Genomic DNA, 72,089 nt, shown 5'->3' with positions numbered 1-72,089 from the left:
CTAGTTGTATCCGACTAGTATTCTTGTAACCAACCGACCTGTAACCTTGCCCCTGGCAATATAAGGTGAGGCAGGGACCCCCTCCATAGCAATTCAATCCAACCAACACACAGGACGTAGGGTATTACGCAATCTAGCGGCCTGAACCTGTCTAAATTGTGTGTCTACGTTTATCTTCAAGTTCTTGATCTTGATGAGCCCCACTAACCAAAACACTACCTTGAGCACCCCCCTTGGTAGGTTGCCGGGTTTAAACATCGACAGCTAGCGCGCCAGGTAGGGGACCTTGCCGAGAATCCACTGGCAAACTTGATGGCACAAATCATCATCAAGCCAATAGTCGCGTTCGAAGCAAGTGCGACGTTCGTCTTCGGCTCCTGGGTTTGCATCGCAGACGGCGTTGGAAATTTCCACCGCCACATCGCGTTGACCCCAGAGAAGAAGCAACAAACCATGAACCTCCAACGCCAAGCTCTGGAAAACCTCATCGAGAGTTTCGATGAATTTCGAATTTCTGACCTAGTTAGAGGCTGGGGGATGAGTCCGAGTTCAACTCGACTTCTTCCACCAGTCTGATTGACTTTCATGAGCTGGCACATAAGCCATCGTGTGAGTCGGACTACCACACGAGTCGATTCCCATTCGGACTCCGCAACGTGACCACTTTTGATCAGGTTGCCCTGTCCAGATCACGATATGATACAGATAGAATTGAGGACATCGACTACTACTCGGATCCGGATGAGGAGACCCCTTTATTAGGTCCGCAACAGGGCCTGGTAATCACATCAACTCCTCAAGGCAGATTCGTCTACTAGCCCAACATGAAGCCACCCGCTCTTGCCAAAGATGATAATTCGCGCCTCATCGCCTATCTTAACACTCTCCCATACTAGGAGGGAGCTCCTCTGTCGCCCATCTACGAGGAAGGCAGCACCTCGGAGGTCATCACTTCAAGCTCAGGAAGCCACTCTCCTAAGTGAGAACTCTTCACCGTCATTACTGGATAAGAGGATGAATAAGAAGAGCAACGAGACAGAAACCCGCGACATGAGTGTCTCCCGGATGACGTCTCGCAGGATGAACTCACCGCCAACGTTGTCGAAGAAGAGACCAAAGCTAAAAGAACTCGACGACGAGCAAGAAACGCCGCGAGAGTAGAGCACCGCCACCACCTTGCAACGGACCAACCAATCCAGAACCTGGATAACGCCTTTAAAGCAGTTCAAATGCGTCACCATCGTGCTCCCCTAGCTATCATCGTGTTTATTGATCTCATCACCCGCGATGCCTCATAACAAGTACACAAGATAGTTTGTTGAACTGGCGGAACTCGCATACGAACAACTCAATCAACAGAATCCGATACAGTCAGTCCAACGCTCCCCATCCCAGCGAAGTCAACATGGTAGCAGCCATAGAGGCCCTCCATCCAGACCAAGTCAACTCAGAGGCGTCAGACCAAGCCAAGCTGGAGCTGAAGGTAGTCGGGTAGGACCCTCAGGAGGCCGTGGCCATCGTGGGGATAACCCAGAGCCTGAACGCCCAGTAGAAGACCTGTGCAACAAGATCAACACCAGCCACGACGCCCGTACCATCATCGATGGATGGCGCTGCGAGCACGAGCAAGAAGTCAAACACCCAGGAGATGATACTGAGGGGTTCCCCACCTTCTCAAGACATGTGAGGAGGACAACTCTACTTGAAAAGTTCAAACCCCCGAGTATCACCAAGTACGATGGCAAGCAGGATCCAGTCCAATAGCTTCGGTGCTACTCGCTGTCAGTACAAGTAGCTAGGGGAAACGATGACACTAAAGTCATCTACTTCCCCATCTGCATGGAGGCGGTACCACTCACATGGGTTGAATCATTGGATAAGAACTCCCTCGACTCGTGGAAGGATCTCAAAGTAGCGTTCACCAACAACTACGCAGGGGCAATGCAGCATCCTGGCAACATGATCGACTTGTCTCAAGTTAAACAACAAGAAGGTGAGACCCTGCGGAGCTACTTACGTTGACTTTTCGACAAGAAGGCCACAATCATGGATATCACAGAGTGCGACGTTATAGACTACTTCCAAAATGGTCTCCACGACTATTGGATGTTCCAGGACTTTGGCAGAAGATGCCGCGCTGATGTCAAATCTGTGAAGATCATGGTACAGATGTGGCCAGATGATGAAGACAGGGAGATCGAAAGGTTCGAGTCCAATTTCAACAAGGGCCAGAACAACAACAATCATAACAATGACCAACGCAATGATAAGAACCGCAACAATCGCCCCAACAATGACAACCAAAATAACTACTCGGGAGGTCACAACCGCAAGCGAAAGCTAGACAATACTATCGTGGCAATTTCGCAGTCATTCAAGAAAGGTGGTGGCAAGAATCAAGGTAGACCCTCGTTCAACGAGCTACTAAAGAAACAGTGCCCATGGCACCCATACCACAAGCACTCTGTGATAGATTGTTTCAGTCTACGAAGAGTCATGAAGGACCTGCCAGAGCCATCCGGCACCAAAGACGAGGGCAAGGCCAAGAAAGACGAAGACGGTGGTGACAATGGCAAGTTCCAGAACCCATCCAACACCGTGAACGTTATCTTCGGTGGAACCTCGGGTACTGCTGCTAAGCGCTCCCAAAAGCTCACTCTTCGAGAGATAATGTCCATTGAACCTATGATGCCAACGTTCCTCAAATGGTCCGAGGTGCCAATTACCTCCTTCAGGAAGGACCAATGGACTAGTTTCTCAAACCCAGGATGGTATCCCTTTGTACTGTACCTGGTTGTTGCTGGCTCTAGACTTACTAAAGTACTCATCGACAACGGTAGCGGTCTCAGTGACCTGTTCGCCAATACACTGAAGAAGATGGGCCTCAACGTCACTGATATGCTCACCCCAAATAACTCTCCATTCTATGGGATCATCCCGAGCAATGAGGCTGTACCCCTCGGACAGGTGGTTTTACCAGTTACCTTTGGAACCAAAGAACACTACTTGACAGAATACATCTAGTTCGAGGTAGCGGACTTCGAAATATCGTACCAGGCCATCCTTGGAAGACTAGCATTGGCCAAATTCATGGTCATCCTGCACTATGTGTACTTAGTACTCAAGATGCCGGGACCCAAGGGAGTACTCTCCCTGCGCGGAGACTTGAAGAGGTCGTATGACGGTGACACAGAAGCCGTGGAGCTAGCAGCAACTATGCAAGTACAAAACTCGATGATGCAAGTCTTCGCTGCATCCAAGAAGCTATCCCCATCAGAACTCGAGATTCCAGAAAAGAAGTCAGGGGCAACCAAGGTCAAGCTGGAAAGTGTAGACATAAAAGACTTTGACCTTGAGACTGGTGATAGCTCCAAAACAACCCTGATTAGCACAGGGCTAGATCCTAAATAGGAAAGCACACTCGTCAGCTTACTCCGGGCCAACCGAGATATCTTCATGTGGAAACCAGCGGACATGCTGGGGGTGCCCAGGGAGTTGATCGAGCAATCACTCAATGTAAATCCAAAAGCTACACCAAAAAAGCAACGCCTACAATGATTCGCCCAAGACAGAAGGGAAGCCATCAAGAAAGTGCTAGCCAAACTATTCATAGCGGGCTTCATAAAAGAAGTATATCATACAGAGTGGCTCGCCAATCACATCCTGGTACAAAAGAAAAACAACAATGAGTGGAGGATGTGTGTCGACTACATAGACCTCAACAAGCATTGTCCAAAGGATCCCTTCAAGCTCCCTAGGATCGATCAAGTCATCAACTCCACAGCTGGATGCGCCCTCCTCTATTTCCTCGATTGTTAGTCGGGGTATCACCAGATAGTTCTCAAGGAGGAAGTCCAGATCAAGACCGTGTTCATCACCCCATACGGAGCTTTCTGCTACACAACAATGTCATTCGGGTTGAAGAACACAGACGCTACTTATCAACGAGCAATCTAGGAGTGCTTCAAGAAGCAGCTACACCGCAATGTGGAGGCGTACGTGGACGACATAGTCGTAAATACTAGAAATCTCGATGACCTGACTGCGGATCTAGAAAAAAACTTTCGCAAGTTTGCGAGAGTTCCGGTGGAAGCTCAACCTGACAAAGTGCATCTTCGGTATTCCCTCCGGAAAACTACTCGGGTTCATCATTAGTCACCGAGGCATTGAAGCCAACCCCGAGAAGATCTCCGCCATCACCGACATGCATGCCCCATCAGGCATCAAGGACGTTCAAAAACTGACTGGATGCATGCCCTCAACAGATTCATCTCAAGGCTTGGAGAATGAGAAGACAAAGTTTCTGTGGATCGAGAAGGTAGATCAAGCCCTACAACAATTAAAGGACTTCCTATCAAAGCCACCGGTCCTCACGGCACTAAACCCCAATGAAGACTTGCTGCTCTACATTGCCGCAACTACTCATATTGTCAACACGATGATTGTGGTTGATAGACCGGAACCAGGCCATGTATTCAAAGTACAGAGGTCCGTGTACTTCGTAAGTAAGGTGCTGTCACATTCCAAGACCAGATATCTACTAGTCCAGAAGCTGCTGCACGTGATACTGCTCACATCACACAAGTTACGACATTACTTCCAGGAGCACAAGATCTCTGTTGTCACCGACTTCCCCCTGGGAGAAATTCTCCACAATCGGGATGCAACAAGAAGAATATCTAAGTAGGCGGTAGAACTCGGAGCATTGTCCTTGAAATTCAAATCAAGGACTGCAATCAAGTCCCAGGCCCTAGTCGATTTCATGGCAGAGTGGTGGGAGAATCAACTACCAACACCAGCAGCTCGTCCAAAGCACTGGGTCATTGTGGCAGAACCACCCAAGTTAATCCGGCCAAAGTATACTCAACCTCGCTTCGAATGCGAATGGTCACTTTAATTGAATTAAAATGGTAGTCTGTCGGGTTTCACTTGATAAACCACTTGTCTCGGATAGAAACAAAGCATACTCATACGAAGACGAGTCTGGAGATTACAACAATCCAGATAATTATTACATGTCCCAAATTTAGTTATTACAACTTAGAAGTTCAAATGCAAATGTAGTGTTCAGAGTTCAAAAGCAGCGGAAATAAACGATAAGTCTAACATCGATACAAATACCATGGTGAAGCCTACCATGATATCAATCACCATGATCCTCATGAACCGAGGATAGATCTCACTCAGCCATCCATCCCGGAGGGAGCTGGGACAGCCAAGTCACACTAGCAGTCACTCATTAACATCCACCTGAAAACATAGTCACAAGCAAGGCTGAGTATACTAATACTCCGCAAGACTTACCCCTCAGGTGGTATCTAATCCACCGACTCCTAGACACGCAAGGCTCTTTGGCTGAGGGGTTTGTTCTGCCAAAAGTAGCTAAAGTGGATCCTTACTTTCAAGTTTTAGCATGAGGTTCTAGTTAATTATCCATTCAAGGTAAGCACCTATTCTAAGCAAGCATGGTGAACAAGCAATTTAATTAAAGCATCAATATTAATTATCATCGTTTGTTCCACTTCCTACTCAGTGCAACACAGTGATCAAGCAGTCTCAAACTATGAGAGGCAGACGATTCGAATCAAGTTTCTTAACCTTTCAAGGTGAACCTAAACCCACGACATATGAGTACTACACCGGGTCCACACATGTCAGTCGTCCCCATCGATCCCCAGGCACGTGGCCAGGGCCCACTTCCCTTGGATTATTAAACAAATACAAAAACATGAGAATTGGATTCACATCAAAAATCAATTTTTAATGTGGAGATATAACATAAACAAGATAAACTACTATTCAACACATTAAATCTAAAAAGGCTTGTAAATCAACCATAAAAGCATCAACATTATTTTTCCTGGATTCTAGGTGGAAAACAAAGGCTAATAGAAGTGGTTTTAGCATTTTATCAATTTCTCACTATTTATCATGCAATTAACACTATTACGACAACAATAAGCATTTAGTTTTAAAACAGTTTGAAAACCATAGGTTCCCCTAACACAAGTTGTACATCTGAAACATGCATGTTAAAAACAAGCTAACAAAAGTGGTTTCACCATTTTTAGAGCACTATATGATTTATAAAGCATTTAACGACCTTTAGACCAATTAGAACATAGCACCAAAAATAGATCAGTAACATGCAGGACAATATTTTTGAAAAAAACTAGGTGTCAGCAGGAACTCTACAAAATAAGATTCACATTTTTAGCATTTTTCAACACATTTCAATGCATTTCTAAAGTTCTCAGCTTTTATAAAAGAAAAGACACAACTAACTTCACATCTAGAACCCTGGGAAAAACATTTTGTTCACAGATCTGCCCTTCCCTTCTTATTCAACCCCCCGCATCTAGCGCTTATACCCCTGGAATAAAACCCACCTCACACTAAACTCCTGAAGTTTTCCCCGTAACCCCCTGTGTTTCTTTCTTCTTCGCAAGCGCACCCTTGCCCTTATTCTTCCTCCAGACACTTCTGTGCGCCTGCACGGTGGCAGCGACGGCGCACCCATGCCGGCGGCGGCGGTAGCTCCCCCTCAGCAACAACTTCCCCTACACGTTCGCCAAGGACTAGCACACCTCCCCTTGCTCTCATCTCCCCGAGACCTCAACCGTAGCCCTACCGTGGTGAACAGTGGCGCACGGCCGGCGACGAGCACCGGAACGCGCGCGGCAACTTAACCAAACAGGAAAACGAGTGTGTGCATGAGCACCAGGGACTCACCTAGGGTCGGTTTGAGCGGTCGGTTGAGGATGAGGAAGGCCAAGAAGTGGCGCTCCATGGTAAGGTAGGCGGCGGCGGTTGAAGCTTTGGGCGGATAGGGAAAAGCTCGATTCCCGGCGGCTCAGTGGATGGTGGACGACAGGAAGTGGCAGAGGTTGGAGCTAGGAGGGTGGAAGAGCTTCAGGCGCGAGCTATTGGAGGGAGACGGCCGGAGTTGGGTGTATTTCGTCGGCAAATGGAGCTCTGTCCGACACTGCAATGGTGGGGAAAAGCTTTGTTTGGGGAAAGCAGGAAGGGGGACACCAGTTTAAGGACTTAAGCGCATGAATGGGGATGGCAAAGCGTCCAGGTGCGTGCGGCGGCCGATCTATGTGGGCATTGGCGGGGGGGGGGGGCTGTCGCTGGAGGTTGATGGCTGTGTGGTGGTGCTTCTGCCAGTTGGGGAGGTGAAGGACTGTTTTGGCCATCGCTGGGCTTGCACGGGCGAGAAGGAGCACGAGGGTAGGGAGGGGATTTCACGTGGGCGACGTCCGTGGGCCAACCGGTGACGAGTGTCCTACTGGCAGTGCCCAACCAGCGATGAGCGGTGCTGTCCTGCCTAACCTCGAGCGTGCACATGTGGAGAGAGGAAGAAGATGACTGGCTGACGCGTGGGCCCGTGATTTTTAACTATTTCAACTTTCCCACTTCAAATGACCCAGCTACACTCATCCAAAAATTGCCCAAAAATACTCGTTTGAAAGATAAAAACACAAAGAATACAATGCCACAAAAATCAACTCAAGAGCTGCTTAGGTTTTCACGCAATTGACAAAATAAAACAACCAAAATTGAACTTTAAATGAATTTTTAACACAAGGAAACATCATTGAAAAATTAAGTAAAAAATATTGTAAAATCATCAAATTGTATCTAGTGTTTAAATAAAATAATAGGAGGCACAGTTGCATAGAAAAAAATTTGAGTTGCTTTACAAGTTTGAATTTTGACAATAAACAATAATTATGTGGTCTTAACAGTGCATAACTTATACTCAATTTTTGAACACCTTCCCCTCAAAATCAAGAAAGGTGCTAAATGTGAAAGTTGCTTTTTTTGGAAAGGTCTACCACTTTGATATTGGCCAAATTTGAGTTTTTATATAAAATTTATTTTTACTTGCTTTCCAAGTGCTTTAGTAAAGGGTGTTTTACACTTAGTCATTTAGAGTTAGCTTTGATTTATTCCTTAATAACTTTGATGTTTCTTTAATTTAGTCTCTTAATTACTAGGGATGCCACAACCATGTATTTTGATGGATCACTCAAGCTCAATGGCGCCGGTGCAGGCGTACTCTTAATATCTCCCAAGGACGAACAACTCAAGTACGTCCTGCACATCTTCTGGGAAGTGTCCAACAACGAAGATGAATACGAGGCGCTTCTGCATGGGCTCTGCCTGGCAATCTCGATAAGAATAAATCGATTGCCTGTCTATGGCGACTCACTGGTAATGATCAATCAAGTCAACGATGAGTAGGACTACCATAAGGAAAACATGGATGCGTATTGCCTAGAAGTACGCAAGCTAGAGAATAAATTCTTTGGTTTGGAGTTCCATCATGTAGTTCGCGACAACAATGTTGCCGCGGATGTCCTATCCAAGCTTGGATCTACTCGTGCTCAAGTTCCAGCAGTGGTTTTCGTCCATAAGCTACACAGGACATCCATAATGGAGCCGGCACCATCAACAACCACTGTCGAGGTCCTACCACACCAGATCGGGAGGTCATGATGATCGACATAGACTGGAGAGTTCCCTTCATCGACTACATCAAAGAGCACAAGTTACCATCAAACAAAATAGAACTAGAGCAAACCTTACGACACAGCAAGAACTATGTTCTAGTCAGAGACAAGCTTTACAGAAGAGGCGCATCGTCAGGAGTATTCATGAAGTGCGTCTCACAGCAAGACCGCAAGGACATACTGAAGAAGATTCACAAAGGCATTTGCGGCAACCACGCATCCTTGCAAACAATCATGGGTAAAGCTTCAGATTAGGGTTCTATTGGCCTACAGTTCTCGCTGATGCCGAGAAACTAGTCTGTCGATGCCAAGGGTGCCAATTCTTCGCAAAGCAATAGCATGTCCCTACCTACAAGCTGATCACCATACCACCCTCTTGGCCCTTTGCATGATGGGGGCTTGACATGATTGGCCCACTGCCCACGGTGCCTGGAGGATTCAACCAAGTACTGGTGGCAATTGACAAGTTTACCAAGTGGATCGAGGTAAAGCTAGTAACTTGCCCAAAGGCAGATAGAGTACTCGACTTCCTTGCTGAAATGGTCAACCGCTACGGCTTCCCCAATCGCAATATTATGAACCTGGGCTCCAACTTCAACAATAATGAGTTCTAGGAATACTACGAGAATAGTGGGATCGATGTTCGATATGTCTCTGTCGCTCATCCATGGACCAATGTCCATGTTGAGCGTGCCAATGGGATGGTACTGGAAGCTCTCAAGAAAAGGCTGCACGATATCGGAAACACGAAAGGAGTCAAGTATCTCAAAGAACTACACAATGTCCTATGGGGCTCCATACCCAGCCATGCAAGCCTACAGCGCAATCGTCCTACTTCCTGGTCTACGGATTCGAAGCTATCCTACCTGCCGATGTCATGTGGAAATCTCTAACAGTTGAGCAGTACGAGGAAGGTGCAGTAGAAGAAACAAGGCGTCTAGACTTAGATAGCCTTGCAAAAGCTCGCTGTGTAGCACTCGTCCAGTCTGCAAGGTACCTTGAAGGAATCCGCCGCTATTATGATCGCAACGTCAAAGAATGTTCATTCAATATAGGCGATATGGTCCTAAAGCGTATCCAAGACACCAAGGGGCTGCACAAGCTAAACTCACCATGGGAGGGACCGTTCGTCATCTCCAACGTCACTGGACCTGGGTTGTATAGGCTCCAACATCTCTCTGGTGAAGACGTCGACAACTCCTGGAACATCGATCAAGTCTATCAATTTTATCCTTAATTTAGATTTAAATATTCATGTAAATTGGCTATTGGCCCTAGTTGTAGATTTGCAATTCAATAAAACAGTCATATCGTTGTCGTAATTTGACTACTTATTTATGCTTTATCACAGCTTGCAGAAGCAAGTTCGCAGTACTTCCAGCTCAACTTCGCGCTCTCGGATGGTCTTCATGGCATTGACCAGATAAATTTCACCATCTTCGCGCATCTGCATCTCTTTCTCTAGATCATGCTCCAACTTCTTAACATGAAGCACTAACTTGTCGTGTTGATCTGTCACCCGATAGAAGGCATTTTTCCAGTCGGTGATTGATGCTTGAAGCTTTAGTTCCAATTTCTTATATTCTGCGCAACATCAGCATGGGGTTAATAAGAATTGACATACTATCAGTAGTTGATGAACATCAAAGGAGAAGAGACTACCTTCAAATTTGTGATTGAGAGACTTATTGCCAGCAACAAGACGCTCATTCTCATCCTCTAGGTCTTGAATCCAGTTCCAGAAGGCTGCCATCGAGCTATCGTGCTTGATCATCAAGCAGGAGATGTACAATTTTTCTTTGGCAAGCTCTATCTCTAGTGCTTCAGCACAAAGTACGGTATCACCATACCCCTCAAGCATCTCTGACTTACAATGGGAGCAATTGATCAAGTCCTAACATTCAAAAATCAGTACTCGTGTTAACACATGGGCGCTAGTCATTATGCCAACAGAGCAAAACAATTTCAACTCACCTCTGCATAATTGCCAAGACGACGGTGCATCTCCATGATAACAACTATCATCTCTGGGTTCATCAGTGGATCATCGATCAGCTGGATATCCTGCAGAGTTATCTTCCTAGCCCCGCCGGTTTCAGCACCCGCGGTCGCATGTGGAACCACGACAAGACTACCAGACATCCCAGGCTTGGAGGATGAACCAACGGCCATGGCCCCAAGGGTTGTCACCGCCTCGACTTATATCTCTGGCTCGGGGGCCATATTCGTAGCCATGATGCTAGAGGTAGTCATCACTTCACCCACAATCGGTAGCTCGGGGGTTGCAGAAGCAATCACCATGTCCACGGCAACCACCGTCTCCTCGGATATTTGTTGCTCGGGGGCTGGCAACACAACATTAGTCAAAGACAAAATAACTTTTTGCATCAATGTTGCTACAAAGAAAATAGCACCTGGACTACTCATCATTGCAGGGTATTCCTCCGGCTGTGGACTTGCTTGGGCTGGGGCAACGTCATGGGCTAAGAGGCCATCACCATCGGTCAAGGGCCTTGAGCCAGGCCCTGCAAGGTCCATATCAGAGGATTTCCTACATAAGGTAAAGCTTTAGCAACACAACAAGTTAATACTCGAAAGAAGCATGAAATATAATTTTGAAGACCTCCTCAGTCGTAGGGTGGGTTCACCAAACAGTCGCAGTGGCTTGACAGTTGAAGACAATGCTTTCGGTGCGGCCTCCACATCCACAATGGGATCTTGGCCAGCTTTGAGCTTTGTCTCTACTGATTGAGTTGTATTTGCGCCAATAGGGTTCACCACCTGGGGATTAACCTGAATGGCATCTTGAGGCTCTGGATCATCCTTAATTTCGATCAACTCCTCAGTGATCATCGACTTGTTTTAAGCGGCCACAACAGCCACCTTCTCCGCTTCGGTTGCCTCGTCGAGTACCTCCAAACCACCAATGTCATCTTGAGTAAACACGGTGGTGATATTTGAAACACCTATTGGGAGTACATGATCCTTAGGGTCTTGTCCTTCCTCATAAGTACCATGGGAGGCACATCTTCTGCGGTGACAGACTCCTTCGTGACCCGTTTTGCAATAATGGTTCACTTCTTCTTCGATGGTGGAGGAATCACAGCTTCAAGATCATCAGCAGCCGAGTGTTTCTTCACCGCAGAGGAAGACCCAGCTTAATAGACGACTGAGCCTTGACATCATCCGCGGCATCATAACTAGTGCTGCTGGAAAACTCGAGTACCTCCTCCTCCTGGTCATCGCCTATCATATCTTCCCGCGTAAACAAGCGAGGAGCAGCTCCACAGACTTCTTCAGATCCAGGAGGAGGAGGAGCAGAGAAGTATAAAGCAACATCTTCCTGCAAAGAAAGACGAGTTAGCAAACCCAACAACTTCAAATAAGTACTCGGGGGCTACGGCCACGGGTACTTACAGGCTTTGGCGGATTGGCGGAACTGAATTCCCGCACAATAGTGGGGATCTCGCCCACATTTTTGCACATTCGCTTGAGCCTCTCCATGACTTCATCCGTGCTGATTTCCTTAGAAGTGAATCTGGAGGGATCGTCCAGGCCGGTGTATTGATAGCCATAGTGGCACCTTTGCTGTAGGGGCTGGATGCGTCGCTTCATAAAGCTGAACACCACTCCGATTTTAGTAAGGCCCTTCTGTTTCAACTACACTATTCTACCCATCAGCTCGGGTAGTTGGAGGGAATCTCCATGTTTTGGTTCATCAAGCCAGCAATTGTTCCATGAGGGGCAATGCTCCGTCAGCTTGGGTAGTTTCAGATTATGGTTGCCAATGTAGCACCACTTTTCCTTCCACCCGGCATTGGAGTCTATTAACTCGTAATCCAGATATTGGCCGCTTGTTGTCTCCCGCATCTGGATCCCGGTGCCTCCAACCAAGAGAGTATAATCTTTTGAGGGTTGTGGCTTCACACAGAAAAACTTTTAGAATAATTGAAAGTGCGGTCTGATCCCCAGAAAGGCTTCGCAAAAATGAGCGAAGATTGTAGTATGGAGGATCCCATTAGGGTTCAGATGCACTAACTCCAATTTATAATAATGCAGTAAACTCCGAAAGAAATCTGAGGAGGGCAATGCAAGGCCTCGCTCGATAAAGTAGGCAAAAATTATCATCTCATCAGGATAGGTCTCCAAGGCATTGCCATAAGCAATTCTCCAGTTGATGAAGTTTTGACCTTGGAGTAACTCGGCGGTTACGAGCACCTTGAGTTTCTCCTCTTTCAGAGTCAACCGCTTCCAGGCACAGACAAGATTTGGCGGTGCGGTTTGACTGGTTTTCCCATATTTGGGTGCCGGCAACTGCGGCTCCTTCTTCTTATCAGACCTTTTCTTCTCGCCTTCACCCGCTTTGGACGTAGCAGCCTTCCTTCCCATCTTTGTTGTCACGAGCGTTTTCAGTCGCATACGCTCAGGGGCTGCTTGGTGGGGGGACGGCGACACAGGTGTTCGAAGATCGAACAATGGTGGCCGCGGGCTAATGTGTGGAAGTTGGAAAGGCAAATGGCAAAGGCAAAATGGAAGGGATAACTTCCTCCATTATTTATCATAGTGGTACGGTACAAACGGTGCAAATAAAAGGGATTTTTTGATTTAAAAGATCCCTAGAATTTCAGCCACCTGATTGGCGGTTACCTTTATTTCAGGAGGATATAAGATCTCCAAAGATGGTTACGTTGACAAAAGAGGTTGACCCTTATACCCACCAAACTAGTCGGCTAAAGGCTCGGGGGCTGTGTCCCATGTGTCCATAGACAAAAAGTTTTTCTCTAGGTTTTAAGGGAAAAGTGATGCAAATTACAGATTGCCCCTTAGTCTCATTCTTCGATTCAACCTACGGCTCGAGGGCTACTCCATATGGAGTGCAACTTTCATCGCACTTTCATATAAAATTCAAGATTGAAGGATATGAGACTGAGTTAAATGAGGCTTTAGTACATTCTAGCCGCATGGTAGTTTTTTGGGTACCTTTTGAAGATTCAACCAGATGAAGTACTCGAAGAGCACCAAAATTAGTCGGTGAAGTCTGCAAAAGTACTCGAAACTGCTACATTTGACTAAAAAGTACTTAGGGGCTTGTCGTACATACATCTATAGACCTACCAGATGGTTTGGACAGTCCTAAATATGGGGCTGGACACCAGGACACATCTGACATGGAGACCATGACGCATGATGGCGTAGTCTACATGGAAAGGCAGGAACTAGTCGAGGATTTGGAAAGTACTCATTGTAATACGAGTAGAACTCCTCTAGTCGTATCCGACTAGTATTCTTGTAACCAACCAACCTGTAACCCTACCCCCAGCAATTAAAGGTGAGGCAGGGACCCCCTCCAAAGCAATTCAATCCAATCAACACACACGATGTAGGGTATTACACGATCTAGTGGCCCGAACCTGTCTAAATTATGTGTATGCATTTACCTTCGAGTTCCTGATCTCGACAAACCCCACTATCCAAAACACTACCTCGGGCACCCCCTCGGTATGTTGCTGGGTTTAAACACCAACACTTCCTATTCCCTAAAACCGGAGCCACCGATTTCCGCTGAGGGTTGGCAAGGAGAGCTTCTGCGGACTGTATGTTCAATGCTCAGTGTTTGGCATGGTGCATTTTCAGATCAACATTATGCTTAGTCTACGACCAGCATAATTCTTCTTTCTTTAAAAAAACTAGCAAAGTACGTATCACTTGATTGAGGTTGAGGAAATATTTTTTTACAAACATGCTTTATTCTGAGCACCAAAGCGAGAGAAGGGAGATGGTAAAGGGAGAGAGCGAGACTCACCACTCCTGTATGTTGCCCGAAATGCCAGGATGGAGGAGGCCAATCATCAGATGCCATTTACAACAACATCCCAGTGGTTGTTTCAGCATCAAGGGCATGTTTGGTTGCTAGCCACCATTTGCCACACCTAACCTTTGGCAAGTGTGGCAAGCCACAAAAAGTGTGGCAAATAAATTTGAAGCCACACTTTGCCATGGCAAAGAGAATCTTGCCACACTTTTTGTCTATATGATATGTGGAGCCCAAAGAATCTTGCCAAAGGTTAGGTGTCCAACCAAATACTTGCCAACTTGATCAAACTTACTAAGTTTAGGTGTGGCAAACTATGGCAGGGAACCAAACACCCTCCAAATCGAGCACCCCATTGATGTCATTCAATCAAGGTAGTAAACAATGCAAATTAGTCCAATAGTGTAGCTACCAAGCTACTCCCCTACATTCTTTGTTTACGATGTTCACAACATTGATCAGTGTAAGGGTCTGTTTGGTTGGACTGTGAGCTGTGGAAAAGCTGTCGTGGGCTATGAGCTATGGAAAAGCTGCTGTGAGCTGTCAGCTGTGAGAAAGCAGAAAGTCGTTTGGTTGAAACAGCTGTGAAACTATAGATTTGGCAAGAAAGGTCTGTAATGCCCCTGGAAGGTTCGAGGGACTGTTGCTATGCAAATTGATCATAAAATACTGTGTTGTTCACTGAATCACATGTAAATTACCATTTTAGAAAGGGAAAATTAATTTTTTTAAGTTTTGCATCCACCATTACCATATGGTCCACATGAATACAAAGATAACATTTGACAAAAAGATATATGGTTCATATAATAATGTCCACCATTAACACTTGAGGATATCTTATATGCTGCAATTTCTATCTTCAAACATGTGTTCTTGTATAGTCAAAAGAAAGGGTTCCTCTCATCCTTTTCTTCAATAGAACTAGAGTGTTCCTTGCGTTTCTTTTCCCCTAGCTTTGCTTTCTTCAAAGCAGCCAGCTTCACATCATCAATATCTTGAGTTTTTTTACCTCACTCACATCGTCATCACTTGACTCATCAGAGGATACATCTTCAGGGCAGGATGCACTAGCGCCACTGACATGTATCTTATCAAACAATATATGCAGATCATCAAGGTGCTTCATCCCTTGTTTTCTGAACCTCACATGGTTGCATTTGATACCTTTCCCAGGAGTATTGCACATCTGAAATTAAATGAAAAAAGGGTTAATTAGCAGGTAACACAGTATGAAAGCATCGAAAATGAATAATGAATAATGACAGTAAAGTGCTTACAGCTAGGTGTTCATCCCACCATTCCTTAGAGCACTCAACAGTTCACTTTGCCTCATTCCATCCAAGCCCAGTTGCACTATTCTTCAACTCCATGAACCATGTATATTCCTTTTCATATTGTTCCACTTGTTCTTCAATTGTTTCTTTGTTAGCTTCTGACCAGTGTTTTCTTCATGCTTACATATAACATTTTTCCAACCAATCCTATTGAAAAATCCTAACGGCCTAATCCCAGCTTCTATCTCTCCTTTGCAGATATCAATGAAATACCTCATATTGGCATCACACCAATCTGCCTTATCGGCTATTCTTAAATCAAGAAAAAAATTGTGGCAGGCAATTCAGTTATCATAAACCCAACAATTGTACATGCAAATAAATGCTATATGAACAACACAAAAGGGCCTACATAGATGTTTGCACAAGTTTCCTATATCCACAAATCCTAGCAGTTTCAAACATTTTAGATAACATCTTCATTTCTAACCATTTCATATTACAACTAGTATATTGCACATACTGACTAAAATTCTCCATGAAAAAAAAACATCAAGCCACCATCATGCCCATCAAAACAGAGCCTAAATAATACTAGACATCAACACGCATGACATCTAGGTAAGAAGATTGTCTGAAAACTCATCAATGTTAATGCATCTGTTGTAGAATTGTAGCCATGCAGATTGCTGGTTGCTTGCCTGAACATCAGTTGGGTTTATGATAACTAAATTGACAACTATTTGACACCTCTTTGAGTTAGCAAAGGACAATAATTAGATTGCTCGGATTGTTTAGATCAAGCAACCTCAAAGCAACTCTACAATTGTTCAGGATCAAGCAACAATCAGATTGTACAGATTGCTAATTGTTCAAGCAAGCAACCTCAAAGTTGTCAATTGCAAAAGCACAAGATTTGCAGGCTTCAGGCAGAGAGGGTGTGTGGGGATGGCTACTGAGATCTTCACCTTGAGGCTTGCTGATGGAGAGGAGCTGGCCGGAGAGGGGCGCCGCTGGTGGGGAGAGCGTCCGCCGGTGGGGGCACCGCAGTTGGGGAGGGCGGCTGGTGGTGGGGAGGGCGTCTGCTCCTGCAACGGGCGCCGGGGAGGAGATGAGCGGGAGGAGGTGGAGGGTGTGCGCGGCTCCCCGGGTCCTGCTTGCTCTTGGGAGGAGAGGAGGCGGCCGGAGAGGGGCGCCGTCGGTGGGGAGGGTGGCCGGAGGTGGGAAGGGCGGCTGCCTGTGGGTGCACCGCCGCCGGCCGGACCTGGAGAGGCGTGAAACCCTAGCGTGGCTTTGGTTGGGTAATGGCTCGAGCGAGTTGGGGAAGAAAAGAAACGAAGCAGTACGTAATTTACTGGTGGCAGCGTGGGTAATTTCGTTGAAAGGTTGGAGTTCACAGCCGTGGAAGCAGGGGGCAATGGAAAGCCGTTGCTTTCGTTCAAAGCTGTTGCGAGTTTCGGCCCTTTGGTTAGCGTTTAGCTTTTTGATAGCAAAAGCACCCTGCAGAAGCTAAACCAAAGGGAGCCTAACTTTACATTGCTAAGTACATGCTAATAAAACTGCTTTTCATGATGTCATCTTAAAACACAAATTAAGCGGTATGATTATCCAACTTTAGAAAGTTTGTTGGCTCAAGGATCCAAAAGGGTATTCAAATATTCGATTGTACGGTAGAACACGATTAGTTTTTCGTCTCTATCTCTAAGATGAAGGGTATTCAAATATTCGTGTATGGTAGAACACGATTAGTTTTTCGTCTCTATCTCTAAGATGGTTACCTGAAGTCACCATGTACTCTGTATAAGGTATAAACAGCTGATAAGAGTATCTCCAGCTGTCTCCTTTTTCCGAATCCAACTACTATATTAGGAGAGTTAATAAGAAAATAGTGCTCCATCAGTCTCCATTTACCTTTCCCTTTTCCCAATAATTATTGGGACAACCCAATAATTTACCTCAACTCTCCCAATACGGGAGTTGGATTGGGATTATTGGAAGACTGCAAAAACAACTCTCCCAATAACAGTGAAAGTAACCTATTATTAAGAGCAACTCCAAGAGGCTGCTAATCTTACCCCCAATACCTTTTTTAGGAAAAAAGAGAGAAAAAATGAACTCCAACAATCCACCTAAACCTTCCCCAATTTTTTAGCGACGCTAAAAAACAGCCTGCCACCACGTATATTTTAGCGTTGGTGTTCCTCCCCCAATCTTGATTCCTGCACGCCCGCCAGTCCCTTCCGATGGGCCCAATACGATGACGTGGCCTGTGTTTGAAATATTGGGGGCTATTTATTAGCGATCTGCTGTGAACTGATATGTTTTTGGGGGAAATTTTTTTTGGAAGAACCCCCAATACATAGTTTTGGGGAAGAATTTTTTAGGATACTCTTGGAGTTGCTCTAACTGGTTATTAGAAAATATTTCCCAATAATTATTGGGACAACCCAATAATTTACCTCAACTCTCCCAATACGGGAGTTGGATTGGGATTATTGGAAGACTGCAAAAACAACTCTCCCAATAATAGTGAAAGTAACCTATTATTAACTGGTTATTAGAAAATATTTATTAGGGAGCTGACTCCATTGCAGATCATTTGTGCGCACGCACGTACGAGTTCTGTATACTTTCGTTGGCCATTCCATCACAAAACACTGAGTGCTCATGGCCACTTGTTTACAACTCCAAAATTATAATTAACTACAAGGTGAAAGTACGCCCTCCTACTTTTCAAAAGTGCTGATACCAAGAGACAGGAGTTGGTGGACTTGACATATTAACATTGCGGTGTCGCTTGGCCATTAGATCTTCATCATTACAATAGATCTCGAGATTAGGCCGCCTTTTGGAGCTCTTGTATTTCTTAAACAAGGGTGTGCTATTAGTCTTCGCTGTTATGAGAAAGGAATCTCCATGGGGCGCAGACAAAAGCAAGCCCTGAAGACTACGCGTGCCAAAAGCACGTAACGGCTGCCTTTATCTGCGCATGACGGGAGCGTAATGAGAACGAGCGATGATCCGACAGTTGGATGTTACACAGCCTACACTGTGGTAGCACAGGGAGCGTGTTGATGGAATGGTGTCCCGTTTCCTGGCATTATTGCCTTAGACTTGACGCAAAGGGCATGGGGTACGGTAGTGATCGATGAGCAGGGAACCTAAATAATTTTGGTGTTTCCACTTGTATTTGAAATATTATGAGATGACCTTCCTTCAACTGGGGAGCAGTACCATGTGTTAGGGTCGAGATTGAAGATATGCAGTGACAATGGTACATACTAACACACAAAGCCCACAGTGCATATATACTTCCTCCGTTTCAAATTGTAGGTCATTTTAATTTTATAGATACATAGTTTTTTATATGTATTTAGACATAATGTATATATAGTATCTAGTAAAAGTTATATATCTAAAAGACCAAAACGATATATAATTTGGGATGGAAGGAGGAGGTGCCTACATATCACACAGTAGCATCCTTCGTGACCAACCATATAGGGCCATTGAGCTCAGTGACGACAATACAGAGCATGGCGATGTAATACAGGCATACATCATCTGTTCCAAGCGTGGCCATGCGAGACCTAGAACAATGGCCAGTGACAAGGAGATTAGGGGAAGTGGTCAGGAATGTGAGAGGAGACATATGAGGATGCATTGCAGATGATGTGGAAGATGAGAGGGGAAAAAAACAGAGGCCTTGCCAAATGGATGGCAGACAGAGAAGTAAAAGACAAGTGTCATAGGCGACAGTAGACCTCTCTTTGGTAAGTTATGGCACAAACAAAAACCATCTCATCTTTGTCAGACAGTCAAAGCGTACAATGTGGTCACCCATGTAGCAAGAACAAGGCTAATTAGCTGGTCCTGAGTTAGCAGCGAAAGTAGCACTAACAACATCCTAAAGAAACAAGTCTACCGAAGTTTAGGCCAACCATGATCATGAAGATGAGAAACATATTCATTAATCATTATACGTAGATGCTAGAACCCTGCAAGTGAGCTTGCTGTTGACAAAGGGGTGTTTGGATACTGGGTGCTAAACTTTAGCAGTGTCACATCGGATGTTCGGATGCTAATTAGAAGGACTAAACATGAGCTAATTATAAAACTAATTGCAGAACCCCTATGCTAATTCACGAGGCGAATCTATTAAGCCTAATTAATCCATCATTAGCAAACGGTTACTGTAGCACCACATTGTCAAATCATGGACTAATTAGGTTTAATAGATTCGTCTCGCGAATTAAACTCCATCTGTGTAATTAGTTTTGTAATTAACCTATATTTAATACTCTTAATTAGCATCCAAACATCCGATGTGACAGGTGCTAAACTTTAACACGAGGTATCCAAACACCCCCTAAGTGGACATGGCAGTCATTAGAGTAGTAGACGCATATCGGCTAGAAAAACTCGATGACGTGGAAAAGAAAACGCCATTAGTGCCTCAACGTGTTTCTTCTTTAGGTAACGTGGATTGGTGACAGAAAAGAAGGGATCCAACAATATCCCCGGCATCAAGGAGAGCATCACGTCTGCACAAGAGACAAAACCTAAGAGCATACACGCAATCTCATAGCACCAAGCTTCGTCAAAAGGAAAATCGCGTAATGCGGTTTCCATGATCTCCCATTTGCTTAGCTGTTCCTTCTTGTTGTTTGTTTTCAATGTGTATATTCTATTTGAAAATGTACTACCAGAGCACTTGATCCGCATTTTTTAGTACGAATCTATGGTAGCCTAGATGTTGACTCGAACATGTATGTCGAAAACTGAATGCTCCCTCCGTTCCAAATTATAGGTTGTTTTGACATTTTAAGATTCATAGATTTTGCTATGCACCTGAACATAATTATATATCTTAAAAACCAAAACAACCTATAATTTGGGATGGAGGAAGTACTTTGCTAATTCACCTCAACACACTGTTAACAATTGGATTTTAAGATGACCATATATCACTCCTTGTCACAGATGTCCAAAATTTTTACTCGTGGCAGTAGTTCGGTTGAGCTTAGACCTGTGATTTTTGAGGGGACTCAGGTAAGTGGGCCGAGCAATCAAAGGTAAGGCCCAGCGTGGCCTATTATGCTGTATAGAATTCGAGGCTGGAATATATGGGCTCACTCTTTTACGACTTATTAGTACTTCACATGAAAATCACTGCAACCCTTCGCTAAATAAAACAATTATTTTTCTCCTCCACATTCAGGAATCCATGAAAACCATATGTTTGTAGAAGTGTAAGTTTATTATTTGTGACTGAAATGTTACATTGACGGCAATTGACGGTTAATAGTATTTACACGACCTAAAAGCTCAACCCCAATACCTGCCCCGAAAACTCAAATAATCCAGCGCTGAATTGATGTATGATGTTGTCTCTTTACAAATAGCATTAATGTTTTTGTAATGTTATACCTGCGAGATTTTCACTGAAATATCACTATGAGCAACACTTTGGTGGAGGTTCTTTCTCAGGCTCGTCATCGACGATCAGAATTCCCTTCTTTGGCTGAGGTGGTGACAAGCCATCAGCGCTGTTTTTTCTCTTCTCTAATAATCCTGCATAACAATGGCAGTCAAGTAAATAGCACTTTACCAAGAAAAAAGCATATGAGTTAAGCAAAACACTCATCAGTAACAGTAATACAATTTCCCAATCCCTAAAACGTATGAAATGGTTGTAAGAAATTGCGTTACTCCAAAGTTCAATGCTTCCCTTGCTCAGTCGAGGGCATTGCTTTTCTTCATTGATATTGCTTCTCTCTACCCTTTTTCAATGAAGGCATAAACACAATCTTGTGTATCCAGTGAACATTGATAGGTCAAGGGTATTTTTGTCCCAGTTAACACCGTTTGTGCAAAATCTATCAGAGTGCTAGTTTCAGTTCACGATTGTTTCTTTCACTGGTATTTTACAGGGACAAGTTGTTTTGGTGGTATGTTCCAGGAGTCATCTTTCAATGTTATAGAACCAATTTTCCCAAATATAAATCTACTCACTGTATATTAGAAACTTAGCAATAAACAGACACATATGAGAAATAAAGGGCAGTCATGCCCTGTTTCTGTATGCAGTTTGGGTTGATGTGCTAGTCTGATCAACTGAATCTATGTGACAGCATAAGAAACATGAAGAAATTCAAATCACTAAATAAATGCTACTCGTTATTGACTTATTGTCATATTGTAACTCATGAACAGTGCCTAAAACAGCCAAAATCTGAAAGCCAATTATATGCAAGACTTTATAAAACAGAACTCACGTTTGGCTATATCACTGAAGACATCATCAATTCCAGTCCCTGCTTTGGCAGATGTAACAAAGAGACTTGCCCCAATACTTTCAGCATAGCTGTAGGAATAAACAACAATTATTTAGATGGATACAATGGTTCCATGACAGAAACATCAAAACTATGAAATGGACAAATAAATTCTAAAATAGAGATATTACTTTTGCCAGTTATAGTATGTTGCAACTACGCTAACATATCAGATTAACAGATTGTCAAAGTGATTGGACAATGTAATTGTTTCTTCTATTCAAGGACTGAAAACTTGTGTTCCAGGTAGCACATCCCTCCCTCCCTATGTTTTCACTTATGCACCAATGACTTATAATCACACATCCAAGTGCAGCACTCTAATTTCTTCGGACCATAGACTCCAAATTTCAAAACAAGGAAACAGATCATCTCAGAGCACTCCTCTTCTCCATTTGTTTCTTTTTTGGGCTCAATCACCAAGAACTTATATTCGGCACAAGCAAATAAAGGCCGCGGCAATCTAACAAACTTGTCTACATCCCAAATGCCGATATTAGGGAATTCGTTTAAACAGTACCTTAAGCAAGAAACAGCAATTCAAGTTCTTTATATTACCTCTGGTTCATATTGGCATAGTTACCTCATAGAGGAGTTAGGTTGGAAACAGTCAAGACAAAATTACTAATATGGAACCTGTGTTTATCATAAATGCAGCATAGCAAAGAGGAATACCTTACTGCTTCTTGAGTTTCTATGTTCTTCAATCTGACCAAATCACTTTTATTTGCTGCAATGGCCATAACAATATCTTTACTTGCCATTTGCTTGAGCTCTTTCACCCATTTTGTGACACGAACAAAAGTATCACTATCTGTGATGTCATACACTAATAGAGCAGCTGCAATGATGGAACATAAATGGTGAGAAAAGTAGGGATCTGTATGGATCACTTTACTGCTAAAAATGAGTAGGTTGTACCATCTGCATCACGATAGTATATAGGACCTAGCGCATGAAACTTCTCTTGCCCAGCTGTGTCCTGAAGGCAAAGAAAATACTTACTGATAAAGCTTGAGGACAAACTTGAATGTAAATGGTAAAATAAAACTCAAAGTGCTAACAAGCATCAAAGCCTCAAAGGCATCGCAGGAAATAAAAGGGCTGCAGTAACCAGTAGCTACAAAACCTTTTGTTGATGGCAAATAAGCTCTATAAGCTACAAAAACTGAGTGAGGACCAAGGTTTCTTAATTCAGCATTCTTGTAAAAATGTTCAGATGTCTGACCAGGATACTATATAGTAGTCAAGAATTTCATCAGTAAACAAGTATGAGAACAAGCCTAAGCTGGGACTAAGTTTGTAATCGGACCATTCTTTCTTCTATAATACAATAGCATGCTGTTTGAGAAAAAAAAAGTACATGCACAAACCTAAGCATCAGTGCAAAAATACTCTAAAACGTGTGTTATACATAATAAAATCGTAAACAGCATCTTATGTAAAGACAAGATATTAATAATTCAATGCAGAAATTCTGCAGAAGTTTAATCAAGGTAATGAGGTATAACCATTTCTAGTTATGTAACGATATTGCAGCAGAAGTATAGTTCATATTCATCCCCAACTGAAAATTATAAAAAGTTTCACTGCAGAAATATGCAAAAAAATTTAATGCATACCAAAGAGATGACAACGCACCCATATAGAGAGCGTAATAGGCACACCTTCAACAACAAGGCGCTTTGTCAAATAAGAGGCTTGAACTGTTGCTTCCTGCTTGTCTGAGAAGATATTATTCACATACCGCAGCACAAGAGATGTTTTCCCAACTCGTCCTACAACAAGGGAAAAGTGGTAGTGGTATCACAACAAGAGTAAAAGGCACATGATTTTTGGCCAAAAACAAAGTCATATGGGGATGTACAGTTATACACAAAACTGTATATAGTCAAACAAGTGACCATGAACGACTTTGTCCTAAATCTTAAGTTTACAATACACTCATCACTAAGACAACTAAAGTAAGGGTCAACCACTCAGCTTGTTATCAAGTTACTTAGCTTGCTGTCAAACAGCTTATAGAACTGAATGACTTGCAAAATAATAATTATAATATGGCATATAGCATATATCCAATTACGACCATAAGCCTATCGCCTTTCATCCTTACCTATTTGTCTAGTACTAGATACCAATGCATCACAAAGATCACACAATTCTATACATCATCATCTATTCACCTTGAACACACAATTCTATGGGATCCCCAATTCTATACATCATCATCTATTCACCATGCTACCTTCTGTTTTCAGTCAGAATTCCTCCTTCACATGGATATATCCAATTTCACGCCTATAACAGCACTAGAAATAGACCTAACCCTAGCCAGGCTTGAGCACGCACCAAAGCCCAAAGGGAGCGATAGAATCGAAAGGATCGGCCAGCCTCCGCTGTGATCCGCACTTCCGTAAGTATTCTAGACTGAGGGAGGTGGAACTCAGCGGGAATGCTCACGATTCTGGCCAAGGGGAAGAGGGCTAGGGGTTGGGGATCGGAAGGGATCCGTACCGTCGCCGAGTAGGACGAGCTTGAAGGAGACGCCGGGCGACCTCGAGCCCATCGGCGGCGTCTTCCAGTATCTGTGGAAGCTTCCTCAAACTTCCAGATCGCCCTCTGCCGCGGCGGAGCTGCTGATTGCTGCGGCGAAGGAAAGTGGGACTGTGGGAGACGGGAGAGAGACGGAAGGAATCGTAAAGATGCAGCAATTTGCGGCTTGCACGCTGGCAACGTTTGTGTTTGTTTCACGAAAGATAGAGGCCCATACGCGCAGCACAATAGGCCCAAAAGACTGACATCAAAATCAGAGGAAAGTTGGTCTTGGACTCTTGGTCAGCCCAAAATTTCCCGGCCCGGAGGACCCCATCTTAAAATCAGGCCCGATAGGTGAGCCTTTTTTTGAAGTTCACTTTTTACTATCCAAACTATTCAAATTGTAAAATTGAAACTAAATGAATACTTTAACGGTTTTTATTTTTATAATGCATCTCCACGTTGGAGTCTTGTAGTAGTACTAGACGCTCTTTGACCTATGAAAAGAATAGTCAAGATTCTTAAAATTATAGGTGAGATGGACATATGGATCGAGTCTTCGACATCAATTTCAGTCTGATTAGATATGTCATCGAAGCAAATCTGTTTTTGTCTCTGTTTTATTTTCGGATGATAGGGACAAAGTAGTGCAATATAAAAACAACATAACATGCTATAGATGCATGCATCCATCTTTAGTATAGAATTAGCGATGAAGGGTGAAGCTTTTGCAGAATCCTTCTTAGTGGTGGGTATATCTAACTTAATTGAATGGATCTTTTTTAGCCTGGTATTAAGACAGAAAAGGACAAACCTAAAAACCCTCTTTTTTTTCTTTTTACGGCTACCTACTTCGGGAACAATACCTACTTTCCAAACTTGAAACAAATATACCTCCTTTCCTCCAAAAGAAGTGAGAACCACTTAAATGGAGGAATCTATTGTATTTCTCCCTTTGTTCCCCATAGCAACTGGGGATCGAAAAGCTCCAGGCAACGACTATGAATTTTCAAATCCTTGAATCAATAGACTTTCGTACAACGACAAACAAACAGATGTGATAGAAGGTGATTTCTGAATAGGCAGAAGAGAAGGGCAGAAGTTCAAAATGGAGTTGCGTATGCTTAGGGCAGACTGTAATCAAGGAAATTCCATTTCTAGGCACATTTTGACCTAAATGTGCTTCGAGATGACTTTCGCATATGTTCAATCTTGCGAGGCGTATGAGCAAGATTTTGAGTACGCTCCCGACCTGTTAGAGGCCACCCTAATAAGTAGAGATTTTCGGGAAGCTAGGTGACGTCACAGCATTTGAGAACCAATTGCTTCTTTTGCTTTTCACCAACCTTCATGTACAAAATCTTGTTTCGTATTGGAGTAGAGCCTATCGTAGGCCCATCAAAGGCAGGACGGAAAGCAAGCATTAAGTGAAGAAGCAAGGTTTTCCTTAGCTACCACCCGATCTTGTGGGTCTGTAATGGTTATAATGATATTGTTGAAACTGGCTTGAACATGAATAACCCCTTTTGTTATTCTACGTGCGCTATTCCATAAAGTAAAATGGGCATTGGCTTTGTACCTAGGAGGAAGAGGATCTGGTGGTGAAGATGGGGAAAAGGTGTCAATACACCATGCTTCTTAAGCTTGGGCGTGCGCTATTCCATAAAGTAAAATGGGCATTGGCTTTGTACCTAGGAGGAAGAGGATCTGGTGGTGAAGATGGGGAAAAGGTGTCAATACACCATGCTTCTTAAGCTTAGGCTGAGAGTTATGCCGAAACGGAGTGAAAGTCCTGAGTGTCTTTGATTTTCAAGTTTTTTGCCTGCCCTTGCCAGGGAATGTATTTTTTTATGTCGTAGAGTACAAGTCCGTAACCGGTCTTTTCTTTAGGAATGGTAACCTTACCCCGTGGTCAAACTCTTGTCTTGTGTGCGAATACTCATAATAGCGAACCCGATCCACCTACTTTTTTCTATTCTTTTAGAAAGGTCTCTTTTTTCAGTTTATTCACGGATATGAAATGAAACTTTGCACTCTTATTCTAGATTTTCCCATTTCCAAGAAGATCCCTCGTTCAATCTGATTTAGTATAAGGTTCTTCTTTTTCTATAGGTTCACCCTAAATTGCAACATCATTGTTAAGAACGCCCCTCTTTGTTTCAGCTTCTCTCATATAATCTAAGCGAAGATTTCCACTTCTTATAATTCAAATCTCTTAAGCGGCTTACCACATAAGCGTGAATCTAGAAAAATAAGCAAGCCGTTTGGTGGTATTCTTGCTTATTTTCACCGATAAGCAGCTTATAAGCAGAAACAAACAGGACCATTATGGCATGGTGCAAAAGGCAAAGCTTGTGGAAATATTCCTGTATCGCCTTAAGATGCATTTTTTTGTTAAACCTAGTTTAAGTGTGCATCAAGTGCCAAACACAAAATTACTTGGAATAATATGTTGACAAAATATTTTCAGCATGATGGTGGAAGCAATCATAGTTACAAATCTAGGTGACAAATGTACTTTTGGTTGGCATTCATTGTAGGTAGTCAACTAGTCATAAAAGGCACACTCATAGATGTATATATGAGCGTAGCATCGAAATCCTTATCGTGCACGCGCCGCTAGCAGGTGCCAACGAACGAACACAGGGCAGCTGTTAAGCACACGCACGTGACCTCCACGCGGCCTTATCTGCTCCGAGCGTTGGGGAGAAGAGCAGGGGCGGCTGCGGTGGGAGGTGGGCGGAGTGGATGGCAGCAAGACGCCGCTGGCCGCGGGTAGTGGTGGAGGCCAGTGGCAGCGGGGTGGAGGCCGGCGGCGATGGGTGGAGGGGATTAGGGTTAGGGATTTGGGTTTCTAGGTTTGGGGGTCTTCAATGGCTGGCGGGATTAGAGGGATGGTCGCCGGTGGTAGTAGGACCGGCGGTGGTGGTCGGTTGCGAGCGGCGAGGTCGAGCGGTGGTGGCGCCACCGGCCGGGTGGGGGAGGAACCCCGGTAGGCGGTGCCGGCGGAGGGGGTCAGCGACGACAGGGGTTAGGGGAGGGCGGGGTGGTGCGGCGGGGTGGGAGGCGGGCGGAGTGGCATGGTGGCGAGGTGTTGCCGGCTGCGGGCGGTGGTGGAGGCGGGCGGCGGCAGGGCATCATGTGTTGACGGCTCTTAAGTACCAATTATAGACCATCAACTCCTGCATAAACACCGGAAAGATGAGCATCAACGTAGTGGTAGGGGTTTATTACTAACAATTTTCACAAGTGTTGGTGAATATTTGTATGCAGGTGATTTATCCTTAGAAAGGATGAGGAAACACACCCAAGAGGCAAAGAAACGCAACTCCAGCCAATCAGGAGAGAGCACACGGATCCATGGGCCCACATCAGGGGGTAAACCGCCTTAACTTGGAGCGGGCACCCTAAACCGACTTGAGGGCCCACCATGCAGTGTCCCATATGAAGGGCGGTGCGAGAGGCGGTGCCCGGGGTTCAGGTTTGGCCGAACCACCTTTGGCTCAGCTCGCGCCCAACTTCCACATGTTGACTCCTGGAGGCTTCCTAAAAGCGGTTGTGACCATTTCGCCGAGAGCTACCGCCTCGGGGCCTCGGAAGGAGAGGAGTTGGAGAAGAATATTCCCTTAGGATGCTAGGAGCATCTCCACTCTCCCAAGGCACCTCCACACTATAAATAGGATCTTCTACCCCCTCTCTCAACACACCACACAAGAGTAGAATAAGTGCTCCATTCCAAAGGCGAAGCCCTATCTAGCTTGTGCTTAGAATAGGGAAAGAGTGAGGGGTGTTCGGGAGGAGTGTCGGGGTCAGTACTCTCCTCCCAGCTTGTACCTCTACGGATGCTGGTTTCCTTCGGAGTAAAGTAATTTAGTATTTGTGATTCCTTCTTATAGTGTTATACTTTGTTCTTATATGCATGAGTAGTCCTATACCCTTGCTATATTGATATACTTGGCTTATATGCTCATGTGCTAGTCATATACCCTTGCTATCATAGTATATGCTTGTATGCTCTCATGTTGCCTTTAGACCATCATACATTATACACTACTAATACTTGTACCTAAGTGAGATCAGTTCTCTCTGCTTGCGGGTCTGTCGCTTCATATTTATATAGAGTGTTGTAGTTTGCTATGGGGATCCAAATGTAGTTAGACTGCAGTAGTAATCAATAGTATAGACGTGGTGTTTAGACTAGGGGTTATCCTTCGTTTGTCTTATATCCCACGAGTTGCTAGAGGTAGGTCGTAGGTGGTGACAGCCCTATCGGTCCTTTGTAATCCTTCACGTTCGAGTAGAGCTGCTAGCCAGACTCGCCTGGCAGGCAGAAGTAAGCCGGTGCCTGAACCAAGTATCCATAATCGAGAGATCGACCTTGAACTTACCTCAAGTGCTATCTTTAGGAATCGTCTCTACCCTCGTCATGTATCTTGATGTGTCTTTGGACCGACTAGAATATAAGTTAGTGCACACACATTCCCTTGGATTCGATACTCTTGGAATACATTGAGGTGAAAGCTACAATAATATCCGTGCGCTTGCGGATTTATTCATATTTGTTAAAATATCCAACAGCATAGCGCAGGGAGAAAAAGGAAAAGAAACAAGAAAGGAAGAAGTAGAACAGTATACATAACCTTCAGAGCCACGAACGAGCGCCCAGCAATGGCCCCGCGCAGCATGCGCTTGACTCATCCTTGATTCTTGTAATGCAAGGAGGGGAAGAATGTTTTTCACAAGGTTAATCTAAGTACATATGTCGCCAGTTATTCGTGCAGTGGTAGCTCCAGTAATCAGTTTGATGCCCGGAGTCGATTCCAAACGTTAAGTCAACATAAATGGGCCAAGTGTTGACTAGACCAAGTCAAGAAAGGCACAAGCGTCCACGTTTCAAGGTCTCAACTTTGTTCGGCCGGCACTTGGGCCCAGTCAAGCTTGTTCAGCTTTCAGCACCACCACTCGCCAAGTCCGCCGCTTTAACCGGACCGGGTTGCTTCTGCCCAGCAAGATTCCACAATTAGAGAGGAGACATAAACGCTGCTGATAGTAATACTTAAGCTGACAATCTTCAGAAATCCTTTTGTCAAATTTAAGAACATTTCTGAAGTTTTCTTGGCGACCTATGCCTTACAGTTTACGAAGTACTCCCTCCGGTCCAAATTGTATAAATATTATTATACATCTATACATACAATATATCTCAATGCATCATAATATCTATGAACTTAGAAAACCTAAAACGATCTACTATTTGGAATGGAGGAGTACCGCTGGAAATAAAGAATAGCTTTATAGTGTGCATTTTTGTTGACTAAGATGCTACACAGTCTCAGATTCTTCCATCATTACATTACATGGTTGTCCACTAGTCCACTCTCTTCTTGGCTACTTCCATTGATCTCTGCGTATGATTTAGTCACTTTCTAGCTAATTGTAACTTAATATAAGTACTATACAAATAAACTTTTTCCCCATCCACTGCTCTACTACCGGATATGGAAGCCGCCGTCCATGATCAAGGTCACCACGCTGCCGCAGCGATCAATGGCGACCTGGCGGTCGAGCTCGTCGGAGAGCGCAACAATGCTGCCGCTTCCGTCATTCCCGTGGTCGGGCAAGAAGCGCGGCCCGAGGAAAGCGCTCGCCGCCTCGTCCGGAGGCTCCACCCGGCGTTCGTCGCGCGCGCGTGGTGGCGCTGGCTGAAGCACCCGGCGCACCTCGCCCTGGTGGCGTGGGCGCTCTGCGTGGCAGCGTCGGGCTCCATGCTGGGCCTCCTCCTCCTCGGCGCCCTTGACGGCGCCTTCCCGCGCCGGTCCCTCCGCAACCGGTGGATCGAGGTCAACAACCAGGTGCTCAACGCGCTCTTCACGCTCATGAGCATCTACCAGCACCCCGCGCTCTTCCACCACGCCGTCCTGCTCCTCCGGTGGCGCCCCGGCGACGCCAAGGAGCTCAGGGAGGCCTACTTCCGGAAGGTCGCCGGTGCCGGCGCGGTGGCGCGCCCTCGCCGCGGCGAGCGGGGTCACATGTCCTTTGTGGTCGCGCTCCTGCACGTCGCCTGCTTCGCGCAGTACGCCATGTGCGGGCTCTACTGGGGGTACTCCCGCAAGGCGCGGCCGGACGCCGCCGAGACCTCGCTCGTCATTGGCGGCACCGCCGCGCCGGTGATCGCCGGCCTGTACATGTATTTCAGCCCGTTGGGGAGGAGACGCGGTGGGCCGAGCGTGCACCAAGAACCGGACGATCGCTCTGCCACCGACGACGACGGTGGCAGCATCGCCGCTGAGGCGGCGGCCGGCGCGGAGGGGGCGGAGTGGGCAGGCGGGCTGCTCGACGTCGGCGACGACCCCACGGCGTGCTGGCTCTCGTGCCTCTGCACCTTCTGCGTGTTCGGGTGGAACATGGAGCGCCTGGGCTTCGGGAACGCGTACGTGCACGCCGTAATGTTCGCGCTGCTCTGCTTCGCGCCGCTCTGGGTGCTCAACGCCGCCGCAGCGAACATTCGGGACGAGGCCGTCGGCGACGCGGTCGGCGCGGCGGGGGTCGTGCTCTGCGCGCTCGGCCTGCTCTACGGCGGGTTCTGGCGCGCGCGGATGCGGCGAAAGTACGGGCTCCCCGGCGGTGACACGTGCCGCGCCGGCTCGCCGTGCCTTATCGACTACCTCCGGTGGATGTTCTGCTGGAGCTGCGCGCTGGCGCAGGAGGTGCGAACGGCGAACCTCCTCCTCGACGTTGAGGCCGGCAGCGTCCACCGGAGAGACTCCGACGGCGGGCGAGCTGATGCTGGCGTCATCACCCTGCAGCCTTTGCCGAGGGAGAACGGGATCAAGCCGTCTTGTCAGGGAGGGTCTTCGCATCCTGCAACGCCGGCGATCATTTACGCCCACCCTGTTCGGCTGGCGAATTACTCTCCGTGTCGAGGCGACGAGTCGCCATTGCTGCGGCAGGAGCAGTGTAGTAGTTCTTCTTCTGGAGAAATGACGCCACCTGTCCCGCCATTGATAGAGAAAGACGAATGCGGTCGTGGTCAGTGACAGAGTAGTAATCTTTCTGCACTCCCGGAATGCAAATATGCGTGTGCAGAGTCCTTGTTTCATAATTTGCCTTTGTTGTTTCTCTCGGCTTAGCTTATTTCCGATTTTCAGTTTTGAATTGATGAAGAAAGGAGCACATTGCGTTCATTTTCATTTGAATCCATTGTGGAAGGATTAGTGGATTGGGATAACAGGGCAGCTCTGTCTTTGTAACGGAATGATTATCTATATCATGTGCAATGTATGTTTTCCCTGGAAAAACGATGCACACGCAGAGACTCGAACACCGGTACACCCTCCCACCCCTGTTAATGTACGCGCGCACACTACTCTTGTGAGAAACTCGGAAAAACTAGACCTACAGATTTTAAGATTGATAGAGTCATAACAGACACCTTATTGTCGTCGAGAATATCGCCTACCAAAAAGAATAACACCACCAATTCCCAAAGTGAATCTAGAAACATACAAGCGCTTATGCTAAATTCAGGACATTGTATCCTAAAGGTAGGTTCAACCACAAGTCGCTTAACGAACTAAGATATCTCAGTTTTGCTATGTCCATTATATAAGAAGAGAATGCACAGATATCTACAAGAAATAAAAGTATAACGATGCACAAGGTCACTGTCCAAACTAAGAGGGACAATGATGGAATGCCACGGACCTTCATGACGTACATATCCCTATTCGCGCGTTGCTTTTGTTTGTGACCTTGCCAGTGTTGGTAATTAACACGTCCAAACTAACGTTGTGACCAACCGCTTAGACGGCAGACCTTGCCCTGTCATGTACTAACGTTTTTTTTTCTTTTTTAATTAAATGGTAGAGCTCCTACCATTTTCGTTAAAGAAAAGTACTAGTGAGCTGGCTTTTGATGAGAACATGAGGTGGTTAAGGGGGGTTTGGTTCTCTTTGCTTATTTTTAGGACGTGTCACATTGAATGTTTGATACTAATTAGGATTATTAAACGTAGACTATTTACAAAACCCATTACATAAGCGAAGGCTAAACGCCGAGACGAATCTATTAAACCTAATTAATTCATCATTAGCAAATGTTTACTGTAGCAACACATTGTCAAATCATGGACTAATTAGGTTTAATAGATTCGTCTCGCCGTTTAGCCTCCACTTATGTAATGTGTTTTGTAAATAGTCTACGTTTAATACTCCTAATTAGTATCTAAACATTCGATGTGACGGATGCTAAAAATAAGCAAGAGGAACCAAACCAGACCTAACACACGAAAAATTGTACACACCAGGCTCTTTATGGTATTGGCTGGTGTTTTAAATATATTTTTCATCTTTTGTCGACATTTAAGCTTATGGAAGAGGTTTTCTAAATAAACACTAAAATTATGCTGAATTATCTCCACCAGGAATCACATCACACAAGTATCACTTGAATTCTTTTACTTTTTTTAAGGTATTTGATTCATTCATGTCCCTGTAACCACATTGGAAACATGCAGGGCTCCTGTCCACACGGTAGAAGCCAGACAGCCAGTTCAGAATCGGAAGCATATATTGGCACGATGATTCGCATCTGACCAGATATTCAGATCAGATGGCAAGCACGAGGCCAGGGAGGTTCCTGCGAGCCCGGTCGGGCAGCCGGCTCTGCCACACCTGCTTCGACTGAGACTGCGAGCACGCCGCCTTCGCCGTCTCCGACGCAGCCGCCGCGGCGGCGTCGCCGTCACCACCGAGCCTCGTCACGACGAGCGCGGTGTTGCAGTACTCGCGCACCTCGGTGACGCGGCCGCCGGGACCCACGGTCCACGCGTGCACCCAGTACAGAGCGCCCGTCGCGTCGGTGCCCTCCGCCAGCACGGTGGGTCCGAACGCGTCCAGGGACCGGATCTTGAACGGGAGGCCGCCGGCGCCAGCGCCGCCGGTGAGCAGGCGCATGAGCACCAGGTGCTGGTGCGCGCGCGGGCCGTGGAATCTCCAGTCCACGTCCGGGTTCAGCAGCCGGCGCACGGCGTCCACGTCGCCGCGCTCCAGAGCGCGGTACAGCTCCTCCACCACCGCCTTGCTGCTCACGGCCGCCGCCTCGCCGTCGTCGAGGCACAGGCCGGCATCGCCGACGATGACATCGGACTTGTCGGTAGCCAGCTCGGTGGAGTGAGCAGAGGAGGCTCGGGAGGTGGAGGGTGGAAGAAGTGTATAACTTGGTAATGGAGTGTGCCAGAGCTGCAGAGCTGGTCGGCAGGTCCTTTTATAGAGCAACTTGGGGTAGTCGCTCGCTGGCTTGGCTTGTCAGGCGAGTATGATTCCAACAGCATTGGATTTCTTTTTTGTGGCACAAGCAAGTGGGTAATGCGCTTCAGTTGCAGGTTATACCTTGTCGCCGCAAGTTAAGTATTCGATCAGCTACTTTATTGACAAATGGATTGATGAGCAACTTACATGGTCTCAACGACCTATGTATGTTAGTGGAAGATACTGCGGTAATTTTGAATAACCTCCTGAAATTTTCTCGTCTACCAATCACCAAAAACAATAATCACTATAGCTAAAAAATGGAATACTACATGAGTGTTTGGATCTTGATGTAGTGTTTCAGAAAAGCAACTACTCCATCAATCTGTTATCTTGCACAAGCAAGTATTGATTTTTAAGAGTATTTTGACATATGTTAATTTCAAAACTTAGCCGAATTATGTGTTTGACATAAAAATCGATATTCCCATTCATTGCTTCCTGCATACGTTTGTATCTGGTCTATACCGTGACACACATCATGTATATGTATGCTACGTATTAACCATGCAATATTGGGGAATTTAGAAGCATATAAAATATATAGGAGCATGTTGGGATTTCGTTTCAATTGACTAGGGTAGGTAATTTTGTTTGAATATTTAGAGACTGTGGTACATACATCTATGAGCCCACCAGAAGATTTGGATAGTCCTAAATATGGGACTGGATACCGAGACGCATCTGACATGGAGACCATAGCATAGGACAGCGTAGTCTACATGGAAAGATAGGTACTAGTCGAGAATTAGGAAAGTACTCGTTGCAATAAGAGTAGAACTCCTCTAGTCGTATCCTACTTGTAACCAACCGACGTGTAACCCTACCCCCGACAATGTAAGGCGAGGCAGGAACCCCCTCCAAGGCAATTCAATCTAACCAACATAAACGACGTAGGGTATTACGCAATCTAGCAGCCCGAACCTGTCTAAACGGTGTGTCTAAATCGTGTGTCTACGTTTACCTTCGAGTTCCTAATCTCGATGAGCTCCACTAACCAAAACACTACCTCGGGTACCTCCCTTGGTAGGTTGCTGGATCTAAACACTAACAGCTGGCGCACCAGGTCGGGGCTCTCGCCGAGAATCCACTAGCGAACTTGATGGCACAAGTCATCATCAAGCCAATCGTCGCGTTTGAAGCAGGCACTGCATTCGTCTTTGGCTCCTGGGTTTGCATCGCATACGGTGCTGGAAATTTCTGTTGCCACATTGCATCGACCCCGGAGAAGAAGAAGTGAACCATGAAGCTCTAGCGCCAAACTTGGGAGGATCTCGTCAAGAACCTCGGCGAATTCTCAACTTCTGACCTAGTCAGAGGCTGGGAGGACGAGTCCGAGTCCAACTCGACTTCTCCTACCGGTCAGATTAACTTTCACGAGCTGGCGCATAAGCCATCGTGCGAGTCGGATTACCGCTAGAGTCGATTCCCGTTCGGACTCCGCAATGCGACCACTGTTCATCAGACGGCCCTGTCCAGTTCACAATCCGATACAGATATGATCAAGGACCTTGACTACTACTCGGATACGGACAAGGAGACTTGTTTATCAGGTCCACAAGAGGGCCTGGTAATCACATCAACTTTTCAAGGCAGATTTGTCTACTGGCCCAACATGAAGCCACCCGCTCTTGCCAAGGACGATGATTCACGCCTCATCGCCTATCTCGACACTCTCCCATACCAGAAGGGAGCTCCTCTGTCACCCATCTACGAGGAAGAAGGCACCACGAAGGTTATTACTTTAAGCTCGGGAAGCTACTCTCTAGAATGAGAACTCTTTGCCATCATCGCTAGACATGAGGATGAAGGAGAAGAGCGATGGGACAGAAACCCGCGACATGAGCGTCACCCAGATGACGTCTCGCAGGATGAGATCACCGCCAACAATGTCAGAGAAGAGACTGAAGCTCAAAGAACTCAATGACGAGCAAGAAATGCTGCAAGAACAGAGCATCGTAGCCGACTTGCAATGGACCTACCAGTCCAGAACCTGGATAACGCCTTTGAAGCAGTTCAAACGTGTCACAATCGTACTTCCCTGGCTATTGTCGCATCTATTGATCTCATCACCTGTGCGATACCTCAGAACTCACGTACGAACAACTCGATTAGTAGAATCCGATACAGTCACTCCAACGCTTCGCATCCTAGTGAAATCAACATGGCAGCAACCATAGAGGCCCTCCGTCTAGACCAAGTCAATCGGGAGGTACCAGACCAAGCCAAGCTGGAGCTGAAGGTAGTCGGGCAGGACCCTCGGGAGGCCGTGGCTACCGTGGGGCTAACCTAGAGCATGAACGCCTAGTAGGAGACCTCCGCAATAAGATCAACGCCAGCCGCGATGCCCGTACCATCATCGATGGATAGAGCCGTGAGCTTGAGCAAGAAGTCGAGTACCTAGGAGATGATACCGACAGGTTCCCTGCCTTCCCTAGACATGTGAGGAAGACAACTCTAACTGAAAAGTTCAAACCCCTAGGTATCACCAAGTATGATGGCAAGCAAGACCCAGTTCAATGGCTCTGGTGCTATTCGCTGTCAGTACAAGCAGCTGGGGGAAACATTGGCACCAAAGTCGTCTACTTCCCCATCTGCATGGAGGTGGTGCCACTCACATGGCTCGAGTTATTAGACAAGAACTCCATTGACTCAAGGTGGCGTTCACCAACAACTACGCGGGAGCCATGCAGCGTCCTGGCAACATGATCGACTTGTCCTAGGTCAAGCAACAAAAAAGCAAAACCCTGCAGAGCTACTTACGTCACTTTTTTGAAAAGAACGCCACAATCATGGATATCACGGAGCGCGACATCATTGACTGCTTCTAGAACAGCCTCCACGACCGCGGGATGTTTCAAGACTTCAGCAAAAGATGCCCTGCTGATGTCAAATCTCTCAAGATTATGGCACAAGCGTGGGCAGATGAAGAAGACAAGGAGATCGAAAGGTTCGAGTTCAATCACAACAAGGGCTAGAACAACAACAATCAGAACAATGGCCAACACAATGACAAGAACCGCAACGATTGCCCCAATAATGACAACCGAAATAACTACTCGGGAAGTCAGAACCTCAAGCACAAGCCATACAACACTGTCGCAGCAATTTCGTAGTCGCCCAAGAAAGGTGGCGACAAGAACCATGACAGGGCCTCGTTCAATGAGCTCCTGAAGAAACAGTGCCCATGGCACCTATACCACAAGCACTGTGCGTTAGATTGTTTCAGTCTACACAAAGTCATGAAGGACCTGCCAGAGCCATCTAGCACCAAAGACAAGGGCAGGGCTAAGGAAGACGAAGACGATGGTGACAATGGCAAGTTCCAGAACCCATCCAACACCGTCAACGTCATCTTCGGTGGAACCTCGGGTACTGCTACTAAGCGGTCCCAGAAGCTCATTCTTCGAGAGATAATGTCCATTAAACTTGTGATGTCAACATTCCTCAAATGGTCCAAGGTGCCAATTACCTTCTCTAGGAAGGACCAATGACTAGTTTTTTAGACCTAGGACGGTATCCCCTGGTCCTGGACCCAGTTGTCACTGGCTCCAGACTTACCAAAGTACTCATCGAAGGTGGTAGCGGTCTCAACATCTTGTTCGCCAAGACACTGAAGAAGATGGACCTCGACATCACCGATATGCTCACCTCGACGAACTCCTCGTTCTATGATCGTCCCGAGCAACACGGCTGTACCCCTCAGATAGGTACCTTTGGGACCAAAGAACACTACCGGACAGAATACATCCAGTTCGAGGTGGCGAACTTCGAAACATCGTACCACGCCATCCTTGGAAGACCAGCATTAGCAAAATTCATGGCCATCCCAAACTATGTGTACTTAGTACTCAAGATGCCGGTACCCAAGGGAGTACTTTCGCTGCGATGAGACTTGAAGAGGTAGTACGACTGCGACACAGAAGCCGTGAAGCTAGCAGCAACTACCCAAGTACCAAACTTGATGATGCCAGTCTTCGCCACATCCAAGAAGCTGTCCCCGTTAGAGCTCGAGATTCCAGAAAAGAAGTCGGGGGCAACCAAGGTCAATCCAGCAAGTGAAGTAGACGTCAATGCCATTGACCTTGAGACTAGTGATAACTCCAAGACAGCCCTGATTGGCACAATGATTATGGTTTTCAGCATGGTGATTGTGGTTGAAAGACCGGAACCAGGCCATGTATTGAAAGTACAAAGGCCCATCTACTTCGTAAGCGAGGTGCTATCAAATTTCAAGACTAGATATCCACCAGTCTAGAAGCTGCTGTACGCGATACTACTCACCTCACTCAAGTTCTAGCAGGATTTTTCATCCATGAGCTACACAAGCCATCAATAATGGAGCCGACACCATGAACAACCACTGATCAAGATCCTACCACACCAGATCGAGAGGTTATGATGATTGATGCAGAGTGGACCGCTCCCTTCATCGACTACATCAAAGAGCACAAGCTACCCTCAGACAAGAAAGAGGTAGGACAAGTCTAACAGCGTAGCAAGAACTATGTTCTACTTGAAAACAAGCTTTACAGAGGAGGCGCATCGTCAGGAGTACTCATGAAGTGCGTCTCACGTCAAGACGGCAAGGAAATATTGGAGGAGATCCACAAAGGCATTTGTAGCAACCACGCGTCCTCACACACAATCATGGGTAAAGATTTTAGATCAGGGTTCTATTGGCCTACAGCTCTTGCTAATGCCGAGGAACTAGTTCGCCGATGCCAACGATGCTAATTCCCTATCTACAAGCTGATCATAATGCCACCCTCTTGGCCCTTTGCATGCTAAGGGCTCAACATGATTGGCCCCCTCCCCATGGTGTCTGGAGGATTCAACCAAGTTCTGGTGGCTATTGACAAGTTTACCAAGTGGATCGAGGTGAAGCCAGTCACTTGCCCCAAAGCAGATAGAGTACTCGACTTTCTCGACAAGCTTGTTCATCGCTACGGCTTCCCTAATCGCATAATCACAGACCTAGGTTCAAACTTCAACAACCATGGATTCTGGGAATACTGCGAGAATAGTGGGATCGATGTCCTGTACGTCTCCGTCGCACATTCGCGGGCAAACGGCCAAGTTGAGTGCACTAATGGGATGGTGCTACACGCTCTCAAGAAAAGGCTGCAGGACATCTCCAACACCAAGGGAGGCAAGTGGCTCAAGGAGCTACCCAACATACTTTGGGGGCTACACACCCAGCCATGCAAGCCTACAGAACAATCGCCCTACTTCCTCATCTACGGATCTAAAGCCGTGTTGCCCACTGACGTGATGTGGAAATCTTCAACAGTCGAGCAGTATGAGGAAGACGCAACAGAAGAAACAAGGCATCTAAACATTAACAGCCTTGAAGAAGCTCGCTGCGTAGCACTCATCCAGTCCGCAAGATACCTCGAAGGGATCTGCCGCTACCATGACCGAAACATCAAAGAATGATCGTTCAACATAGGCAACATGGTTCTTCACTGTATCTAGGGCACCAAGGGGCTGCACAAGCTCAACTCACCATGAACGGGGCCTTTCATCGTCTCCAAGGTCACTGGACCTGGATCATATCGACTACAACACCCCTCTGGTGAAACGTCGACAACTCGTGGAACGAGCAACTCTGTGGATTTTATCCTTAACTTAGGTTTACATATTCATGTAATTTGCCATTGGCCCTAGTTGTAGATTTACAACTCACAAAGTAGTCATATTTTCATCATAATTCGACTACTTATTTCTAACTTATCGCGGCTTGCAGAAGCAAGTTCGTAGTACTCCTAATGAGCTATTTAGCTCCTTGGGCAAAGTTTTCCAAACATGGCTTGTAATGACAAGTCCGTAATACCACAGTGAGCTATTCAGCTCCCTGGGCAAAATCACCAAATCGCGGCTTGTAATAACAAGACTGCATAACTCCAACGAGCTATTCAGCTCCCATGGCAAAATTGCCCAAATATGCTTGTAATAAAAAGTCTCCAAAATTCTAGTAAGTTATTCAATTCACTAGACAAAATCGTCCAATTGTGACTTGCAAAGCAAGTCTGCAGTAAACTGCATGAGTTAGTTAACTCATTGAACAAATCTGTCCCTTGGCAGCTTGCAGAAAAGAAGCCATCAGTACCTCAGGAGTTAATTAACTATCTGTGTAACTATTCACTAGACAAATCTGTCTAGTCACGGCTTGTAATAACATGTCTGTCGTTCCAGGCTTTCGGGAGTGTAACATCAATACAACTTAGAGAAGTTGTAAAGAAATAATTGTATAAAAAACTTCAAATATATTACGAGCATTGACAATTGTTCATTACAATACTAATGTTTGATTACAATGCAGAACTACTCAGGGTCTAGTCTTTTGGCCACTTCTTTAGCAATTGGGGCCATCTACTACATATATTGTTGAAGGGCTTCATCAGTGTAGTCGCCTGTCACGTCCTCAGCAACAGGTGCCAAATTGGCTTTCGGGTAGAATGACTTCACGAAGCTCAACACTTGCTGGGAAATCGACTTGGCCATCTTTTGGATGTAGCTGGACAACTTGTTTAGCACGTCCTTGAGTATTTCTGACAGAGGATGTGGCTCCACACCTTCAACTGGAGGCTCTATCATATCTGCAATGGGCTAGGCGGCTTCACAAATTTTCTTCAAAGTAAACAAAGTAGTTTTTGCCTCTACCTCAAGGCCCTTCAAAGTCTCCATGGCTCAGACCAATTCAACTTTGATGTCCTCACGCATCTTCTTCTCCTTCTCAAGGTGACTCTCCAGCTTCTCTACGTGAAGAACAAGCTTGTCATGCTGGTCGGTCATGCGGTAATAAGAACTGTAGAGAAGTAGATGGGAAACACCACACACGCTAATGAGAGGGGGGGTTGACCTCTCTATATAGCCAATATGGCTTGGAGTACAAGAAATACATCAAGTGTACAAGGAAAGGATAAATACATCCTAAAATACACATATACTCCCTAATACTCGCCCGCAGTCGAAGTGGGAGGATCATGGACGCACAGACTGGTCCTAAACTCAGTAAACAAAGGAGTTGGCAGGCCCTTCATCATGATGTCCATGAACTGGTGAGAGGACGGCACATGGAGGACCCGAACCTCACCCAAGGCCACCTTCTCACGGACGAAGTGAATAACAATCTCGATGTGCTTCGTGCGCTGATGATGCACCAGGTTGGCTGTCATGTAGACAACACTCATGTTGTCATAGTAGAAAACAATGGTCGAAGCAAGTGGGACATGAAGCTCTTGAAGAAGTTGACGCAGCCAGCAACACTCTGCCACAGCATGAGCCATAGCCCGGTACTCCGCCTCAGCACTGGAATGAGACACCATGGTCTGGCGCTTGGAGGACCAAGACACTAGATTGTCGCTAAGGTAGACACAGAAGCCGGAGGTGGAGTGTCTAGAGTCCGGGCAGCCAGCCCAGTCGGTGTTGTAGTAGGCAGTCAAAGACTGAACAGGGCCGGTGCCGATGTGAAGCCCGAAGGAGAGCGTGCCCTTCACATAGCGCAGGATGCGCTTGATTAGGACCATGTGGGGCTCGTGCGGGTCATGCATGAAGAGGCACACCTGCTAAACCACATACACCAGGTTAGGTTGAGTCAGAGTGAGGTACTGAAGAGCCCCAGCAAGACTCTGATACTCAGAGCCGTCCTGGAGCTTGGTGCTGTCGTGTGCTGAAAGCTTGGCATGAGTGTCAATGGGAGTCGCTGTAGAGTGACACTCAGCCATATAAGCACGGTGAAGAAGATCCAGGGCGTACCATTGTTGAGATAGGTTCAGGCCCTGGGAGGAACGCGTGACGAAGATGCTGAGGAAGTGGTGTAGGTCGCCAAGATCAATCATGGTGAACTCGGAGTGAAGGCGCCCCATGATGCTCCGAAGAAGAGTCGGGGATGAGGTGGTGAGGACGATGTCATCGATGTAGAGTAGCAGGAAGTTAGTAATGTGTGAGGTGACTTCAGACTTGTGAACTAGAGGAAACGTCCAACAAAAATGCGAGAAGTCATCGAAACTGACTAGGTAGTAGCGATAACTAGAAATGCTAGCAATGGGAGAAGTCCAAACATCACAGTGAACTAACTCAAAAGGAGCAGAGTTGCAAGAGCTAGAATATGAGAAAGGTAACCGCACATGTTTCCCTAATTGACATGAATGACATAGAGTGTGATTGTCTTTATTACAGGCAATAGATGAAGTCTGTCTAAGGGTAGCGATGGTGGCAGGAAGTCTGTCTAAGGGTAGCGATGGTGGCAGGACTAAGATGACCAGGACGGAGATGCCATAAACTGGAGGAGATGGTGAGGCCGGCGTGGGGCACTGCAAAGTTGGATGCTAGAGGCATGGTGTAAAGATCGCCGGCGCTATTGCAGCGAAAAATCACGCGTCTGGTCGGAAAATCCTTGACGGAAAAACCAAAAGCGTCAAACTCTATGGTGCAGTTATTGTCCTTAGTAAATTGACGAACAGAAATCAGATTACGAATTAAATAAGGGACAACAAAGATATTGTTAAGGCAAAAGTGGGAGGTGGGAGTGGTGAGGGTGGAGTTGTCACGGTACGTGACAGGAAGGGTGTGACCGTTACCGACAGTAATGGAGGTGTGAGCGAAAGGGAGGTGGGAAAGAAGAATACCATCCGAGGATGACATGTGGCCGGATGCACCCGAGTCAACGACCCAACCGCCATTCTGCAGCGCCATCTGGTTCAAGGCGGCAACAAAGCCTGCCTGGTCCTAGGTTGGCGCCTAAACGGGGGCGTAGGCGGCGTGGGCTTGCAGAGGGGGGCCGAGGAGGCCAGGGGCGCCGGCGTGCCAGCCCCCACCACCCTGACCGCTGGCTTGCTGGAAACTCGGGGCGCCGTAGGAGCCAGGCCTTGGACTGAAGCAGAACCACGGGTCGGTGCGCCATGGGGGTGGGCGACACCCGCCCGTACAGCCGGAGGATGAAGACGATGAAGAGTTCCCAGCGAGGAGGGCGGTGGAGTTGGAGATCTTCTCCTTGTTGGCGAGGTGAAGTTCCTTCAGGGTGAGCATGTCCCGCGCCTGGGCAAAGGATGGGAAGCCGGTGGTGGAGTTGGCGATGTCATCGGCGGTGTTGGAGAAGCGTGGGTTGAGGCCGCGAAGGATATTCAAGACAAGCTGGGAGTCCTGAATGGGATGGCCGACATCGTGGAGGGCGTCGGTGATGATCTTCATGCGGGTGTAGTACTCAGCGATGGAGAAGTCGCCCTGTGTCATGGAGTGGAAGTCGTGGCTAAGGAAGATCGCCCGGGACTGCTTGTTGGCATGGAAGAGGCCCTCGATGGCAAGCCAAAGATCCTGGGCGATCTGATTGTCGTCGATCATGGCAAGGTTGAGGACGAAGTTGTCGACAGAGCCGAAAAACTAGGAGCGGACGTAGCAATCCGCTTGATCCCAGTCGGGGTCCTGGGGATGGGGCGCCACCGTGCCGTCGATGTGCGACTTGAGGCCGAACTTGCCGCACATGGACTTGAAGAAAGACGCCCACTTGGTGTAGGCAGAGGACTTTATTGTCAACATCATGGGAACATGGGACTTGACGGAGACGGTGGCGTAGGGTTGGATGATGGGTGGCTGAGCATGAATAAGATGCAAACCGCCACTAGGGGGAGCGCCACCGCTGGCGCCAGGAGGAGGGCTGGGGGGTGGCACAGGGGCACGACCGCTGGCACCAGGAGGAGGCGATGGCACAAGGACACCACCGCTGGTGCCAACAGGCGCGCCAGACGACGGCATAGAGCCATCAGCAGGGGCGGTGGCGTCGCCGGACATGGAAGAGTCGGCGGAGGAGAGGGTGGCCATGGCGTGCAGCAGGGAGGGGGCGCACGCGACAGGAGGTGCAGCGGAGGGGGTGGTGGCGGCGCAGCAGGAGGGACGCTGCCCTAGGGTTACGTGCGCTAGGGAGAGGAGAAGAGGCCCATGATCTAATCTCGTGATACCATGTAGAGAAGTAGATGGGAAACACCACACACCCTAATGAGGGGGGGGTGACCTCTATATATATGACCAATATGGCTTAGAGTATAAGGAATACATCAAGTGTACAAGGAAAGGATAAATACATCCTAAAATACACATATACTCCCTAATAAGAATTTTTCAATCCGTGACCTACACCTGGAGATCCTCTTGGCCTTTTTCAAAGCTATACATGGATGTAGAAAAAGGGTCAAAGACCACAGAGCAGATTCAACAGACACAAGTTACAAGAGCAAAGGATTACCTTTGACTTTCTAGCTCAAGGATCTCTTTCTCCCAACAAGGTGATCCTTTTGTTCAGTGATCTCCTGGATACGATTGCAGTACTCGGCGGCCGTCCCATCAAATTTCATAAGCAACCACGAGGAGTACTATTTTTCTTTGGCAAGCTCCTACTCTAGCGCCTCCGCGCGAAGTACTATATCTCCATACCCTTCAAACATCTGTGACTTGCAGCGGGAGTGCTCAATGATGTCCTACAGCACAAAAATCAGTACTCGTGGCAATTCATTAACACAAATCCATTGATTATCTCCAACAAAATAAGGGCAAGAAGATATACCTGCATATAATTGCCTAGGTGATGATGCGACTCCATCATCAGTGACACCATTTCAGGGTTCAGTAATGGGTCGTCGATCAATCGGATGTCCTCCAGATGGATATTCTTATCAGCTCCAGACTCCGTATGGAATTCTCCTTGCGGCACCAAAGCATGACTACTTGATGGCCCAGTCGCTGCAGCTTCTGTTGCCATGGCTTCCAGAGCTGATAACGTTTCAATTCTTACAACTGGCTCGGGGGCTACAGGAGAGACCATGACGCCAGAAGTAGTCACTGGGCACTTGGGCAATGGCTCGGGGGCTGGCACTTCTACACCCGCCATTGACTCGACTACCTTGTGCATCAATGTAGCCACATTGGCTACAGCACTCGGTGTAGTCATTGTCTCTTCAGGTTGTTCTTGAGGCATAGGGGTTTGCGGTGCCGGGGCAAAATCTTTTGCTGAGAGGCCAAAGCCATCAGTACTCAATTTTTCGCCCAGCCCTGACAACTCCATGTCCATGGATTTTCTACAAAACCAAGAACTCACAAAGTTGAGTAGCAAAGATAACACGATACAATAAGTAGTCACAGAAGGACCATGATTACTTGGATGATCTTTTTAACTTCAACTTGGGCTCTCCTATTAAGCGCAAGGGCTTGATGCCCGGGGAGGGTACCTTGGGCATGGTCTACACCTCCACAATGCGAACTTGACCAGCCTCTGGTACTCCCTCCGGTCTTTGAGTTGTTCTTGCGCCGACAGGATCCACCATTTGACCAAATGCATGGTCGTCAGTAGCATCACAAGATGATGGATCGTCGTCAATCTCAATCACTTCTTCGATCATCGGCGACTCATCTTGAATAACCAAAGCAGCCATCTTTTTAGCATCCGTCGCTAGCTCGAGTACCTGCAGTCCACCAGTGTCATCTTGAGTAGACACGGTGGTGACATTGAAAATATCCTTTGTGAGTACATGATAATTAGGATCTTGTCCTTCCTCATTGGTAATTACCTTGGGAGGCACATCATTTGCTGATACAAACTTCTTCATGCCCCGTTTCATAATGACGATCCTCTTTTTCTTCGGTGGTGGAAGGATTGCGACTTCAAGCTCATCTGTTGCAGAGCGTTTCTTCGCTACAGAGGAAGACCCAGCCTTAGTAGACGGCTAAGCCTTGACTTCATCCGCAGCATCAGAACTAGTACTGTTGGAGGACTCGACTACCTCCTCCTCCTGGTCATCACCTAGCATGACTTCCCGCATAAACAAGTGAGGAGCAGCTTCACTGACTTCTTTAGATCTGGGAGAAGGAGGAGCAGAGAAGTACAAAGCAACATCTTCCTAAAAAATGAGACAAGTCAGCTGACAAGTTCATTTCAAATAAGTACTCGGGGGCTACAGTTACGAGTACTTATAGGCTTCAGTGGGTGTGAGGTGCTAAATTCCCGCACAATAGTGGGGATCCCACCCACATTCTTGAACATTCACTTGAGCCTAACCATGATTTCATCTATGCTGGTTTCATCAGGAGAGAATTTGGATGGATCATTAAGGATAGTGTACTCGTAGCCTAAATGACAGCGCTGCTGCAGCGGCTGAATCTGTCGCTTCATAAAGCTGAATGCGACACCAAGACTGGTCAGATCTTGATTCTTCAGATTTGCTATCCGCTTCACCAGCTCGGGTACTTGCAGGCAATCGTCATGCTTTGGCTCATCAAGCCACCGGTTGTTCCAAGAGGGATGATGTCCTGTCAACTTGGGGAGTTTCGGATCATGGTTGCTAATGTAGCACCATTTTCTTTCCACCTGGCATTGGAGTCTATCAACTCGTAATCCAAATACTGGCTGCCGGCTGTCTCCCACATCTGAATTCCGGCGCCCCCAACCAAAAGCATGTGTTCCCTCGAGGGTTGTGGCTTCACACAGAAAAATTTCCGTAATAATTGAAAATGCGGCTTGATCTCCAGGAAGGTTTCGCAGAAGTGGATGAAAATAGCAATGTGGAAGATCCCATTGGGGTTCAGATGAACCAACTGCAACTTATATAAATCCAGCAAGCCTTGGAAGAAATCAGAAGTTGGCAATGCGAGACCCTGCTCAATGAAGTGAGCAAATATTACCTTCTCATTGGGATAGGTCTCTAATGGGCAGGCATTGCCATAAGCAAATCTCCAGTTGATAAAGTTCTGATCTTGGAGTAATTTGGTGGCTACGAGCGCTTTGATTTCCTTCTCTTTAGAGTTGGCCACTTCCAGACATTGACGGGATTTGGCGGTGTGGTCTGACTAGTTTTTCCATATTTGGGTGCCGGCAACTACGTCTCCTTCTTCTTGTCATACCTTTTCTTCTTTTCGCCCTCGCCCGCTTTGGACACAACAACTTTCCTTCCCATCTTTGATGTCATGAGCATCTTCAATCGCATATGCTTGGGGGCTGCTTGGTCGGGAGACGGTAGCGCAAGTGTTCGAAGATCGAACAATGGTGGTGGCGCTAGGGCTAATGTGTGGAAGTTGGAAAGGCAAATGGAAAGGCTAAAACGGAAGGGATAACTTTCTCCGTTATTTATAATAGTGACATGGTAAAAAATGCGCAAATAAGGGGAATTCGAAGATCCCCAGAATTCAGGACATCTACTTGGCAGTTTCCTTTGTTTCGGGAGGAGATAAGATCTCTTTCCAAAGATGGTCATGTTGACCAAAGGTTGACCCTTATACCCACCAAACTAGTTGGCTAAAGGCTCGGGGGCTGTGTGCCATGTGTCCATCGATAAAAAAGTTTTTCTACAGGTTTTAAGGGGAAAGTGATGCAAATTACAGATTGATCCTCAGCCTAGTTCTTCGATTCAACCTAAGGCTCGGGGGCTACTCCAAATGGAGTGTGACTTTCATTGCACTTCCATATAAAATTCAAAATTGAAGGATAGGAGACTGAGCTAAATGAGGCTTAAGCACATTCTAGCCGCATGATAATTTTTGGGTACCTTTGAAGATTCAACAAGATGAAGTACTTGAAGAGCACCCAAACTAGTCGGTGAAGTCTGCAAAAGTACTCGGAACTACTGCATTTGACTAAAAGTACTCGGGGGCTTGTCGTACATTCATCTATGGGCCCACCAAAAGGTTTGGACAATCCTAAATATGGGGCTAGACATCGAGATGCATCTGACATGGAGACCATGGTGCAGGACGGCGTAGTCTACATGGAAAGATAGGAACTAGTCGAGGATTAGGAAAGTACTCGTTGTAATAAGAGTAGAACTCCTCTAGTCGTATCCGACTAGCATTCTTGTAAGCAACCAACCTGTAACCTTACCCCGGACAATATAAAGTGAGGCAGGGACCCCCTCCAGGGCAATTCAATCCAACCAACACACAGGATGTAGGGTATTGCGCAATCTAGCGGCCTGAACCTATCTAAATCGTGTGTCTGTGTTTACCTTTGAGTTCCTGATCTCGACGAGCCCCACTAACCAAAACACTACCTCGGGCACCCCCTCGGTAGGTTGCTGGGTCTAAAACTGAGAGAGACTGCCTTAGGTAATTTTAAGTGATAGGAAAGTTAGTAATTCAGATGAAGCTTAGAAGGTTACTTTACAATTCATAATTTCTTAGGGGAGTAATTTATATGAATATTTAGGGGGGTTACGTTAGATCATTGGTGGAAAAATGAGCATTAATTCCGGTTGGAGCGACGCATAGGTCTCAAAAATCCAATCGGGACTAATCGTTCGAGACTAAAGGTCTCCCTCTTTAGTCTCGAGTATTTCACCCGGGACTAAAGACCTCCTTTAATCCTGGTTGGTAGTACCAATCAGGACTAAAAATGTTCAAAAAATAAAAAAGTGGACCACCACCGTCCTGCCTGCTCGCGCGCTGCCCCTCTGCAGCTCTGCCTCGACCACCGTACCACCGAGCTGCAACTCCACCACAGAAACAATCAAAACAATTAACACTTCACAAATTGAAGCAAGAGACATGCTCATCTTACATGAACATCACACAAGTGAGAACACACAACTAATCAATTCACACAAGATTCTGATTCACAACACATGAGTTCGATTTGATTCACAACACAGCACAATCACAAATGAATCATTCACAAACAAATCATGCACTATCACCCACAAAGGAAACATTCACCGACTTCTCGTATCGTATCCACAAGCTCCCTCACTCGCCATCTCGCCCGCACGTGCGCCAGCGGTGGTCGGCGGCCAGGGGCCGGCCGGGGAGGGCTCGTGCGCCCGCGTTGCTGGTAGGCCAGCGCTGGTGGCAGGCAGCGCCCTGGGGCCCAACCGGGGAGGGCTCGCGCGCCGCGTGGCCGGCGGTCGGCAGCCAGGTGGCCGGCTAGGGAGGCCCCCGCGCGGGCGGCCGGCGGCCAGGCCAGGAAGCCCCGCGCGCCAGCGGCTAGGGGGCCGACCGGGGAGGCCTGCGCGACGGGGGCCAGTAGCTAGGCCGGGGAGCCCTGCGCGCCGACGGCAGCTAGTGGAGGGAGGAGAGAGTAGGAGAGAGAGGAGAGAAGCGGTGGAGGGAGAGGAAGGCCAGTGGTGGGGAAAGGATAAGGTATTGGGGAGAGAGATGAGGCCGGTGGGGTGATAAAGGCCGCTAGGCTGGTGCGGAGAGAGAGTCCATCGGGGGAATAAAAAAATAGGCAGATAGTCCCGGTTGTTGGTTTCAATTGGGACTAAAGATCGCCATTTAGTCCCGGTTGGAACCACCAACCGAGACTAAATCGGGACTAAATGCCCCACCAGATTTCCTCGTTGTTCTTAACCATTACAACCGGGACTAAAGGGGGCTCTTTAGTCCCGGTTGATATTATGAACTGGGACTAAAGAGCCCCTATCGGAGCTGGTTTTTGGTCTTGGGACTAAAGGAGCTTTAGTTCCGAGTCCAAAAATGACCGAGACTTTTGTAGCATGATGGAAGGTCGTTTCTCTACCGTGGATGTTTTTGGGTAAAGGCATAGGTGGTTAATTTAGATAAATACTCATGTGTTAATTTCTACAAACTTTATAATGGTAAATGTGGGTAATGTTTTAAGAAAAAAAAGATACAACGACTATTAATTTTAATAATAGATGATAATTAGAATTTATTAAGTATTTAGATGTTTCTCTTTTTTATTTGAATTTTTAGAATTTATTTGTTTTTCTAGTGGGTCTTGAGGTGATTAGCATGGAGGCCCAAAAGAGGATCTTTTTAAGTAATAGTGAGACAAAACTCCAATTTTTATGCTACTTAGGTAACAAAAATCAGATTGGCACGACTGCTATTGTAATTCACATGTAAATAAACATTTTTTTACTGTTATAACTGTGCGGGAGTTCCCCACAACGTTTCATTGCCAAAAGTAAACAAAAGTTACAATATATTTACAACAGCAGCAGGGGATACTTATAAAGGAGGAAGATAAAAGAGGGGAGAATTTACCCTATAGATTCTAACCATTATAAAACAATTGATCTAAAAATCGTCCTTGTTCCAAAATATTTTCTTGCGTACGGTCACCCTGTACACAAGTTAATGTTTTGGAACAAGGACTATTATTGTGACATGTTTAATTTCAGACGGCGACAGGTTTAATTTCAGAATAGAAATTTAAAACCAAATGCTAATAAAATGCCAACCACTGAAGACCTTATGTCAATTCCGACCTGTATTTTCCATTTGATGCACGGCACTACCGAAGTGTGGATCCTCGAATTTGGACGCTGGCTAAGATTTCAGATTGACCGGATTCCACTAGGAATCTGATGCCGGGAGAAAGGAACTTGTTCACAAGTGAATTCTTTTTTCGTTACCGCTGTCCTGTCGTTTGCATGTACGTGATTGCATTGCCATCTCTGCCAAAGAAAAAGAAAAAAAAAATGCCCATCTTGCTTTTGGTGGCAAAGGTTCAGGAAGGAATGCATCACCCGGAGTAAGATCAATCGGTGAAGGCTCTGTTCGGTGATGAAGACCAACACGTCGTCGTTTAAAAAGAAATGAAGACCGACACGGAAAGCCAATATCATGGGTAGTGTCAGTTAGCCTGTAGCGCACTGCTGCTCCCTGCACGGCTGCATCCGTGGATCACTCGTCGGATTCTGAGAAAGCTTTATATGCGTCAGTGCGTTTCAGGGGCTGTGGCAACTAGTGGAGGAGTTAGTGTCTGGTTTATCTATAAGCTGCTTGGGATATATAGTAACGAAAGGTTATCATCAGTGTTTGTTGCCCAAAGCTCTGTTTGAAAACTTTTGAGGTGGAAATCGTGGAAATAAGCGTGGAATGAGGTGGCGATGAGGTGGAACGTCTAGTCTTACAAGTAAACTGATGAGAAAAGTGGACAATCTCATAAGCTAGTTCGCTCGAAAAGATAAAACATAAGTTACTGCTAAGGATAAACAAGAAAATGGTTAGGAAACCCCGCCACATCTACACTACTAGAGAACTGACTTGACTTTAGATACCACCCCTTTAGTCTGGGTTTAATTTCGGCTCGGGAGAAAAGGGGGTGTGCCACGGTAGGCTGGAATGGGGCGCACCTTTACTCTCAATTCCTTTTTTGCAACCGGGACTACAGGCCACCCTTTAGTCTCGGTTAAAATGGCTAGTTTTCGGGCACCGACGGCGCGACTCTTTACCCCCGGTTGGAGCCAACAACCGGGACAAAAGAGTAAATGTGTTTTTAATATTTATAAATTAGCCATATAAATTGTAGGTGTAATTTCATACTTTAGTACTTTTCAGATAGAGGTATGGAATTAGCCATTTTTAGAACAAGTAAATTATGTGGGAAATATTAATTTTTTTAATAGTTTAGTTATTTGTAAGTTAAATATGAGCTAAATAATTTGTGGTACATAGAGATGGCTTCTGATGCTGGATGTAGTGGCGATGGTGGGGGAGATCGTCATTCCTCTCGCGGCAAGGGGAAAATCATAGTTGGCCCTCACAATTAGTCGAAGAAAATGAGTGCGTGGGAGAAAGCAATGATTCGTTATTTGCAAAGATGTCACGAAGATGTTGTTGCGGCGGGTTAGGAACCTCTTTTTGGTGGTCTTTATGCTCCACCGCTAATCCCGGGTGTTTTAGGTCCACTTATAAGTACTACCATTGCAGGAGGTACAAATAAACCACATGATGAGGCTGCGTCAGCAAAACTTTTGTCTTCGCTTCCCAAGGATGCTTGAAGTCCTTCTAGATAGTACTTAGTGGATGGTTTGTCGTAGTGTATCATGTTGTTGTTGCTCTCAAGTTTAAATTTGTGTATTTCTATGTAAACTTTCAGCAATATTTGAGTTTGTCGTAATGTATCATGTTGTTTGCTTCTGAAATTTTAATTTGTGCATTTCTATCTAAAATTTTAGCAATATGATGGATAATTTTATTGTAATCCATGCGCCCAATGCAGTAACCAGAAGTGCTATTTAAAGGCTTCCTGGGGGACCATTCACAGCCACTTGTTTAGATACGGTTTCACGCCTAACTATTTGGTTTGGACCCGTCACGGCGAAAGAGGGGTAATGGAAGACGGTGAAGAGGAGGATGATGATGACAACATTCCGAACTGCGCTATAGGCCAAGCTTTTGCAGATACTACAATGGGTGAGGCTGATGAAGATGAGTTTGCAGAAGATGGCCATACTGATGACCTCGGTCAGGTGCTTAGGGATGTACATAGAGATTCCGAAACTCAGAAGGAAGCATCAAAGTTGCAGCATATGATAGAGGATCACACGAAATTGCTATACCCAGATTGCCAAGGAGGCCATAAAAAACTGGGTACCACACTAGAATATTTGCAATGGAAGGCCAAAAATAGTTTGTCTGATAAGACATTAATGATTATTTGCCCTCTAGGATTAATGATAGATGATAGTGATGCAGTAAAATAATTATTTAAGAAGGTAATATAACTAGTGTAGAATTAATGAGTCATTCAAACTTATTGTAAATATAATTGTTAATTAAATATATTTTTCATATTTGAAATATGTAAAGTTTAAATTTTTGCTTCATGAAATTCAGCGAAACCTGGCGAGATCCGATGCCTACAAGTTCCACCCAGCGAGAATAAATTTCCAAATAGAAGCAAAAAGAAATAGTATAGAATTTATGACTAGATAAAACTTATTGTAAATAAACTTGCGAATTTAATATATTTTTGTATGTTTGAAATATGTAAATTTTTCTAAAATCCAGTAAAAACATAAATAGAATAAATTTCCAAATAGAAGAAAAAAAATAGTATACAATTTATGACTAGAACTTATTGTAAACAAACTTGCTAATTTAATATATTTTTGCATGTTTGAAATATGTAAATTTTTCTGAAATCCAGTGAAAACATAAATAGAATAAATTTACAAATAGAAAAAAAGAAATAGTATACAATTTAAGACTAGTTAAAACTTATTGTAAACAAACTTGCTAATTTAATATATTTTTGCATGTTTGAAAGATGTAAATTTCTTATTTTTTCTTCCTGAAATCCAGTGAAAGCATATCGAATAAATTTCCAAAAACCAGTCGAGAGATGAAAAACAGGAGAAGGCCCCCATTTATCCTGGTTATAAAGTAGAACCAGTATAAAAGGGGACTTTTCGATTCCCGCCTGGAAGTACCCATTTATCCCGGTTGATAATAAACCGAGATAAAAGGGAGGGCCTTTTATCGCGGGTGATCATAAACCGAGATAAAAGGGGGGGCCTTTTATCGCGGGTGATCATAAATCGAGATAAAAGACCCCCTTTTATCTCGGTTTGTATTAGAAACCGGGGTTAAATGTCCTTTAATCCCGGTTTCAGTTACAAACTGGGATAAAAAGGGGGGTCCTGTATAAAAGTTATAGCGTCTTCTACACCCCCCCCCGCGCCCAACACTTAGCGAAATTTTCACTCGTCGTCCTCGTCCCGCCCGTCGCTGGCCTCCGCCATCACCGCTCCCCGCCACCGCCGCCGGCCCATCCTATTTGCCCGCCTCCCCGTCTCCGCCGCCGCCGCCATCATCTTCGCCCGCAATCATCGCCGACCTCCTCCTCGGTCGCCGTCGCCGCCGCCGGCGCGTCCATCCCCGTCGCCGCGACCTCCGCACGTGCCCCTGATCGCGCGCCAGCGCCACCTCCTCCTCGTTGTCGTAGCTGTCCCCGTCGCCGGGACCGCCATCCCCATCGCCAGCCGGCCGGCCGCCTCCCACGTCGTCGCCGCGCGTCCTCATCGCTGTTGCGCCCCCTCCAACTCCGGCCGCGCGTCCCCCCGAATTAATTTTTGAAATTTGGTAGATTACATACAAAAAAAATTTTGTATACATTTAGGCCCCGTTTGGATCATTGCAATTGTTTGTGGAATATAGTTGTATACTTCTAATTAATGCTTAGAAATTAATTGAACTTTGGTACAAATGTTTAGAAATTTTAGTTGAAATGCTTAGAAATTAGTTGAAATTTAGTACATTTTGTATATTACATTTTGCATAGTACATTTTGTATATTACATTTTGTATGTTACATTTTTTATATTATATTTTGCATAGTACATTTTGGATATTACATTTTGTATATTACATTTTGTATAGTACATTTTGTATATTACATTTTGTATATTTCAAAAATGTAGTACATTTTGTATATTTCAAAAAAATTTGTTGAAATGAATTTTTTTCATGGTTTTTCTATATATAATTTCATGTACAAAGTAGTTGAGATCGATGGCAGACGACGATGCCAGAAGGTATCTAATGGAGCGGATTATTGCTGGTGATAATAGTTCCAACCTCCCATAGCGTACACTGATGAATAGGGTAGCCAGGCAGACATGTTTCTTAACTTGTCTGCCGATGGCAATGAAGAGCCCGAGCCCCAGCAAAATGTTACCGTGGTAGAAGGTTCCTACGAGGTATAGATCATATTTTAACCCTCTCTATAGATAATATATGATCTTATTCATTATTACTATGTACTAATTAATTAATGAATCTTGAACTATTAGCCCTCCGGATCGACGAATCGTCGTCCGAAGCCCCAAGGTTCTTCCAAGGTGAAGACTGGAACAAAAAAGGCTATCATCACGGAAGTCACAGAAGAGGGCAGGCCGGTTGCTCCCGAAAAAGTGGCAACACAGTACATGAGTCAGATCGGGGCAATCTTAAAGGAGAATGTGCCCATCAGCGTAAGGGAATGGAAGGGCAAAACGACTAATCCATACGCGCTCCAGGATACATAAAATAATATGCTGTGGGAAGAATTTAAGAAACATTTCATATTTCCTGATGGATATGTTGAAAATGATGTGAAAGCATGGACACTGAAGAAGATGGCCACACAATTCCAAACATTGAAGAAGATGTTGGATACCACCTACATTAAGAAGGGCCGAACTCCAAATTTTACTGTGTATCCACAGTGTAAGGACCACTGGGAGGCATTTGTACAATACAAGAGCACCGAAGACAGTAAGAACAAGGTCGTCCAAAACACAGGAAATGCTGGGGGGAAGGAGTACCATCATAAGCTAGGGCGAGGTGGTTACGCCAAAGCAATTCCCAAATGGAATCAGATGGAAAAATACCTGATTGAGCGGGGTATCGTACCGGGAATAATTGATTGGCCCGAACGATCGAAAAATTGGTATTACGCTTATGGAGGTGAGATAAACCTAGATGATGGGACGCTGGTCTTTGATCACCTGTTACGTGAAGAGGCCACAAAGCTTGATAAGATTATTAAAGATGTTAAGGATGGGACGTTGACGATGTGCCGAGAGAATGATGAGCTCACAATGGCCCTCAGGAATCCCGAACACCTAGGATGTACCCGAGGGTTCGGGCTTGTTCCGTGGAAGTTTGCATTCCGAGGCAACTTGGACATGTACACAAGCCAGAACCGAAGAAAGGAGCAAGAGGATGAGAGGTGGCGGCGCACGATAGAATCCAAACTGCAATCTGTAGAAGTAAGAATGCAAGAGGGAGGCAGTAGTCGAATGGCCGACGCAGTTGCCAGCCCTTCTCAACACCTCGGGAGCAGCTGTGCGTCCATAGGGCTCCCTGAGCCACATACGCCAGGATTACCCATGGAAGAGCAACTATTCCCTGTGGATGCCATCACTTAACGCACCACATGTGAGCTGCATACACCGATCGGCAACCTCAACATTAAGGTATGTATATATACATAATATTTATGCACCTGAACCTCGGGAGTGCTTTGGCAATTTGAAGTTTAAGAACTTCATTTCTTTTATATATCCAGGTGGCATACGGGAGTGCCTTGCCAATTCTGCCAAATCATACATGCAATGGGATGGAGATTCCACATGGCTATGCTAGTGTTGGCGTAGAGAGAATCCCTGATAGCCAATTTGAAGGCCTAGAGCTCGACTTCCCAGTAGGCGATGGTTCAACAACACTAGGAGAAGTGGTTCACGGGGTCATTCTATGGCGCAAACGCTACATCATCATCCCCGGCATGGAGGCACCTCCTCAGAGCTCAAGACCACTCTTCGCAAATCCATAGCAGCGACCATCTCCTCAAACATCTAGACCATCATCTCCACCACAACCTGCTCGACGATCAAGGTCTCCATCTCCACCACATCCTGATGGTTGGAGCGATGATGACGACAACAACACCCCTCCACGATCACCTTCGCCGGGACTAAGAGCACCATTTAAGAAGTCGCGACTACCACCTCCCAAGCCAAGACAGCGTAAGAAGAAAACAAAGGAGCCTGAGGCGACTCCTGAGGAAAGCTGGGAGGCAATGGCTCATGAGGAACGCTGGACCGAAATCCAAGTGCAAGCTAGTGAGTGGTTGAGGGAACAGAGGGAATTAAGAAAAGCAAGGGAGATGGAGCCACCGCCAGTAGATCGAAGAGAATTATATAAATTCATCAAGACGCAAGAACAAGCCAAGAATAGTCAACCACTACTATCGAACTATGAACGAGCATTAGTAAAGGTTAATGAGAAGAAAAAAAAGGAAAAAAGTCGAGCTGCCAGCTGCACCGCCAAGTGAACCGAAATGGACCTTTGAGCTAGGCAAGCCTATGATTAGCCCTAATTCGCTAAAGAAGCTATCAACGAAGATGTATGAATTCCATCAATAGTACATGAAGTTGTCTGCCGACGAGAGGGAGATGTTGGACCTTAAGATAAAACTCATAGATTTTCACAGCGAAGGCGAGGCAGTCCTGTGGCTACGATTCAAGGATATATACGAAGTGTACCATCATGATGCCCTAGACGTCTCTCTAATGAACGCTTGGACTCTGTAAGTGTCCGTTTATATGTACATGTAAATTTTGTCTCATATCATTTTTTTTGCATGCGTCACCGTACTAATTAACTTCATCTTCCATTTTATGTAGGATGCTAATTCGGACGTGCCGACATGAAGCGTACCTCCATATTGGCTTCATGGATCCATCCATAGTGAACCAAGCCCAGATACGAGATTTTCTAGACAAAACGTTGCTGGCAGTATATAATTCCTTAGACAAATAAAAATTAAAGGATCACATACTACTTCCATACAACTTTAAGTAAGTGTGTGTATACCATCTATATTCGTTTCTTTTTCCTTACCTGATTAATATTAGTTACCTATAATATATATGAATATTTACGTACGCAGCTCCCACTGGATCTTCATTATTATTAACATTGATCGAAGTCACGTCACTGTCTTCGATTCGTTGAGGAGAGATCCAAAGGAGTACCAAGACATGCAACACACGCTAGACATGTAATAATTCTGGACCTCTATCTCTATACAAAATTTTGTTTCCTAAATTTTCACATAACACTATATCATTCATTATTTTAATCCGTAGAGCATAGAGAGAATTCATCAGGGCAGACACATCGGGTCAATTTAAAGAAAAACTTACATGGAGAACAGACTTCCCGGTACGTATGAAGTCTGCACATTTTGTACGTTCTATAGCGCGAATATTTAATAACTTAATTGTTTTTCCCACTACAGTGCTTAAGACAAGAACCTGGGAATGATAATCTATGTGGCTACTATGTCTCTGAGCACATGCACAATTTATTGGAACCCAAGACCATATAGGCCATGGAGCACGAATTTAAAGTATGTAAAATAAAACTATTAATAGTTATTTATTTTCTACAATTGTTCGTATAAAATTCACATATATGTATCCAAATTACAAATGTGGAATATTCAATTGGGACTCTTGAAGAAGGAAAGAGTAGCGGCAATATGTGAAGGTATCATTGGATTCCTGGTGGATGAGGTGGTAAATCCACAAGAAGACTTTTATTACGATGGACGAAAATTAGACACTCCCAGTACCTCGACGGGAAGATCATCGTGTATATATATATAGTTTGATTTAGTTTGTATATATATGTAATACGTACGCTAATTAGATTTGTGTGTGTGTGTGTATATATATATAGTACACTAAGAATTGTATAGTATTTGTATAAATACTTGTTTGATTCGTTTAAATACTAGTTTGATTGATTTCATTATAAAAAAAAGTTCTCAAATACTAAAGGTTAACTAAAGGGGTACGTGAGATATGTACGAAATTATAGGCGTCATGCAAGCGCCTCCATGGCGCTGTACGCACGCACTTTAGTCCTGATTTGTTTTACAAACCGTTATTAAAGAGGCGACCTTTAGTCCCGGTTTGTAACACCAACCAGGACTAAAGGGGTCTGTCCACCGCCTGACGTGACAGCCCCGTTAGTCCCGGTTGGTTTTACAAACCGGGGCTAAAGGAGGGTCTTATATCCCGGTTGAGGGACCCGTGATAAAAACCCCCCTTTTATCTCGACGGATTAATCCCGGATGCATTTTCGGGAGATATGTAGTCTACGAACCGGTACTAGTACCAAGTTCTCTAGTAGTGCTAGGCTGCCTCCAGTCTAGAAAGATAAATTATGAGTGTGTTGCTTATGCTTCTTAAACACCAACAATTTGAGTCTCGACTCTCGATGTTTCAGCTCTAATATATTTCATACAAGCAAACACTTTATTCACCTAGAAAGGCTTAATCTAATGAGGAAATATGAGCAGCATGCATATTATTCAGCTCAATGACTACACAAACATTAGTTACATCAGGCCGTCAAGAAGAAACTTGACATAACCAATTTGACTAGCGATCCAATTTTAAACCTTATTCCAGTTGTGTCCTCATTATCATTATATTCTGAATATCGAATAATGGCATAACACCCGTACTGAATACTTATTCGATAAGGGAATCCTTGCAGAGAATAATAGGTAATGGGATTCTAGTAAAGAGCTTCACAGAATCATATATGGCATCAAACATACACATATTCCAGTCTGGAATCATGGATCAACAATAACCTATATGACAAACAAGTCTCCTGCAGTGAAACGGAATGCCTTACAGCAAGCATGCTGCATACATCAATGACATACACGCGCACTACTTTTTTTCTTAAAAAAAAAGTACAACCACAAGCACTTTCAATATTTGAGGTCAACCTAACAAATGTTAGATTTGTATAATATATTTACATGTACATATGTCGATATTCACCATGAAAAATATATATGCACAATATCCAAGCAAATATCAAGTTGATAAATCAGTGTAGCCAAATACATGTAAGGCTTAACTGTATATGAGCGCTTCCTCTACACAAAATTTTGCATGAAATTTTACACATGAGATGATCTCAAATATTTAACTCTAAATAATTCTTTTAATTACATATAAATATATGTTAATGCCAATCTAAAACTTATGAGCGGTACATATCTGCGATGTCCCAATCCAACTGGCCGGTGATGAGTTGAATTGAGTAGTGCGATACATTATACGACATGTGTTGATGTCCCAATCCAACCCGTTGGTGTTGTTGAGTTGAGTGGTGCTCTAGCATGTCCGGTGTGCGTTGATGACCCAATCTAGCTGCCGGTGTAGTTATTTTTTTCTGCTCAGTCTGCATATTTTCCTTCTTTTTAATCTAATCAGCCACTTTTCTGCCTGGTTCATTTCAATTTCAATGTGAACAATAACTATAGCACTCGGCACTCTTATAAAAAAAATATATACATATGAAAAAAAGACGTTATACGGTTTATATTAGACATACATTTGAGAGTACACACACTTCACATTCATATTTTTTCAATAAAGGAAGTTTTATTAATTTCAAGATTGTTACATTGAGTTGATAAAAAACCTTGAAATACTCGTGACCTCTGCATATCTGGGATGCACACAGTCTCACAAACAAAGAAACCGGCACACTAATGGCACTCAATTTGACGACTAGACTGCCACCTATGTGCTCGTGTAAAAAACTCCTTGCCCACCTACACCAAGCGTTGTGATGCGACTTCACATTCATATATACTTACACTAAATAACAAGATTAATTCTAATAGCATGCACTGCGCATACAGTCAGACACAACAATATAAAAAGAGTAAGGATTATATCTTGATGGATGGTAAAAATGCACTATTATAATAGTGACAATGGTTTCCTGGCTTCCCTATTAATGGTACGGTGTCGCTTTCACCATGCGCAACCAAAAACCACAAAAGCTACTTTACACTGACTTAACATATCATAGCTAGCTTCTTATATATGCTCACAATTTCCTACAATATGCGTAACCAAGAAAACTTTCAGCTCTAACATGAAATTTCTGAGCATACAGATGCCATTTTGACATTGGATTAATTTGGGTTGTGTACATGTTTCTTTATTAAAGGAAATATTTCACTTATACTTAAGTTGCTCTACTGGTTGTTCTCTTATATGGAAGGATATATATCAAACATACATATGTTATTATATTAATCTTTATATTATTTCTTCTTTAGGGATACATATCAAATGCTGAGTAAGGCTAATGATTCTTATGCCTTTTGTTTTCTTAGGAAGTTTTGAAGAGCGTTTACAATTACCACTCTAGCGTATCTAATATGTAGGACTATTGCTTATCTGTATTAGTCTGAAATGTTGGAGCATATCCATAACTCTAAATTAAATCTCAACCACCAGTTTAAAATGTTTGTTTTCATGAGTTAAACTGTTTGTTTTGACGAAGTAGCTCCAGCTCAAATTAGCATTGAATCCTTGTGTTTGTGTGGAGCTGCAATAATAAAACAGAAGGAAACTAGCTGACTACAATACCATCAATTATTCCCAGAAAATGAGCAAGTTAATCATATGGATAGTTCAACTCATGGGGCACCTAAAATTTTCTTGGTTAGGGTAAGGATTTTATTCAATTAGCTTCCTTTTGGAGACTCTGTATTCCCACGACTTTCTATATTTTCCCAATTTTCCAATCAAATTATTTCTTAGCCATAAGTTAATAACATGAATACACACACATGTACAGAAAATCGTGTATTACTAGTTTAATCATGTGCTTGCTTATGTCCCCACACTTACAAATGTTCCCTGAGCTGGATACCACAAATGTGCATCATTAACAAAAGCTACGCAATTAATCTCCACTAATCATGATTGTTAAGAAATTAATCTAATCTCCTCTGCAAGAATGAACATTTTATCTAATCTCATCAATAACTTATTAAGTTTTGAGTTAAATGCGTCGTTAATGAAGTACGTGCGCTTAGATACATCATCTCTCAAATTGTTTATTTGGAAACGACAACTTGACAGGTGGCTGCAAATGGGACACTGGGGCGACACGTAGGCAAAAGCATGCCACGTAGGAAGCTTATGCGTACAATTGGTGCTTACGTGTAACTAAAACGTGGGCAGCACTATTACAAATTAGCCCTTTGTTTATTCACTCCTTTTATAATTGGGTTTATCTTCTTCACCTACTGTCACAGGAACAGAGGAGAGAGATGAAAAGAGAATGAAAAGGCCTGCTTGCTGCGTGTGGCTGTGCTGCAGTGCTGGAGAGGGGCACCAGCACATGGAAGTGCTACCGCGTCGGAGCTTCTTGTGCTGCGGCGACCGGCGAGCTTGACGCATAGCTGGAGGTAGTGGTAGTCATGGTGGCCGGTGGTGCAGCTGGAGCTTCGATGCTGAAATCCCGTCGCGGGGGAGCTTGGCTGCGGCGAAGGAGGGCCGGCGCGGCTATAGGGGGAGGTGGAGAAGGTTTGTGCAGCGGCGATTTGATTTTGCTTGAGGGAAGCGGCGTGAATCTTGGCCAGAGGTTCGTTTCAGTCTGAGGAAGAAGAAATGAGGACCGGGGAGGGAGATTTTTTTAAAGATTTTACAACATTTTGAGGCTAAAAGAAATCAAGGAACAAAATCTAAAAAGGAACACACTCTCAAGTAAATGGTAGAATTAGCAAGGACTTAGAAAAAACATTGACTAACACGTAAGCAGCCTATGTGGCATTTTTTCCCTATGTGTCATCCCGGTGACCTATCCGCACCCACCTACCGAGTTATTATTCCCAAATGAATAATTTGAGAGATGGTGTACCTAAGCGTACCCACTCGCCAAGTTTACGTACCAACAATGCATTTAACTCTTAAGTTTTTAAATCCATGATGGAATCACCAAGAGTCAAAGGTTCATATATTGCTCATCCATGGACATTTTTATTCATAAAGTTTCAGTCGCTTTCGGTTTGCAACCATCGAATGTAGAGAAAATTCCTTATTTGCCACCAGAATTTATGTCGCTTCCTTATTTACCATCGAAAAAGTTTGCCTTCTTTATTTGCCATTGACTCAAAATTGCATTCCCACTATACCATCAACAATGTTAAGTTGGACATGAAAAGTTCGGTGGCAAATAAGGAAGCTTTCTCCATCATGCAATGGGTGGTGCACCACAGATAAAGGTTGTTCAATCATCTACACTTCGCCCACGAATAATCAATTTTGTTTAGATATAGGGCCAGTTTGGCAGGGCTCCGGCTCCGGCTCCGTGCGCTTACTGAAGCACGGAGGAGCCGGAGCCGCACCAAACGGCATTGACCGCGGAGCCATTTTTTGGCACATTTGGGAGGAGCCGGAGCCGTTTTAGGCCTGCATGGAGGAGCCCAAAAAAGTGGCTCCGCGGCTCCGGCTCCGGCTCACACGAGGAGCCCCTCGCGAGGAGCCCTGCCAAACTGGCCCATACCTTTTTAATTGTTAGGAGAATCCAACGGAAATCGCTTGCGTTACAATCATATTTCTTTGAGCTGGTGAATGGAAACATGGAATGACATATTTTAGAGGAAGTAACATTTGTGAACTTAGGAAGGTTAATATATAGTTCACTGCAACATCTTTCGGTTAAGAAAAAAAAAAGCCTCCCACTATATTTTTGATAGCCAAAGTAAACATCATGCAGATGTAGCCCTCCACGAAGCACCATCACTAACGAAAACAGTAAGTGATGTACGATACCAATAATTAGGAACTCAGTAGCAGGTTTAACGGACATATCTATAAAGAACGAGAGAATTGATGTCAATTCCCACCTAGAGTTATACCCAGATACCCCTCACGGAGGCCCACCGTTAAGGTGTTCCCATACACAAGATTACGATGGGGGATTCATTTTATCGTAATCCCACCGTTCTAAATCCTGCTCGCGCCCTTTTTTTTGGTTTTTCTACCCGCCACCAACCGCGTGGTGGTGTTGTATGGAAACTAATAATTAGTATCATTGATAAATCAATAAATTGTTTCCTTCCAGAGCCCCTCAAACACACACTTTTCAATTTCCCGTTTCCTTTTTGACACCGCGTGTCCAATTTGGCACGATCAACGCACGTTTCCTTTTTTATATCATCATTGTAGCTATATAAATCTATACTGAGATGGCCAATGTATTGTTTTGGCTCCACGGCTTCTTGGCGGCACACCAGGTCGTCAAGTCTACATTATCAAATGAGACGCAGGTGAGTATATGAAACATGGTTTGTCTAACCCACGTCCTCATCGCAGATTTGTTGCAATGAGTGAACGAATTCCGTTCTAGGATATTATGAACACCACATCTCGTCGTGCACCTCGTAGTAGTAAGAGGCAATTTGATGATTCCAACAATAATGGTATTAAGATGGAGCTTGTTTTACGTTTCTCTTTATATTTCTGTGGTTGAGCTTGTTTGTTTTGTTTAAGATGGAGGCAGTGATGCTATATCTAATTCGGAACTTAAACAACAAAAATGATGGGAGAGCTATGCAAACTTACCATCTGAGGTGAGAGCTCAGATGAATGCAAAGCGGAGGCAAGATTATGCACGTAAAAAGGTTGAGAAACTGGCAGCAACGGTAAATGCTCATGGAGATCTTCCACATCAGGGTTCTCATCAGGGCAGTTTGCAGCAATCTGCAGTGATTACACTAGAAGCCGGTTTGACAAAACGAACACAGAATTCAGTTTTGTTCTTATATACATTTCATAACTGCAGGTTGTCCTGCTGTTTCTAGATTGGCAAACCCAACTCCTGATCTAGGTTGTGTATTTTCAAGACTTTTTATGGATGTGATATATTGTTTTTTTGTATTAATTCCAATCTTCTTTGTAATTAGGTTGTCTATCTATAATCGAAATGTCTACTGGAACACCATTCTCAGTTTTTTTTCTGATGTCTTTTTTTTCGTGCAAACACCTATGTGCATAGAGCAAATAGAATGTTGTATCCTCCTTGGATCTCGCTTTGGATCTGACTTGGATCACGCGCTTGAACCGGGGATGTGATTTTGCGTGCACTTACCCTGACATCAATGTTTGTTCATCATATCTCCAAGGCTGTCGTGGGAGTTTGGCTCGGGTAGTGGTGAACAAGTGGTTACAACCGCACTGAATTCCGGTTAGTTAGATTTGTTTCACTAAGTATTTTAATTGTTTGTACATAATGTCTATCTTACTCTTTGTTTTATTTTATGTTAGGTATTTTGGTTGAAGGTAACGATGCTAATGAGGATGATCAAAATGAGTGGCTCCATTGGAATGATACATATGCATACAAGAGAAATGCAGCCGTAGATCGTGAGTGTGATGAATCAACTTTTTTTGGAAATACCATTGTCAGGAACAGGTAAACACAACAGTCATTATCGGTGCCTTAGTTTGTAGTGGATTATAGTGTATTTTATAAAATATTTCATATTTATTATTCGGCGCTTCAGGTGTAATGTCGCGTGAGGATCGTCAGAAGGAGAAGGACAGGCAAAAAAATAAGAGGAAATATGGACGATTATCACCTGAAGAAAGAAATTTAAAATGGGCAAATCAAAGGGAAAACCATTGCCTTAAGATCGATTGGCGTGCCAACATTGTGTTTCATACTCCTGGTACGTCTGTGTGCAAATATTGTGGTCAAGTTGTTGTAGTGTCGCATGTTCCTTATCCTTTGGGCCTCATACAGTTGCATGCATGAAACAAATAGGAAGGAAAGCATTGACCTTGATCCCCGGCTCATGTCTTGATTCTTTGACTGGTATGTCGCTTTCATGAGTGGTAGGGTCCTAATGCATGTCTGTTGTGCTCTCCTCACGTTATCTCTAGACATTGCATCGTTTATATTGTCATGTTTTAATTGCAGGTGATAACATCCAATCAATGGCTGCAGTGATTGTGCACCCTGTTTTCAATGATCCTGATAATATGCATACACAAGGTCATGAGCCAGATCCATTTGAGATATGGGAACCAAGTGATCCCTTGCATGGTGTAGAAGGTACATTTTAAACCTCTATGTGACATCAATTCTCTACATCTATATAATTATTGCCTGGCCGGAATTGATTCACTGTAATTTCTTCTCCATTGTCCCAAAAAATGATTTAGATCAGATGGATCCTGGACTAGGTGATGAGATGTTAGAAGATGATGAAGCTAGAGTATTTTACCAGTGAGGTATGTGTTATATAAGTATTGATATATTTTTCTGAATGTTTCTGTTACCCGACCATAAGAAATTTAATTTACGTTATTTATCATCCTTTTCAGATATCCATTATGAGTATTATAAAGATCCAGAAATGGCTTCCAACCTCGCTTACCCATTTGATGGAGTGTAGAAGGAGCTTCCTAAAAAGCATCACACTTTGAGGAAGGTAAAAAATTATGAGTTTTGCAATGTAAAACATTTCCCTAGTGAAGGTCCGGCTTTCTGTTGCAGGAACAGGAAGGTCCACATATATATTCCTGAAGTGCCGCACGAGCTGCGCTGGTTGTTTGCCAGTCAAACCGACAAGGATGCAAAATATTTCAGGAAACACATACAGTACTTCAACTCACATTTCTCTTTCACTAGCTTTGGGGTTTCCAGTGATCAGCGTTTAGCAAATGCAAAGGGTTCTAGTGTGTATTGTTTTAAGGCACATGGGTAGCTTTACCATAAACTTGATCCACTCACGCCGAGTGGTAAAGGGCCACGTCATATGTAGCTCTACTTTACGACACAGATGATAGTATTGCTCACCGTGTAAAGAGGTCACCTAATCTTGATGAGAATTTGATTCGCTTGGTAAGAGGAGTTCTTCTTCGGCTTAATCCGTACGTGCACTTGTTCACAAGTCTAGGTACTGTTAAAAATGTTCAGGAGTACACTATTGAACTGAACACCAGCATTGGTGTTGATCAGAGGAGGTAGAATGCACCTGCAATGGACCAGGTAATTGTGATTCCATTCCTTTCATATGACAATTTATCACCGCCTTCGTTTTATTTATAAATTTATAAATTATAATATTATAAATTCCAACTTTGTAGACCCTCATGTTGCCGAAGAAGAAGATGATGCGTATGGAATTTGAGAACAAATGAAGGTACAATAAAAATTAATGCTACTCTTCTGCTAACCTCATTTTAATCTTTTAACATTTAGATTCCACTTCGTAGACCCTCATGTTGCTCGCTATTTTAATATTTATTAAATGAGTGTACAAGATTTTGTAGGTTCTGATCATGAAAGTGATGCAGATGAAAATATGTATGGCGATGTGGAAGGGCTAGGTAACATTTTTACATTTTAGATTAGATATGTTTCTTGGAACCATGAAATATCTGTTTATATATCGTGGTGTTCTATTATATTCATCTTAGAAATTGGAGGTTCACTCCGATGGGTCAGCGCGAGAGAATACAAGTGTTACAAGCTTCGGATACGGGAAGGCCAGTTCAACGTGTTCTTTCATGCTGGTCGTCTGTTCCAACAATTATTGGTTGATTGGTATATTAAAGTCGAGTCAATGCGCTTAGACTGATACTCAAAGCCGACACACCAGGCCCTGATTCGTGTAGATCTCTACCAGGTCTAAATTTCTTTTCGGATCAATGAGACAAAGAGGTAGTTCAAGCTGTCGTTAGGGTCTTTGGCAAAGGAATGGAAATGGGACCCCCTTGACTTCTAAGCGAGTAAATCCCAGTAGAGAGAGGAAGACCTTTAAAAAGGAAAGTAGGAACGATTCTGAAGCGGTACTCAGGAAAGTAGTAGCCGTGTAAGTCAGTCACTGGTTAAAAGCAAGCAATTAGTTAGCAATCAAGCTCTTCCGCAACGCGCCTTGTCTATTAATTACTTGCCTTCATTTGTGCTGCTATTCGAATATCTTAAAAACTGCTGGATAATACATTTTGAACAGGGACTTCTTGACACTCGCCACTAGGGAGGCTGATGCTTCCAAGGCAGGGCTTAGGATTGTCCTCAGTAAACAATTTTCGGGGAGTGATCGTGATGTTTTGTCCCAGTTCATGGATGCTATGACTTTGGTAACATGCTATGGCAAACCTGATTATTTTGTGACTATGACATGCAATCCATATTGGGATGAAATTATGGCAGAGTTGTTGCCTAGACAGACGCCACAGGACCGTCCTGATGTTGTGCGGGTTATCATGCTAAGCTCTTGGATCTCCATGATTTCTTGATAAAAAAGGGTCATCTTGGTACTGTTGCTGCATGGGCACACGTGATAGAGTTCTAGAAGAGGGGTCTTCCACATGAGCACTTTCTTTTGGTTATGGAGTCTAGAAGCAAGTTAAAGAGCCCTGATGATTATGATAAGTATATATCAGTGGAGATTCCTGATCCGAACAAATACCTGCGGTTGCATGAGCTTGTTGTTAAGCACATGATGCATGGTACTTGTGGTACCCTCAATAAAGATTGCCCTTGCATGGTTGACGGTCAGTGTCATTTCTACTATCCTCAGTAGTTTAGTGAAATGACCCAACAAGGCAAGGACATGTACCCAATATATAGAAGAAGGGAAGATGGGCAGAAAGTCAAGGTTAGAGGAGAGGAATTGGATAACAGGTGGGTGGTACCTTATAATCCAGTGCTTCTTATGAGGTATAACTGCCATATCAATGTTGAGATTTGCAGTAGCATCAAGTCAGTTAAATATCTTTACAAATACATATATAAAGGCCATGATCGAACTTCATTCTTTGCTGATGCAAAAGGAAATGAGTATAGGGTAGTAAATGATATCATGCAATACCGTGATGCAAGAATGATTATAGCTATAGAAGAGGTTTACAAGTTGTTTGGTTTTAAGTTGTATTCAATGTGGCCGCCTGTCCTGCAGATGTAGGTACACCTTCCCGGTTTGCACATGGTTGCCAATAGGGCAACAGATAATCTTCAAGATGTTGTGGACCATGCTAGGTCCCAAAGGTCAATGCTAACTGAGTACTTCAAGATGAACGAATGAAATGCTAAGGCCCACAAATACCTGTACAAAGAGTTTCCAGAGTTCTTCACATGGAACAAGTCTGGGAAATACTGGAAACCTAGAGTTGCAAAAAAAAAGACTATAGATTGGTAGATTGGTGTACGTAAATCCCAATGAAGGTGATAGATACTACCTTCGGGTTCTGCTGACTCATGTTAGGGGTGCAACGTCATATGATAGCTTGAAAACATGGTGTGGTATTACATATGACACTTTTAGGGCAGCCGCAGAAGCAATGGGGTTTGTAGACACTAATAAGTCATTAGATGACTATGTGACTAAATGTGCCATGGTCAGGTTTCCTTCTTCTCTTTGCAGGCTTTTTTGCCACTATTATGGTTTTCTGCGAGTGCACAAACATACGCCATCTTTGGGACAAGCATTATGAATCATTGGCTGAGGATTTCCGTCGTACTAATGACAACAACACTATCGTAGGGCAGTTAGTACTACGTGATATATCATTTTATCTAAAATCCATGGGAAAAGATATCAGACACTATGGTCTTCCAGAGCTGCATGAGTCAAGTTAGATTGTTATAATTTCACGCAAGTCATTTATCTAAATATGGTTATAATTGGCTATTGGTTAAATTTTTCCTATAACATTCCATACTTTCCTTCTGTGCAGATGACCTACGTACTAGGGACCACTACAGAGAACTCACTGAGGAGTATAATCTTAGTTATGAAGAGGAATACCTGGCAATCATAGATACACTAAATGCAGAGCAGAGGGCTGTTTTTGAGGAGATATTTGACCATGTTATGAAGGGCAAGGGTTAGGTTTTTTTTGTGGATGGTCCTAGCGGCACCGGTAAGACATATCTATACAAAGCATTACTTGCAAAGGTCCGCTCTATGCATCTTATCGCTGTTGCTACGGCAACCTCTGGTATAGCAGCATCCATCATGCCTGGTGATGCCTACTCTAGGTTCAAGATTCTAGTCAAGTTGGACGATAGCACTATGTGTAGTTTTACAAAGCAGAGTGGTACAGCCGAATTGCTTAGGAGAGCATCTCTCATTATTTGGGATGAGGTTGTGATTACCAAGAGACAGTGCATTGAGGCACTAGATAGGTCATTGCAAGATATAATGGACTGCACGCAACCATTTGGCGATAAGGTCATGTTGTTTGGAGGTGATTTTAGATAGGTTCTTCCTGCCGTGGCCCGTGGTACAAGAGCACAGATAACTGATGCTACTTTGCTCAAGTCATACATATGGGAAAGTGTTCGGCGTATCCGGCTGACCCAAAACATGAGAGCACAGTCCGACATGTGGTTTGCAGATTATCTGTTGCGGATGGGTAATGGCACTAAGGAAACATTTGGCGATGAGTATGTGTTGTTGCCTGATGACATTTTTATTGAGATCCCTTCAGAAGATATTTGTATAGGTATGCTCATTGACCATGTATTCCCGGACATGCATGATAATTGTAGATCAACATCCTATAGCGCGAGCATGATATACTTTCAACTAGGTACGAGCATGTTGATGCGATCAATGCACTGATGATTGATAGGTTTCCAAGTACTAAGCAGGTGTATCATAGCTTTGATTCGGTAGAGGATGACACGCGAAATAATTATCCCCCTGATTTTCTAAATTTAATAACACCAACCAGGTTGCCTCCACACGAGCTGACGATAAAGAAGAATTGTCCTGTTATCCTACTACGTAATCTAGATCCCCACAATGGCCTCTGTAATGGCACCCGACTGATTGTTAGAGGATTCCAGGAAAATTCTATTGATGCTGAGATTGTCAATGGACAGCATGCAGGAAAGAGGGTATTCATAACAAGGATACCAATGTCACCTTCAGGTGATCTATCTCTTCCCTTCAAGTTCAAGCGCAAGCAGCTTCCCATCCGCTTGAGCATCGCCATGACCATTAACAAAGCGCAGGGCTAGACAATACCCAATGTTGGTATCTACCTCCCCGAGCCTATCTTTACACATGGACAGCTGTACGTTGCACCGTCTAGAGGTGTTTCTCGTGAGACGACATGGGTTCTTGCTAGAAAGAACAAGGATATGGACCCCACTAGAAAAGGCACAAAGAACATTGTCTATGGAGATGTCTTGGAGACTTAAGGTGTGTTGTTTTTAAAAATTAAAAATTATTTATGTTCAATTCCAATGTGCATTGTTGTAACTGTAGGTATTTTTCATGCAGATTTGCATGCTTCTGTCTACATGATGATCAACTTATTATGGTACAGGCAGTGTCTCTGTCAATGCAGGAAATGACTACCTTGTGTGTCTTTGTGATATGTTAAGCTTTGCCTCATATGTGATTGATTATTTTTTCTTTTAGGGTACCAGCTGTGTATACAGGAATTTTTGTTCACGCTTATATCGATTTAGTTGTTTGGAATCATTGTGAAATATTTAGTTAACTAGCAAAGTCAATTTTCTCAATGACATAATAAGAACTGCCAATCACGTAACTTGTCACACATACAAACATTCCCAGATTCAACTACACTATGCAAACATGGACAAACTGCATCACATTACATAACTTTAGTTTCTAAACACGGGTTCAGTACAACCAAAATAGACCAGCAGGATGCACTCCCATGAGCAGTACGAGTAGATTATAGGCTTAAGAAGCCTATGGAGCAATATCAGCTTCAAAACGCTCATCTGTAAGGATGTACTACTCAAGCGCCTGATGCTTGCCAGACTTTATAACAATGGCTTCCTGGAATGCCAAAAGCTTGTGCGTGCCCAAGGAGAGTCATGATAGTCCACGCATTAGCCTTACGTGCTGGGCAATAAGGGCATGCCAAGTGTTTCAGGTCGCAGGTCTTGTGCAGGGAAGGCATTTCGTTCAGCAGCTTCATCAGTTCCTTCTCCTTTTTTTCTTCAATCAGTCCATCGTCCATGTGAGGCGCACCTACTCGTACCTTAGATGCCTCGAGTGCTGCTGCCTCATAGGGATCAAAATGCTCCTCCTTGTCCCACCTTCCTGTTACATTATTACATCCAACATTACTCATATTTCTTGACAATAAAACATTGTCAAAGATAATGGATGATATCACGAATTGCCATTCAATGAACTGCATAATACAAGCTGAAAAGGGTATTACCTCCTTTAGAGTGGACCATCTCCTGATGAGCATGGGGTGATGAACCACCATCTACAAGAGATGCATGATAAATCCTGCGATAATGCCAGGATGACCAATTGGCATCAGCCGTGCCACAAGCCATAGTGAGTGCATGCCACGATCGGATGTAACCTGCAGCCCATGGAGACTTATTCAATTCTCAGTGGTTTCCTACATGCCACTGATTCACTTGCTTATTATGGAATGAGGAAATATGCAAGTTATATACCCATAATATATGGTGTAACACTAATTTATGATACCTAGATAATGAATTTATTTAAGTGAGTAGATACAACTACAACACCACATCAAAATAATAGTGTATACGAATAGAACCCGTTACCAGTTTTACTTACGAATCCAAAAAGCCACGAATCTAATGATACTTATTCAATTCTCAGTGGTTTCCTACATGCCAGTGATTCATTTGCTTATTATGGAATGAGGAAATACGCAAGTTATATTCCCAGAATATATGGTGTAACACTAATTTTTGCTACCTAGATAATGAATTTAAGTGAGTAGATACAACTACAACACCACGTCAAAATAGCAGTATATACTAATTGAACCCATTACCAGTTCTACTTACGAATCCAAAAAGCCATGAATCTAATATAAGACTGTAAAAAAGATATGGATCAGATCAATTATTTCCATTCAATGATCTGCATAACGCAATTGGAAAATGGCATTATATCCAGTACCATGGTGCCTCGATGATGATCCACGAGCCATCCTGCGATAATGCTAGGAGGGCATCAGTCGTGCCACAAGCCATCACGAATGTGTGCCATGATGGCTGGTCCACCCCTCTTGCGGACGCCCGATGACGTCGAAGCTTGGCGCGCGCCACCTCACACGAGTGCCATGACCCTCAATCTGAAGCCCGACGTCGTGGCAACCTCCCCATCCTAGGACCACAGAAGAATCAACAACAAACAAAGGTTGAAAGATTCGGATCTTAGCTAATGGAGAGCGTAGAAAGGGATGAAG

General features: G+C 44.6%; 5 protein-coding genes and 1 pseudogene across 5 annotated transcripts; 2 read left to right on the top strand and 4 right to left on the bottom strand.

The window, feature by feature from the left end:
* Positions 1–14,790: 14,790 nt before the first annotated feature.
* On the bottom strand, positions 14,791–16,091 carry LOC140222206 (L10-interacting MYB domain-containing protein-like; annotated as a pseudogene).
* Positions 16,092–20,849: 4,758 nt separating this feature from the next.
* LOC117850945 (uncharacterized) lies at positions 20,850–24,659 on the bottom strand. The gene is made up of 6 exons (XM_034732834.2): positions 24,461–24,659; positions 23,588–23,724; positions 22,868–22,928; positions 22,622–22,787; positions 21,887–21,975; positions 20,850–21,182 (listed from the first exon to the last, which is right to left on the bottom strand). The coding sequence occupies exons 1-6, from the start codon at positions 24,510–24,512 to the stop codon at positions 21,064–21,066; spliced, it is 624 nt and encodes a 207-aa protein (XP_034588725.1). The 5' UTR covers positions 24,513–24,659; the 3' UTR covers positions 20,850–21,063.
* Positions 24,660–29,130: 4,471 nt separating this feature from the next.
* On the top strand, positions 29,131–31,671 carry LOC117850572 (uncharacterized). Its single transcript, XM_034732429.2, has one exon. The coding sequence runs from the start codon at positions 29,980–29,982 to the stop codon at positions 31,516–31,518; it is 1,539 nt and encodes a 512-aa protein (XP_034588320.1). The 5' UTR covers positions 29,131–29,979; the 3' UTR covers positions 31,519–31,671.
* A 1,102-nt stretch (positions 31,672–32,773) lies between these two features.
* Positions 32,774–33,757, bottom strand: LOC117850179 (senescence associated gene 20). The gene has a single exon (XM_034731986.2). The coding sequence runs from the start codon at positions 33,433–33,435 to the stop codon at positions 33,088–33,090; it is 348 nt and encodes a 115-aa protein (XP_034587877.1). The 5' UTR covers positions 33,436–33,757; the 3' UTR covers positions 32,774–33,087.
* Positions 33,758–42,534: 8,777 nt separating this feature from the next.
* LOC140222205 (uncharacterized) lies at positions 42,535–43,134 on the bottom strand. Its single transcript, XM_072292398.1, has one exon. It carries the CDS (start codon positions 43,132–43,134, stop codon positions 42,535–42,537), a length of 600 nt encoding a protein of 199 aa, XP_072148499.1.
* Positions 43,135–69,241: 26,107 nt separating this feature from the next.
* Positions 69,242–69,882, top strand: LOC117849178 (uncharacterized). The gene is made up of 2 exons (XM_034730758.1): positions 69,242–69,362; positions 69,656–69,882. Exons 1-2 carry the CDS (start codon positions 69,242–69,244, stop codon positions 69,880–69,882), a joined length of 348 nt encoding a protein of 115 aa, XP_034586649.1.
* Positions 69,883–72,089: the final 2,207 nt, after the last annotated feature.

This window comes from Setaria viridis, chromosome 3, assembly GCF_005286985.2.
Source record: "Setaria viridis chromosome 3, Setaria_viridis_v4.0, whole genome shotgun sequence".
NCBI classification, from domain to species: domain Eukaryota; kingdom Viridiplantae; phylum Streptophyta; class Magnoliopsida; order Poales; family Poaceae; genus Setaria; species Setaria viridis.
Note: the sequence above shows the minus strand (reverse complement) of the source record. Positions and strands in the feature narration are given on the sequence as shown.

Bases quoted from the DNA above. Each gene is read 5' to 3' on its own strand.
- LOC140222205 (XM_072292398.1), bottom strand. From the start codon at position 43,134: ATGATCGACGACAATCAGATCGCCCAGGATCTTTGGCTTGCCATCGAG.
- LOC117849178 (XM_034730758.1), top strand. From the start codon at position 69,242: ATGTGGTTTGCAGATTATCTGTTGCGGATGGGTAATGGCACTAAGGAA. The intron at 69,363-69,655 runs GTATGCTCATTG...TACGTAATCTAG, and splicing joins TTCAGAAGATATTTGTATAG to ATCCCCACAATGGCCTCTGT.
- LOC117850572 (XM_034732429.2), top strand. From the start codon at position 29,980: ATGGAAGCCGCCGTCCATGATCAAGGTCACCACGCTGCCGCAGCGATC.
- LOC117850945 (XM_034732834.2), bottom strand. From the start codon at position 24,512: ATGGGCTCGAGGTCGCCCGGCGTCTCCTTCAAGCTCGTCCTACTCGGC. The intron at 22,929-23,587 runs GTGCGTTGTCAT...CTTTGCCTTCAG, and splicing joins CTATTACGCTCTCTATATGG to GACACAGCTGGGCAAGAGAA. The intron at 22,788-22,867 runs GTACAACCTACT...CCATCATTGCAG, and splicing joins ATACTATCGTGATGCAGATG to CTGCTCTATTAGTGTATGAC.
- LOC117850179 (XM_034731986.2), bottom strand. From the start codon at position 33,435: ATGCGCCTGCTCACCGGCGGCGCTGGCGCCGGCGGCCTCCCGTTCAAG.